This window comes from Nicotiana tabacum, chromosome 8, assembly GCF_000715075.1.
Source record: "Nicotiana tabacum cultivar K326 chromosome 8, ASM71507v2, whole genome shotgun sequence".
Lineage (NCBI taxonomy): Eukaryota > Viridiplantae > Streptophyta > Magnoliopsida > Solanales > Solanaceae > Nicotiana > Nicotiana tabacum.
The window spans coordinates 134,396,493-134,468,581 of NC_134087.1; the positions used below are offsets into that span (position 1 = coordinate 134,396,493).

General features: G+C 40.3%; 1 protein-coding gene across 1 annotated transcript; it reads right to left on the minus strand.

The window, feature by feature from the left end:
* Nucleotides 1-41,206: 41,206 nt before the first annotated feature.
* On the minus strand, nt 41,207-41,995 carry LOC142163327 (uncharacterized). The gene has a single exon (XM_075220599.1). The coding sequence runs from the start codon at nt 41,993-41,995 to the stop codon at nt 41,207-41,209; it is 789 nt and encodes a 262-aa protein (XP_075076700.1).
* Nucleotides 41,996-72,089: the final 30,094 nt, after the last annotated feature.

A 72,089-nucleotide genomic window follows, 5' to 3' on the forward strand; every position in this document is an offset into this window, starting at 1 on the left:
AATTACCGTGGACTTGGTTATGAAATGACTAATGTAATTCAGTCTGCCCAGAAAACTCATCACATCTTTCTTACTCTTGGGTGGTGGCAATTCTTGAATGGCCTTGATTTTTGATGGGCCCAGTTCAATCCCTTTCTTGCTTACAATGAAGTTCAATAATTTCCAAGCAGGGACTCCGAATGCGCACTTTGCCGGATTCAATTTCAAATTGTACCTCCGTAGGTGCTCAAAATAATTTCTCAAATTGTCCAAGTGCTTTGAACTTTTTCGATACTTGATTATGATGTCATCCATATATACTTCAATATCCTTATGAATCATGTTGTGAAAGAGGGTTGTCATGGTCCTCATGTAGGTGGCACCGACGTTCTTATAACCGAATAACATGACCCTATAACAGTAAATTCCTCAAGGCGTGGTGAATGTTATCTTTTTTGCATCTTCTTCATGCATCAAGATCTGGTGGTATTCGTCAAAACAATCCACGAACAACTGTAGTTCATGCTTCGTGCAGTTGTCGCTGAGGATGTGGATATTTGGTAGAGGAAGTTACCTTTTGGACTAGCTTTTTTTAGATCTTTGTAATCCACACATATACTGATCTTCCCATCTTTCTTGGGTACTGGGACGATATTTTCCAACCAGCTCAGATAATTAGCGAACCTTACCACATTCGCATATATCTGCTTGGTCAATTCCTCCTTTATCCTCAAACTCAAATTAGGCTTGAATATTTTGGGTTTCTGTTTGACCGGCGGTCTGGTAGGATCGGTGGTTAGTCAATGCAAGACAATGTCGGTACTTAATCCTGACATGTCATCATATGACCATGCAAATACATCAATGTATTGTCGGAGGAGCTAAAGCAATTTTTCCTTCTGCTCGGCTTCTAGATGAATGCTAATTGTAGTTTCTTTCATGTATTCTTCACTTCTGAGGTTGACCACTTCCATTCTTTAAGGTTAGGATTTTTCTCATTCTCCAAATGTCTGCTCTCTTGTGGGAGATTGTCTGGCATCATACTCTCGTCATACTCCTCGTAATCTGGATCATTACGCTCGGCGGTTTTGTTATATGTCACAATCTTGGAATGCGGGTTTTTATCATTTTGATTACTGAAAAGAAAAGCAAAGTGTAAATGAAGCGGTAAATAAAGTTGCAATATTTAAGAAAATAATTCTTTTTATTTCAACGAAAGAGGAATGTCTAAGCGTTCAAAAGATGCAAATGACAAAAGGTACAGACACGTTGCAAGCCTCAATTGACCATGCACTTTTCAAAAAGAAAACTTTTACAGTTCCACACTACCAAGACTCCCGGCGAACTAAAGTTGGACTGGGGGTCCAGTTCCGCAGCTCTTCCCCTGGTTCGGCATCCCTGATGGTCGGTGTCTTGATGTTAGTACCTTCACAAAATTCTTCAATTATAATCATGAAAAACCTTCCCATTCTTTCGATGATATTATATTCGGGTACTGAACTCTGACCCGTACTCAAAATATGCTCTGGCACAAAAATATTTTTCCTGGAGCTACCGGTATGAGCTTCCCCAGTGGAGGCTTATATCCTATGCCAACCTTTTCTTTCTGCCCATTAGGTTCATTTGGCTCTGTGATCCCGTCCAACCTGGCTCCCAACTTTGTTCCCGGTCTGTATCCATATTTTATCATCTACCTCATATCCATCTTGGATCTCTACGGTGACTACATTCCCAAGTTTTGTTCAGTCTCCTCTATTTTGGTGGTCTGCATGACTTCCACTATATGGAAAGAAACTCCATCTAGCCATTCAATAAACATGACATCATGCTCTAAATAAGCTACTTGGTCCCATTCACCATGGACCACGATCTCCTGACATCCTCACTCAAATTTCTTGCATTGGTGTATAGTGGATGGGACGACCCCTGCCATGTGTATCAAAGACTTTCCTAGCAGTAAGTTGTATGAAGAAGAAATATCCATTACTTGAAACCATATGGGAAATTCGACCGGCCTGATCTATAAAGCCAAATAAATTTCTCCAATAACATCCTTCTTCGAACCATCAAAAGCCCTTACCTTCACATGGTTTTCCATAAATTCCCACAAATGGATTCCTAACTCTTGCAAAGTAGAGAGCAGACAAATGTTGACTCCTGACCCCCCATCAACCAACACTCGGGACACCACTTTATCCCCATATTTGACAGTGATGTGAAGATCTTTGTTGTGACTTACGCCTTCGACAAGAAGTTCGTCTCTCTTGAAAGTGATCATATTTGCTAGCGTCTCATTGGTAGTAATGCTTGACATACTTACCCTACTTAGTACTTTTATCAGGGCATCCTTATGACTGTTGGAACTCATTAACAAGTCCATGATTGATATTTGCGTTGGAGTTTTCTTCAGTTGGTCCTCCACGGAGTACTCCTTGGTCGACATTCTCTTCCAGAACTCTGCGACTTTTGGTTCTATTACATTCCTTCTTTGAATCTGCTCTCTTCTTGAATTACCTCGATTTGAATCATCAGGAGCGTAGCATCTCCCTGACCTAGTCATGCCGTGGGTTGTTGCGGAGTCTGTCATCTTGGCCTTCCACTTTTGTTGTTATGTCCATGGGATACCTGACTCTCTTTATCCCCTGTAGCAAAGGCAAGTTGTCGGTGATAAGTCTTAACCGTCATCGTAGGTATCACTTGCACTATAATCATTGGAGTGTTTTGAGGTGGGATCCTTGCGGCCTATTCATTTCCTATTGTGACAATCGTTCCTTTCAGACCATAATCTCCATCCAATGTGATCATGTTAACCCCTTGTTTTGGTGATTTGGTAGTGGATTGCAATTCACATTGGGTGGATCCATGGTGTACTAAATGGCATCAATGTTTCAATCTCATTTTTCATCTTAAAACAATCTTCAGTATCATTCATGGGCACGTTTGAATGGTACACACACATTTTAGTTGCATCAAAATACTTAGAGGGATACTCAGGAACCCTTCCTTCCACTGGATGTATCAATCCTGCTCTTCTCAATCATTCCAAAAATTGGGCCATAGGATCAACAATCGGGGTATAATTTCTGGGACCCCTCTCTTCAAAATTTGGACGAGGGCGTGGTGCATAAGTGGGTCAGTTTTGATGGGTAGCGGTTTGGACATGAGCATATGGTCATTGTGGGTTTGGGTTGTTGTGGGCTCGAGGAGGGTTGTATTGAGGTTCGGGGTGGTAATATGGATGGGTGTTATAGACTAGAGCATAAGCGGGTAGTGGTGAATGGCTGTTTGGGGAATAGGAAGTTTCCGTGATGTAGGTTAGGTTGATAGTAAGGGACGACTGCTAAGACCTCTTGTTTCTTCTTCTTTCTGCTACTGATCGACCTTGATTGGATTGCCTTGATGGCCACTTACAATGCAGCCATGGGTTGTGCTTTACCAGAGTGTATACCTTCTTCTAAGAAATCTCCCATCTTGACTAGCTCGGAGAATTTCTGCCCCATCATTCCCATTATTTTTTCAAAGTATATCCTTTGCTGGGCCCTAATGAAATACTTGGTTAATTCAATGTCGTCCAGCAGAGGTTGTGCCCTAGCGACTTTTGACCTCCACAGACGTGCATATTCTTGAAATGACTTGGATGGATTTTTCTATAAGTTTACCAGAGCGAACCTGTTAGGAGTGATCTCTCTGTTGAATCGAAAGAGATTTATGAAGTCATCAGCCATATCCTGCTGGGTTCTCCAATTTTGCATATCTTGTCGAGTATACCAGGTAAGTTCTTCTCCCGTCAAGCTCCTTATGAACAACTTTATTCTTAGCTTCTCGTTCCTTCCTACTCCAACTAACTTGTCACAATATGCCCTTAAATGTGCGTGGGGATCACCTGTCCCATTAAAGATGTCAAACTTTGGAGGCTTATACCCTATTGGCATATCTATATCCTGGTGGATACACAGGTCTTCATAGTCCAAACTTTCAATTCCCCTGGAGACTTGGAGGTTCTTCATTTGTTTTCTCAAGATTTGCAGCTGCTCAGATACTGACTTCTCTTCTTTACGCCTAGCTTACTTCTCCGTCTTGGCGTATTGGTCAATCTCATAAGGCACCTTGGCTGTGATATGAGCTATAAAGGTAGGTTAAGAAATAGTATATACAGGAGGAACATATAGCTCATAGGCGGTGGTATGTGCCACAAGTATGTGCTAATTTGGGTGAGTTATAAAAATGACTCTATTACGAGGAGGGGTGTGAGTTGCGTTGGTGGTAATAGGCGGGTTTTTTTGTATTTGAATGAACTGTGGTATGTAGGGACTGTGTATAGGGGGATTAGGTGGGTTTTCGGGGGTTACTAGAGGTATGACTTGAGTGGTGGGGACTGAAGTTGTTGTGTTGTTGTTTTGGCGTGATGTCAAAGAAAAGTGGTCAGGAATTGAATCCAAAGAAGAAAAGTAAGGTGGTTGAGGGAGCGTACTTGCCACAGCAAGATATGCTAGTTCCTTGATATGTTGTACTTCCTCCCTTAAATACTCCATCTCCTAGGCCATCCCGACCACAAGTTCATCATTTCGGGTATCATCCTTCTCTCCCGATCGTCCCGAGCTTTATGCTATGGCTAGAGCATGTTCAGTCGGGTTTTCTGTAGCAGACATCTTTCCCTTTGATCTTAGATTGTACGGTGGTTCTTCCACTTTTGGGTTGACACAAACCATCTTTTTATTTTTTTTGTGGGGGGGGGGGGAGGGGGAGGGTAATAATAAAGTAAAAAACAAGAAAAAAGAAAAAGAAAAAGAAACAGAAGTCAGTTTCTTCATTTATACAAGGAGGAAATCACATAGAGCAATTAATTCACGTATTCAGGCTATCACATTTTCCTAGAATTCGTGGGACCTCTCATTGCCAGAGGTAGTCCTACATCGCAAATGTTTGACAAATAATTAGACTTAACACATTTGGATTCGAAGAAAGTTTGTTTTCATTGATAATGTTTGGACTATGATAAGAGGGAACACAGGTTACATCATTGTTTCTAATATTCATAGAACTGCATGGGCTTAAACAACTTTTCCTTTAGGAAAGTAAGAAAACTAGGGATAAGGGTACAAAGTGGAAAAGAAGCGGAATCAACCAACTTCTAGTAACAATCCCCGGATCATTCCCCATCTCCTGTTCTTCTTCTTCTTCTTCTTCTTCTTCTTCTTCTTCTTCTTCTTCTTCTTCTTCTGGTTCTTCCTTCGGATCTTTTTCAAACTCCTCCTCCTCGTCGTTGAACTCAGACTCCTCTCTTAGATCTCCTTTCGACTCTATCTTAGATTCTATCAGGGTGCATTCCACTAACCGGTCATCGTCTTTGGTAGATGGCAACATATTATCGATGGATCCTGGGAGCACTTAACTGTACATTAAGGTAGTCACCAGGTAATGTGGCAATATCTCATGGCAAATTTGCAAAGAAACTAGTGCGTCCTCCTGCCAGGCTATACTTTCTCTACTTGGTCGGGCTAGCTCATCTTCCTCATTGATCCAGACATAATACTCCGAAGTGCACCACGAGTTTTGACCTATTGACATTATGACCATATCGTTCCACTCTTCTTGGATCCTTCTTATCATAGGGATTGGAATATGTCTGTTGTACTCATGCTCATATAGCGTTGTCCTCATCCATAAAGTCACATCCCGGATCATCTCGAACTGTCTGATAACCCATATGGGTGAGTATGGTTGGATGCCTTCAAGTCCGATCAGCTCAGTGAAGTATTTTTGAGGAGTCATTAAGATTGCCCTCCTTCCTAACCATGACAGCTTCTAATTGACCCATTCTCCACTTAGATTAGTTAGCGTTTCCCTCCACTCTTCTTGCCCATGTGGGGAGACCCAATGTCTCATCCTCTCGTTGTGGCTGCGGATCATGTTGCTGACGCTCACAAAGTAGTCGATGGTGGCCTCTCGCTAGAGAATGTTCTGTGGCCTAGATCTGAAGTAGTAAGTTATAACCCTTAAATAAATCATACCCCCATGCACATGCAGACAAATCCCTTAGAATCTCGGCTAGTACCATTGGCACCAGAGTAGCTTGAAGGTTACCGTGGAAAGTTGCCAGAACTACGGGTAATAAATTGATGTTGATCCGACCCCTTTTTTGCGAGAATACCAATAATCCCAATAGTGATAATGAGAAAGTGATATGCATGAGACTCTCTCACATTGCTTGATCACACTGAAACTCTCCCGAATACCACTCGTAGCTTTCGCGATGTCCAAATCTACCCAACAGCTAGTCTGGGCTCACCCATCTTCCCTCTATATTTCTCAAACCTCAACTGCTAGCCAGACCCAAAGCATCCAAGAACCTGTAACCGCGCATAGTGACTGGAAGTATTGGTTTACTTCCTATGAATGGCAGCTCCGTGAAACTGGTAACTTCTTCCAATGTCGGTACTAACTTACAGTCAGCAAACTTAGACACCACCTTGGCCGGATCCCAAAACTCAATCAGCAGGCAAGTAAGCACCATGTCTACTCGGATGTTTAACAAAGCGGTCAGTGCCCCCAGGTGTGTCCGAATCTCGTCTCTGTGTTCCCGACAGATGTTTTTCCCCCACTGCTTCAATTTGTGTGGCTCTCATCACCATGTTAATATCGGGGATGTTTTGGTTGATTTCTATTTGCTAAAGTGGGTACATAAAGGCTTTGATAAGTGTTTGCTTCAGATCATTATATGTCTTGTCAGGTTTGTTCATCTTTCCACAGAAGTCATATCGTTGGGTGCATGACCTGTTGAGATCAACATGGTTTTCCTAATTGTGTGTCGATTCCAAGGACCGACTCACCTAAGGTTTATGCAGCATGACCTATTTTTGCTAGAGTGGAGTGTTTCCTAATTTTGAGTTAGACTGAAGACTGCGAGAAGTTATGTCAGTTGACCTGACAAAACCATTCTCTGAAACTAGAGAGTTTTGAAAAGAAGGTTTGAAGGGGTGTAAAAGACAACCCTCGCATGCCATTGTGTGTGATAGTGTATGGCCAAAACTTGATAGGAAGGAACATGATGAAAATATGTGTAAAGCAATAACAGATAAGGGTGTAGCAATAATAAGCATGATAATAGGCATAAAGAGCAAATAAAACAAGTAAGTATGTAATTGCGAATTTAACCACAATTAAAGCAATGTACAAACAAATTTAAATGTCGAATTCAATTTAAGTATGCTAAGGTCAGAACCTAATTGTGATTCCCCAGCAGAGTCATCATGTTATTGCACCCTATTTTGCACTAGTCAAAACAAGATTCAACTTATGGTTTCTCTGTTGTTGATGAAAGAGAGTCGCTACCTAATATTTAAAGGTATACTACGGTACCTGTTGAATTACTAAAGGTTGTGTTCTTTACAAGTCTGCTAACCGGTGAGATTATGGGTAAGGGTTCTTGTTCTTCTAAGGGGAAGATGTTAGGCACCCCTTAAAATCTACCTGAGATAGCTCCATGGGACTTAGACTAGATTTGGGACTAATTGTTTGTACTATACCTTAACTAGTGTTCAAAGAGTGTAGCTTACCATATACTAGGGGATAATATCTATATAGGAAGAGCATGGTTTAAAGAGGATGAATTTTAAAGAAGAGTTTTGAGGAAAATAACGTTAGTGTATTTAAGCTTGAAAAGAACTTTGAAAGATGAAACGTTTGTTATGAAAGTTTTTTAAAAGAAGCTAAGTTAATGCACTTTGTTTCCCAAAGAATAGAGGTTCATATTATTCTAATGAGGTGAAAGTGTTAAGAAAAATGATCTGAAGATATACCTTGGTTTTAAATAGAAAACCGTTTGAAATCCTTTATTTTTGGGGTGACATCAGTTAATCTTTTTGAAATAGTTGATTCCCTTTTAGAAAGATTAAACTCGCAACTCGGTTCTGATTTTTCCTTTTGAAAGAAGGCCAGTTCTGAACTGACTCAATCTTCTTAGAATCCACTTTATTGCCCTAGGAAGATACAAAATGGCCTAAAAGGCAACCTAAGCCCAACCAGAACTCACATTTCGAAAGCTTGGCATAAAAACTAACGATCCTCCAGAAACTGAAGTACAATCCGGAGATGCTTCTCATGCTCCTCTCGATTGTGGGAGTAAACCGAAATACTTCAATGAAGATGATCTTGATGGAATCTAGATAAGGCTTGAACACCGGGTTCATCAAATCCATAAAGGTTGCTGACGCATTAGTCAAGCCAAATAACATCACCAAAAAGTTGTAGTGACCATACCGAGTCCGAAAAGTTGTCTTAGGGACATCCGATGCCCTAATCTTCACTTGATGGTAGCCAGAGCTCACATAATTCTTGGAAAACACCTTGGCACCCTTGAAGCTAGTAAAATAAGTCAGCAATCCTCGACAACAGATACTTGTTCTTGACAGTGATCTTGTCCAACTGCCGATAGTCTATGCACGTCGTCATCGACTCTTCCTTCTTATTCATAAACAACACTGGCATACCCCAAGGTGAGACAATAGGTCTAATGAATCCCTTGTCAAGAATATCGTGCAACTACTCCTTTAATTCTTTCAACTCAACTGGGGCCATATGGTATGGTGGAACACAAATAGGATGAGTGCCCGAAACAAATTCAATGCAAAAGTCGATATCATTGTCGGGTGGCATGCCCGACAAGGTTGTAGGAAACACCATTGGAACTCACACACAACCGAGACCGAATTCATGGAAGGAATCTCCGTACTAAAATCATGGATTTACACCAAATACACCAAAACACCCCTTCTCAACCATATGCTGAGCACATATGAAATAACCCTACCAGTGGAATGTCCAAGAGTCCTTAACTACTCCAATCGAGGAAACCCCGACATGGCTAACGCCACCATCTTAACATGACAATCTAGGATAGTGTGATATGGAGATAACCAATCTATGCCCAAAATCACATCAAAATCTACCATACGAAGTAATAGAAGGTCAAAGGTTTGCATGATTTATCTCTTAAAAATGCGGCTATTCATGTAGCTTTATAAGATAAAATATCACTAGAAAACATGTCATGGGTATAACTTTTGGAAAAAAAATTAGTCTTAATTGGAGTTATGTTTTTAAAATTCATTGGAGTATGATTGTTCGCAATTACCAACCATGTTGGTTTTGTTTCGTGAAAATCAACCTTGTAAACATCCTTTCAATTCTAACTTTTCAAAGAGGGGTCGTTTCGCTTTTTAGTCTGTCAAACTTAAGAGCTTTAAAAGAAAAACTGGTTAGCAATAATAAAATGAAGTCTTGTATTTGTTAAGAAAAATAAGTGATCAAAGCATCAAAGTATTAAGGCGGACATGATTTTAAATTTAAATTCTATTTTGTTTACTTATGGATCATGGTTTGCCTATGTTCCTAAAACAATCAGAATATACCAAAGGTTTCCAATAATGATGTTAGTATCAAATATATACATAGAATAAACGACTAGCTATATTGTGTTAAAGTGAGAAGTGGAAAGGAACTGGACTTTCGAAATTGGGCCAGGGGACCAGGCCCAGCAGATCTACAAGCAGCGACAAACTTCATTCAAATAAAGGTGTCCCATACTGCATTTGGGCCTGAGCTCCAAAGAACTCGTGGTTGGATAAGGTTAAGATCCATTATGAGTGGAATCGTTGATGGACTTGAAATAATGCAAAATTGTCCTGTCTCTCAAAGTGATGAAATTTGTGTAAGGATTTGGGAAAAGTTAATTACAGTCACATTGAAGAGAAAGGCTGGTTCTCTCCATCTTCCAGTCCCCACTTAAATTTGTTAATTAGGATAACAATGTTTGTGTTCTCTAGATCTTATCTGCTCTCTTTCTTCTTTGTCTTCGTTTTTCTTCCATCAAATTGCAGCTTGCATAAGCTATTAGGTTCCTTTTTCTTTTGGCTAATTAGTTGAGAGTTCTATAAAATCATCTAATTAGGTACAGAGAAAAAATAAAAATAAAAATTAAAAAAAATATATAGTGTATTTAATATATATGGATGTATACTTTGAAACAAATTCGTTCAATTCGGTCATAGGCAGCGACAAATCGAGCTACAAAGCAGTAGGTGTGCTAGAGAAAAATTCTTGGAATAAGTTTATAAATATATATCACAATCACTTCAAGAATCAAGATACTAAACAATTTACTCCATCATTGTTACACTTATGGTTATAGCAGATTTTGATCATTTATTTTTCAAAGTGTCCAACTAAGTAAAACTTTGTGAACATATGTAATCCCTTGTTTGCTGCTTTTATGAGAGTTCTATATACTGTTGTTTAATTAAGAAGGGCAGTCTGAGAGAAAATTCATTTACCTGTCAATATCTTTACAAAAAGTATCTTCCAAATAATACCGCACTATCGGATTTAAACACGAAGTGATTTTAGTAGGCAATTGGACATAAGAATTGAAAAATTCCCCAAAAAAGAAAAAATTTCAAGTAAAAATGATATTTCAAAAGTAGAGTCGTGTTTGGACATGAAGAAAATTTTGGGTTATTTTTGAAGTTTTGTGAGTGATCTGAGTGAAAATTTTGAAAAACAGTTTTTTGGAGTTTTTCAAATTTTCAAAAAATTCCTAAATTCATTTCCAAATAAAAATTAAAAATTTTTTGGTCAAAAATTGATTTCGAAAAAAAGTGAATTTTTTGAAAAAAGCGATTTTTTTTATGTCCAAACGGGCTTAATGAGGGTCAATTTCCGCCTTTAGCGTAGTAGTCTTTCCTTTCACAATTATAGATGTACTAATCATGCATAACTATGTCCCATAAAAAGCACTAAGCAATCGCTACAAATATAATCCAGTCTAATAGCCTGTCTGGCCAAGCTGCAAAAATTAGCTTATTTTGAGAAGTGCTTTTTTTCAAAAATGCTTTTCTCAAAAGTACTTTTGGTGAGAAACAGTTTGTGTTTGGCTAATTAGTTTGAAAAACACTTCTGAGCAGCAATTAGTGTTTGGCCAAGCTTGAAAACACTGCTTTTAAGTGTATTTTTATCAAAAGTGCTTCTCAAAAAAGTGTTTTTGGAGAGAAGCTACTTTTTTCTGCTTCTCCTCAAAAACACTTTTTTCCTTCCAAAAGCTTGGCCAAACACCTCAATTTTTGGCCAAAAGCACTTTTGGCCAAAAAAAAAAGAACACTTTTGGCCAAAAAGAAGTTTGGCCAAACAGGCTATAAGAGTTTGGAGTCGAATCCCACTGAAAAATAAGATTTAGCTACAACTATTCACTATCATTAAATAGACGAGTTCGAATAATATTCTGAGTAATAATGATTACAGTTTTTATTTCTAACTAAATAACTAATAAATATTACAGCAGTAAAATTACCAACTAAAGGTACTAAAGTTTGGGGCCAAGATTAAAAAAGCATAGCGTTATGATTTCCCCAATTGTTGGAATTCTTCACACCACGTATTCTATAATTGCGCCTAATTATTCTCTACTGATCACGAGCACTCGAGTTATCGTAATTCTCTCTCGAGCAACTACAATAATGTACAAGTCGTATTCTCTCGAATTACGCTGGCTTGCACTTTCTCACCGCTCAGTATGATCACTTCAAAGCTTCATTATCTCTATTTCGCTTTTATACCTGCCGTATTGATCTCTTATATACCTTGAAAGTGACGATATTCAACAACAACCTAAATATGTACTCTTTCTCAAGCAATACATGATAAATAGGCACAATTAATTGAGAACTCTTTAATTAACTAAAATAAGCACATACTTGAGCAAGTAGGAAAATTCAAAGGCAAAATTATATTAGAATGTAGCGAGAATTCATTCTCCAGAAGATTCAATCAAAATCTAAATAATAATTTAGCTATTCAAAGCATGCTAACAATTACGTTAATAATTGAAAGCATTAATGTACAAACTATGAAGAATTGGAAGACGAATGCATGTGATCTGGTGCGTACAATTGTTCTAGTCGTCTTGTGCCTCCAAAATAATGTCCAACCCTCTAAAAACAACTTTAAGGAGTATTTATACGTTAGGGTCGAATTGTTCAAGTCCAAAACCAACAAGGAGATCAACTTTTCTTGGATAGAGGGTATTGGCGCGAGGCATTGTAGGAGGCGCTGAACTCGGCGCCCTAAGCCTCCCCTAGTGCCGTCTAAGGCACGATGGTTTCCTCGCCCTATAGATTGCCTAGCACGGTTTAGAGAGCAGTACTTTCGTGGCCTTGTGTCCTGGTTCCTCCCGTACTCTATTTTAATGTCTTTGATGCCTTTTTATCCAATTTTCTTTCCACTTTATTCGCAAGTGAGCCTACATACAAAAATACCTTAATTAAGCACAAACATAATACAAATTGTTAATATAACAAACAAAACATAAGGTAAATGACGATATAAAGAACAACATTTTAGCCTCACATCATGTACTAAACAACAAGTTTTTGAAGAATTTCTTTTTTTTCTCGTGAAAATTTATTTGAAGTATTCATAAAGAGTACATAGCCAAATAAATTTTAAACATGAAGTGCTTTGAGATGAGAGTTGCTGGAAAGGTTAAGAACGTGTAATCAGAGCTGTTTGCTAGGCTGGTTTCTTGTTAATCTAGGTACGATTAACATTGTGAACTGTGAGTTACAATTTGACCGAAGTATTCGTAATCTCGATGCCTCGACTTTCCATGGCCTTTTGAGTCTGATTGGCATCCGATGTTCCATGATTGAACTACTCCAAAGGGTTGTTTGATTTCTAGTATAACAAAACAATAATTCTTGTATAATATATTCTACATAACTACGATATATTAAGTTGCACCATAAAATTATGCATCACTAATGTAATTTCTGCATAAGTGCAATATTTGGTTTTCATGATAAAATTCCGTACAATTATTGCGTTATTTTTTCTATTAAATTATAAATATGTGTACGGTTAAAATCGGGGCAGAGTTTTCCCCGATTCCCCGATATAAAAACACGAGGAAAGCATGGCCCGACGTGATTATAATCTAGGCCCAAGAACCCTCATATTGAAACCCAAATGAACGAACGATGTATCTGAGATCGGGCACGGTGAAATAACGGACCCAAATCAAGTATAGCTTCTAGACTTCGGTAAACGCGAAGAATGGTTATACATGACGAGTAAGGGCCCGTAATATTTGCCCTCAATCAGATATTACAGCACAAATCCCGTTTAGTATCAACTGTAGATCGACATTTACCGGAAAAGGAAGATTTTTACCTTATTTATACTTGTACTAGGACTGAAATTTTCATATTATATAAAGGGGAAGGTTTTCTTTATTTTAACACATTGTGACATGCTAATCAAAGTTTACTTTTGTCTTCTAGCTATTGTTTAAAGCATTATTCATTTGTTCTTTTCTTTACTCGCGACCGAGCTTGTACCAAAGGTCCAATCGAGGACAAATTCTATTGTCCAATCTAAGATCAGGCTTGATCATCATATTGCAATTGGTTTGATCATTTATTTTGTCTTTAACTTATTTACTTGTTGTTCTCAATCATTCGTATTGAATTAAATCACATATAATTTAAATCGCGTACAAATTTAATTGCTACTCATTTTTAGGGTAAACAGTTTGGCGTCCACCGTGGGGCTAAGGATAATAGTAGTAATTTGATACGAATCTCCATAACACACCCTATTTTACGCTTGTTCTTTGAAATTTTGATTCAGGGTTAGCCCAAGGATGTCAAACTCTCAGTTTTCTCACTTGAACGTTGACGCTGAATGAGGCCATCACGGCGAGAACAATAACGTGATGCCGAGTAATGATGTGCCTCTTCTTGATCCCAATGGTGTCCCAGCCGCCAACCCGGTCGATGCTAACTCGTAGGTGGCCATCAACATAAGTTTACCAAGTGATCCCGAAAATAATGTTCGTGGGGAACCTCGACTAGTAGCTCGAGAAGCGCCCGAGGGTGAAGGTGATGTGGTAAGTCTACGGTTGATCTTTAAAATATTGCTGGCTCAACAAGGAGCGATAGCATAGTTGCAGAACCAAATCCATGTCCTTAACAGGGTCGAACTCGAACAGTACCGGGAAATACTCAAAGGGACGAACAAGTTGCCATAGAATCGGGTGAGCTCAGACCCGGGGAAACTCCTGAGGTGATGAAGATGCTCGAAGCATTGACAAACCGGGTGGAGTCAGGCGAGAAAAAGATTAAGGCCAATGACAACAATGTGGAAATGTAAAACTCCAGGGTTGATCAGATCCCAGGAGCGCCTACAATATTGAAGGGACCAGACTCCAAAGAGTTTATTCAGTAGCCTTTTCCCCCGAGCACAGCATTGAAGCCAATTCTGAAGAGGTTTTGAATGCCCGACATTCCCAAGTATATTGGGACCACATATCCAAATGTGCATGTAACCTCCTATACATGTGCGATCAAAAGGAACGACTTAGAAGATGACAAAATCGAGTCGGTGTTGCTAAAAAACTTTGGGGAAACTTTGTTCAAGGGAGCAATGATATAGTATCACAACTTGCCTCAAAATTCTATCGACTCGTTGTTATGCTTGCAGATGCTTTCCTGAAGGCCCATGTCAGGGACATCAAGGTAGAGACCAGGACGTCAGAACTTTTCAAGGTCAAACAGAAGGATAACGAGATGCTCGGGGAGTTTGTATCGAGATTCTAGATGGAACGGATAGATCTGCCACTAGTTACAGATAATTGGGTCGTTGAGGCATTCACTTAGGGGCTTAACCCTCGAAGTTTCATGGCCTCTCAAATGCTAAAGCAAAATATGGTTGAGTACCTAGCTGTCACCGGGCCGATGTCCATAACAGATATCAATCAAAGATCAAGGTCGAAGGCGACCAACTCGGGGCCCCTTCAGGATCTGTTTACCCATTAGAACTGATGAAAGATCTAAGAGAACCATTGATCAGGAGTTGAGGATGGTCGAGATAGATATCAGTCATATACCGCAGATCGGAGGGGAAGCAGATCCGGGCACCACCTGACAGGGAATGACAAGAGGAATGATCGAGGACTGAGCAGCCGGGGACTGATGAGCAAGAACGGGTTTGACAGGTTGCTCGGGAGTAGGGAAGCGCCAAGGTTATCAGAGTATAATTTCAACGTGGATGGTGCAAGCATATTGTTAGCCAAAGGGCACATCAAAGAAACCAAATGGCCCCGACCGTTGCAGTCTGACCCTGCCAAAGAGATCCTAATTTGATGTGTAAGTACCATGGCACTCACGGTCATAGGACCAAAGATTGCTGGCAGTTAAGAGAAGAAGTTGCACGATTGTTCAACAATGGGGACCTCCGAGAGTTCCTAGGTGAGCGATCCAAAAACCACTTCAGAAACAGGGATGCCAACAAACAAGCCGAATAAGAGGAGCCTTAGCACGTAATCAAGATGATTATTGGGGGAGCCGATGTTCCCCAAGGGACGATGATAAAACGGACTAACGTTTCTATCACGAGGTAAAAATGCACCCGGGATTACGTCCCGAAAGGTTCTATCTCGTTCAGTGACGAATATGCTGAGGGACTCGTACAACCTCACAACAATACACTGGTAATATCTGTACTTATCAATAAATCTTAGGTTAAGCATGTGTTGATTGATCTAGGTAGCTCGACCAACATCATTGATCGAGGGTCGTAGAACAACTAGGTTACATGATCAAATCGTACCAATGGTCTGGGTATTGAATGGATTCAACATGGCGTGCGAAACCGCGAAAGGTGAGATAAATTTACTGGTAAACACATCTGGGACCACCCAAGAAACAAAGTTCTACGTGATTGAAGGGGATATGAGGTAAAACGCTTTATTCAAAAAGCCGTGGATCCATAACATGAGGGTGGTGCCTTCGACCTTACACCAGGCGCTGAAATTTCCCACACCGGGAGGAGTCAAAATGATCTATGGAGAATAGTCGGTCGTAAGGGAAATATTCATTGTCGATAAAGTGATCCTGGTTCTTGCAGCTTCAACATCAAAAAGCGTGGAGCTGACCAAAAAAGAAGAAACTAAATAGCAGTCAATGATGCCGGCCTCAGTCGAGCTGGAGAAACAAAAAGAGTATGGAGCGGACGATGAAGATGATTACAGAGTCCCGAGGTCATTTATAGCACCCGATGACACCGACGCCACCAAATAGACAATGGAGGAGTTGGAGCAAGTTATATTGATCAATCACCTACCGGATCTAAAGGTATACCTGGGCACGGGGTTAACTCTCAAGCTCAGAAAAAACTTATTAATTTTCTTAGAGCTAACACCAATTGTTTTTCCTTGTCCTATCTAGCCATGACAAGGATCCCACTAGAGGTAACCACTCACAAGTTAAGCTTTGATATGAAGTTCCATCCGATTAAGCAGAAGAGAAAACCACAGTCCGAGATAAGCGAGGTATCCAAACTTTTGAAATATATTCCATCCGGGAAGTTAAATACCCGAATTGACGTAATGGTAGTACCTAAAAAGGAAATAAACCGATGATGTGTGTAGATTATAAGGATGTAAACAAGGCATGTCTAAAGGATCCTTTTCCTTTACCTAATATCGATCTAATTATCGACACGACAGCTGGACATGAGATACTCAATTTTCTCAACACTTACTTTGGGTACAACCAAATTCGGATGGACCGGACGATCAAGAAAAGACTTCTTTCATAACCAAGTTTAGCACCTACTGCTATAACTTAATGTCGTTTGGATTAAAGAATGCTGGTGCCACATACTAATGCCTAGTCAATCGGATGTTCGAAGAACAAATAGGAAAATCAATCGAAGTTTATATTGATGATATGTTGGTTAAGTCCCTACGAGCAGAGGACCACTTGAAACATTTTTAGGAAACCTTTGAGATATTGAGAAAATACAACATGAAGCTAAACCCAAAAAAGTGCGTATTTGGGGTCAGCTGGGGCAAGTTTCTCATATTCATGGTATCTAATCGGGGAATAGAGATCAAACCTGACAAAATAAAAGCCATAGAAGACATCAACATAGTCGACAATGTATAGGCAGTACAAAGACTGACCGAGTGGATAGCCGCAATGAGCTGATTCATCTCGAGATCATTGGATAAGAGTCATCGATTCTTCTCACTATTGAAAAAGAAGAACAATTTCACTTGGACTCTAGAATGCCAGCAAGCTCTGGAAGAACTCATGCGATACCTATTAGGCCCCCCTTTAATGCACACTCCGAAGGTAGACGAACAATTGTACCTCTACTTGGCGATTTTCGAGGTGGTGATAAGTGGTGTCCTAGTTTGGGAGGAATAAGTTACACAACTTCCTATTTATTATGTTAGTAGAACCCTAGGCGATGCCGAAACAAGGTATCCTCACCTAGAGAAATTAGCGCTCGCCTTACTTAGTGCTTCTAGGAAATTAAAATCGTACTTTCAGTGCCACCCAATATGTGTCTTGACCTCTTACCCGCTGAGAAATGTCATGCATAAGCCCGAGCTTTCAGTCCAACTGGAAAAATGGGCCGTAGAGATTAGCGGGTACAATATCAAGTACAACCCCCGGACTGCCATAAAATCTCAAATTTTGGCGGACTTTGTAGCCGACTTTATACCGGCCTTGAAACCCGAGGTTGAAAGGAATTTGATGCTTACTTCGGGGACTAGCTCAGGGATCTGGACCCTATTCATGGACGATGCCTCCAACACGAAAGGGTCCGCGCTTGGTATCATATTAAAACCACTTGCAGGTAACATAATTATACAGTCCATTAGAACTGTAAAAATGACTAACAATGAAGCTAAGTATGAAGCTATGATTGTAGGTCTATAATTGGCTTAGAGCCTTGGGGCCAAAGTGATCGAAGCCATATGTGACTCCCTCCTTGTCATAAATCAAGTCAACGGAACATTCGAAGTAAAAGAGGACCGGATGTGGAGGTACTTGGACAAATTGCAGGTGACCCTACACCAATTCAAGGAATGGACTCTGCAACACGTGCCTTGGGATCAAAATAGTGAAGCTGATGCACTAGCCAATTTGGGGTCATCTGTCGACTCTGATGAATTCGACTTGGGGCAGTGGTACAACTGATGAACTCGGTAATAGAGAAAGGTCACGCTAAGTGAAACTCGACAAGTTTCACTTGGAATTGGAGAAACAAATACATAGACTACCTGAATACAAGAAAACTTTCATCGGATCCCAAATAATCAAAAGCCCTATGCATCAAAGCCGTCAGGTTCATTTTGGTCAGGGGGAAATTGTTCAGAAGATCCTTCTTCAACCCACTAGATAGGTGCTTGGGTCCGGGAGAGACCTAATACGCCATGAGAAAGGTCCACAAGGGCACTTGCGGGAACTACTCGGGGGTAGAATCCCTAGTTTGGAAGTTGATCAGAGCCGGTTACTACTGGAATGAAATGGAGAAATATGCGAAAGACTTCGTACAGAAATGCAAAGAATGTCAAAGACATGCACCAATGATTCATCAACCGGGAGAGATGCTTCACCCGGTCCTATCTCCATGGCCGTTCATGAATTGGGAGATGGACATTGTCGGTCCCTTTCCATGGGCGGCCGGTAAAGCCCAATACATACTAGTCATGACTTATTATGTTTCCAAGTGGGTCGAGGCTCAGGAATTCGAGAAGGTCTTGGATAAAGAGGTCATAGGCTTCATCTGGGATCACATAATATGTCAATTTGGGATACCGATTGAGATCGTTTGCGACAACGAAAAATAATTCATCGGCAGCAAGGTAAGTAAGTTTTTCGTAGACCAGAAAATAAAGAAGATATTATCAATGCCTTACCACCATAATGGTAACGAGCAAGATAAGTCGACAAACAAAACTATACTCCAAAACTTGAAAAAGAGATTGACCGATTCAAAAGGAAAGTGGAAGGAAATCTTGCCCAAAATCTTGTAGCATACCGAATAATTTCGAAGTCGAGTACCATAGTGACCCTATTCTCTCTTGTTTATGGAGTGAAATCCTTAATCCTGGTCAAGGTAGGGAAACCGAGCCTTAGGTTCTAGTATGCTACCGAAATGTCAAATGGCAAGGCCATGACCACGAGCCTAGAATGATTGGATGAAAGGCGGGAAACCGCCCTAGTCTGGTTGGCCGCTCAAAAGCAGTAAGTAGGGAGGTACTACAACTGAAGAGCTAACCTTCGACATTTTCAAGTCGGAGACTTGGTGTCATGAAAAGTAACGCTACACACTATGAACTCAATTGATGAGAAACTAGGGCCGAATTGGAAGGGACGTATGGAGTTATCGAAATAATCGAGAAAGGCTCATATAAACTCGAGTCAGGAAACGGTGTACAACTACCGAACAACTGGAACATGGCACACTTAAAGGGGTACTTCTTCTAAGGTACGATCTCAATTCTCTTTTCAATTCTTTATATTATGGACTAACTTATGCAGGTACTCGGGTGAGGGAAAATGTGACTATTAGGTCTGAAAGCACGTGTTGTCCTCTTTTTCCCTTGAACGATTTTTCCCTGAAGTGGAATTTTCAGCAAGTTTTCAACAAGGAAACAGTAAAATGTTCTACCTTAGTTTCGAAGACTGTCCTAAAATCGGAATTGTTGATTACTTGCACTGAACCAACAGTATTCGAGCCCTCACAAGTTTGGCCTCAAATATTGGGGGACATTGCCCTAGGCCAGGCTCTTGGATCTTCAGAAGGTACAATCACTTAATATTCATAGCCAAGGCTTGGTAGTTCGGATTCGTTGTAAGGGTCAAACAGTTAAACGAGTCCTACCCATGTAGCCCACTTTAGCCATGGCACAAGGCTTATGAGCCTCCGATTACGTACTCTATATACAAAACAATGAAAGAAATCTTCAATTTCTTTATACTTTATCACTATGCATTTCGCTCCATCTATGATTCACAACAAATCCCAAATCCTAAAGCCCATGGGCTACCCCGGCTCGGGAACTGTTGTTCGATAAAAAATTGGATGGCCCGGCCTATCAAATCTTGGAGGCACCAAGCCTATTAGGCAGGGCCCGAATAAAAAGGCTATGGCCAACCTAAAATGGCTCGGAGATGTCCAAAGCCTATACTTAGAAAGCAAGGCCCTTACGTATAATTAAAACCTATTAAAGGGTTACCCTGGCAAAACAGCATCGTATATTACTGAAACACTTAAGTGTCTTAAAGGCCTTTGACTTTTATCAAAAATTTAGAAGCCACAAACAATCCAAAGTTACAATCGAACTGGGCCTCATTCGGGCTTTCAAAGAATGGATGCTCTAAATTACGTGTTACTCTATGCTATGGCATTAAGGTCAATCCACAAATAAAAAATTGAAAATAGATGCTGAAAAGTAAAAAACATGGTGTTGCCAAAGGAAATTTTTATATATATATTTCAAAAAATATTTATAAAGGAACGATAAAACGGCCTCAAAATAAACAAAAAAGAAAATGTACAAAAAGGAAACAAAAAATAGGTAAGGCATCTCCGCCTGATCTTCACCCGAGCTCGACTAGGCATCGGAACCTTCGGAACTTTTAGGACCTTTGGGCTCATAAAGTTCTTTTACCTCGACCTCTAGCCTCTTCAATCTTGGCAGAAAGATCAAATAATAGCCTCTCTTTTATGGTTGGGGTCTACACTCAGAGCAGGGAACTACCTCACCAGCTTCGAATTTGAGCTCGACTCGCCTGCTCTCGACAACACATCCTTTTTTTGTACCTCTAGGTGACCAAGCCCGGAATAATCCTCCAATGCGCCCATGTCCATGCCATCAAAAACATGCTGAGGGCCTCGTATGCGCCTCGACCCGTCTCGTTTGATTTCTCCTTGTCAGCTTGAGCCTCGTCGAACATAGATTTTATGTGAGACGGCGATTCCGTGATGTCGATGACACCGACTATTTCCTTCGGGGCGGGGATAGTTTCTCAGGAGGCCATAGCCTCTAATTTTCCTTCTGGTTCCCGAACTAAAGAAGGATCGATTACTCGACCACCTTCCCTGGTAGCCGCCTTATCTCCTTCGTAAATGGTCGACCCATGAGTGATGGACTCTAGATCATCATCTTCAGGGTAATCCCTAAGCCAGAAGAGGGAATCGGGGTCTGGTACCCTGGCTTGGGTAATCTTCTTGTTTCTTTTTCGGACCTAGATAATTACCCTCTTCTTCTTGACCTCGGTGTCCAGGGAGCCAAAGGATTTCCTCTTTCTTCTTCTTCTCCTCCTGTGCAGCAACTATCGGCTGTCCCGAAGCGGAGGGTTTAGTAATTGAGGACGGAGCCTCATCATCATCCAATAGCCGAAGCTTAGTGGTCTTGAGCAAACCTATAAAAGATAAAAATACTTTATTTGAGTAGAAATAAAGGTTAAGTATGACAGTAGAATTGTTTGGGAGGAGGACTCACCATGGGAATGAGCCTCCCACTTGCCCTTTGAAAGCTTGCGCCATTCGCACTCAAAATATGAAATTTGTTTGCAGATCCCCTCGATCCACTCCTTGAAGCGGGGGACTGTATTGGGAACTTGGGAGACTGTTGCACAACGATAGGCACATGCAATTAGAGAAAGAACAAAGGAAGTACTCGCGAAGGAATGAATACTTATGGGCTGAGTTCCACTTTTTTGGGAACGGTAGAAATTTGGGAGGAATGAGGTTTTTGATTTTTACCCGGACAAACCTCCCCTGCCAACCTCGATCTCAATCTTTATCGATGCTCGAGAATGGAGCTTTGCTTGCTCGATGGACGAGCTTGATCAAACCCCCTCGGAAAACTCGGTAACTTTAGAGATGAAGCAAGTGGTCAAGGGTAAACCGATGTGCTTCACTGTTGTTGACAAAGTGGCAGAGGAGGATTAGGATCCTTCAAAAGGACGGATGAATCTTCCCAAGTCAGACCTCATAGCTTTTGTAGAAGTTGAGGATTATAGGGTCCACCGGGGCAAGCGTGAAAGGGTCAGTGGAAACACTTAGATACCCCTCCACTTGAGTGGTAATATTTTTATTTGGCCCGGGGACGACCACCTCCTTTCCCTTCCAGTGTCAATCCTTCTGAACTGTAGGGAGTGTATCCTCGGTAACAGAGTATATGTACCTCCATGCCCCTTTGCCTCAATCCTGTTGGCTGAAGGCTTTCTTCACTTTAAAGTTGTTCTCAGTGGAGAAGCCCTTGGGGACGAAACTCTTCAAAAGAGGTTCCAGGGCCACCTCGGGAACGACCATCTCAACATCGTGGCTGGGTTAGAAGTTGAAGGAATGACCTGTGGAGGCACATATTTAGATGTTTTTGCCATCAGATTCTGTAAAATATGAAGATTTAAAGGTGAGGATGAAGATTTGAAGATAAGGATTAAGGTATGAAGATCAGATTTGAAGATTTGAGGAAGGAGTATGAGGGTTTAAAGATGAAAATATGAAGATATGGAAAACAAAATATGAAGGTTGGAGGGAGTTAGGAATAAATAAAGAATTCGAGGGCATGTCAAGGAGCTCTAGAATCGGAAAGTAAGGAAGTGAAAAAGAGATAGAAGCTTTTATAGAGAAAGGGTAATCAATGCATGACGTTTCGCATTCGAGGACGATCAACCAATGGATGACACATGTTCGAAGTCAGAACGATGTGACTGATGAGACATTTCATTAACCCGTCAAATTTGTTCTAGTGTTCGAAAGAAGGAACCAGTGTTAATTTATTGCTTCTCATCGCTTCGATAAATCTACTCTCTAGAAAACAAGGGGACTATTCAGGTATATATAAAATCGGGGGCAGAATTTTCCCTGATTTCTCGATGTTGAAATAGGGTGGTGTAGGGGTAAGCATAGTTTGATGTGATTATAATCGAGGACCAAGAACCCCTCGTATCGAAATCCATAGGAACGAATGATGTATCTGAGATCAGGCATGTTAAAATAATGGACCCAGACCAAGTATAGCTTGTGGACTTTACGAAACGCAGAGAACGGTTACACATGACGAGTATGAGGCCATAATATTCGCCCTCAATCAGATATTACGATGCAAATCCCATTCAGTATCAACTGTAGATCGGTATTTACCGAAAAAAGAGGATTTTTATCTTATTTAGACTTGCACTATGACTAAAATTTCCCTACTATGTAAAGTGGAAGGTTTTCTTTATTCTGGCACATTGTGCCACGCAAATGTAAGGCCTAGTAAAATTTTACCTGAAAACCCCTGGATTTTGTGGTACTGAGTTAGGCTTATGTGTTAAAGATTGTAGAAATTCTTTGCGGTGAGCACTTTTTGGATTGAAAAGTGCGCTTGGGAGTTAAAGGAATATATTTGCAGAGTTGGACATTTTTACGGCTCATTACGCGGCCGCATAATCACTTTGCGGGCTGCAGAATGGCCGTAGAGTGAGGCAGACTTTTGGGAAAATTTTGATGTCATTTTCACGACCATTGTGTGACCACAGAACAACTTCGCGATCTGCACACCTATCGCAAATCCAGCATGGAAGAATTGTCAAAGGGAGGTTCTGCGGTGCATTATGTGACTGCAAAATAGGTATGCGGACCGTAGGCTAGTCGTAGACTAAAGCAGAAAATACAGGTTCCGGGCCAATTATGCGGACCACAGAAGCATTATGGGGTCGCATATGCGACTGGAGATTTGTGTCGGGGCCCTATTTTGCTAATTTTTAAACCCGACCCTATTTCGTTAAAACATATGCCATAGTCCATTTTGAGCATTTTTCCGATACTTTTAGAGTGAGTGAGAGAGTTCTTAGAGTGGGGAAGTAACCTTAAAACTTTTATCCAACAATTCTTTCTTAGTCCTTGAAGATTAACAAGAAAAGTCCTCATCTTAAAGGTAAGAATCTATGCGCTAGCTCTTAATTTCAAACTTCTTCTAAAAAGAGAATAGTTAGAAAGACAATTCTTGGGTGTGGGGGTTGTTATCTTGCATGCATGTATTATCAAAACATATGGGAAGATTGTGAGCTAAAGATGGTAGATAATGGGTTAAGGGATGATGTAATCTTTCACAAAAGGGCCTTAAAACCTTAATGCACACCTAGTGTTTGATAATGTGCTCAAAAGAGCTGGAATCATGATGATCTTCCTAATTTCGATCCAGCTTGTTATATTTCTAAAATAGATTGAAGTTGCTAAGAATTCTGGAATATTTTAGAGTTTAAGGAAGCTCAATTGAGGTATGTTGGCTAAACCCCCTCTTCTTAGAATTGAATCCCATGGTATTCATGCAATCAGGGTAAGTCCCAAATTGATCGATATAGAAATTGCTATTCCAAATGTGATTGTGTTGAAAAACATATGTGCAATATGTATTCCAATGCTTTCATCATGTTATGTTATCACTTGAGAATATGTTCAAAGTTGTGTGTCACAAAATGTTAAGACTCCAAGTCAAGTTTGAATGAAGATTGTTATGCCCAATTGTGTGAGAAGTCTCTATGTGCCTTAGAGTCTAAATTGCTCACATGTGAAAACAAAGTTTTAAATGAACAACCTTGTTGTTGTTTATGATAATAATGTTGGGATTTGGAAAAGAACTTGAATTAGGAAATGCGGCCAAGAGCCAAGTATGAAATGAGATGATTGATAGAAAATGGTAATGTCTTGGGCAAGACGGCCTAATCGATCTGGCCGTGATCGGACGCCATGCCTCATACATGGTGGTGACTGTGCTGGAAATTAAAACTGGAAATTTAAATTGGAACTGTGATTGTGGTGGATATCTTAAATAAAACGACATAGCCGATCGGGCTGTGATCGGACTCTATATAAAGGTATGCTGGTATTGTGAGTGATGATATATGGGTGCTAAAGATCTTCCAACTAAAAACATGGAAATTTACTTGAAAGCTTATGTGATTCTTAACTTGATGTTTTGGTATTGTTTGAGGTTTCTATTGATTTCATGATTATTCCTTGTTGTATTATTGTTCGTTCTATTGAAATGGTATTTAGTTATACATACTAGTACTATTCGACGGTACTAATGTCACTTTTGTCGGGGGCGCTGCATCTTTAAATGGATGCAGGTGGTTACATAGCAGATAGTGTTGATCAGCGATAGTGGTACATCGTCTTCCCAGCAGACTTTGTGAGCTCCACTTCATCCGGGTGTCATGTATTGTATCTTTTGTTCATATTATTTTTACATTTTGAGGTATAGTTGGAGCCTTGTTGCCGGTACTATCATAATACTCTTTTGTACCTTTTATAGGCTCCGTAGATACAATGTGGGTTGTACATGGGTGTTAGAAAAGTCAAACAAAGATATGTTATGTTTTGATCACTTGTTCCATTCAAACCATAAGAAGGTGTGTATTTTGAGATTTAAGAACAATGTATCTAATGAAATTGAATTAGTATTGTATACATGATATCCCTACTGTATAATTGATGAAAATATGTCTTCTCTTGATCGCGGGTGAGTTGGGTAGAAAGCATCTAATAGGCTTGCTCAGCCGGGTTCACTCGGTTGAGCGCCGGTTGCGCTCCCTGAGTTTGGGGCGTGACAGCAAATCAAAGCAATAAATGTTTACTTTTGTTTTCTAGCTATTGTTCAAAGCATTATACGTTTGTTTTATTCTTTACTCGCAACCGAACTTGTACTGAAGGTCCAATCGAGGACGAATTCCACTGTTCAATCTAAGATCATGCTTGATCACCATATTGCGATTGGTTTGATCATTTATTTTGTCTTTAACTCATTTACTTTTTGTTCTTAAATCATTCTTATTGAATTAAATCACATATTGTTTACCCGTAAAATGGTGCAGTTGAATTTACACGTGGTTTCTAGAGAAGTGAATTAATTCGATCCTAAAATAATAAAAGAATTGAAAAACATTGTAACACATAGCCTTGATATGAAGATGAAATAAAATAAATAGTAATTTGGGGAGTGAGGCCTCTGGGCGCATCAATAATGAAACCAAAAAGTATGAAGATAAAATTGTATAGAGATTTGAGTAGATTATAGCATAAGTTTTGCCAGAAAATTCCTCTGTTACAATGATAACAGAGTTCACCATTTATAGTTGCACCTAGCGAACAAGGTCCTAGGATTATGCTCTTATTTAATGTTAATTATGAGGGCCATTGATGAAGGTGTAACGGTGAGAATAAATGACAAGTTCTCTGTAATGGGCAGCACACTAAATGCTGTGGAATATTCTCCATTAAATGCCACCGGGCAGAGGGTATTTATTGCATCTTTACGAGTGTCATTTTTTCCGGTGACAAACGGGATAATTGATTTTGGTTCTAACTATCCCCCGCCTTAGGTTCCATGTGTCACTCTCATAAGCGGCCACTTAGAATAGCATATTTTACCCTATACAGATAGTCCCCCTGCTTTCCGGTGATATAACTTTGTATCACCGGAAAGTTGGTAGAAACACTCTTTTTGGCAGAAATTACTATGATTCCTTCTAAAAAGCTTTTGACGGTTGATTAGACATACGTCTATTTGTATTTAATGCCCCGAACACGTGTCATCCCCGCTTCAACATAACTTTTGCCGGTTATTGAGGTAATCATGGCCACGAATTTAGCCGCCTAAACCTTTACTTATACACATCAACCTTCTCCATTCATACCCCACAACTCTCCAAACTTTCTAAAACTCTCTTTATTCAACATGTATCCTATTCTTCAACAAACGTTTCCTTCATCCATAACATATAATGGCTTCTTCTTCAAAGAACAAGAATAAATTCGAGGACGTTGCTCCTCCAACAGTGGTTACCATCATCCCTAGAAGAATTATTACAACAAAAGACTTTGAAGATAAATACCATTTAGCTAACTCTAGTACATGGGCTGTTAATCGGTATCCTTTTTCCATCCGCCCTTACAGCATTCCTATTATGAAGGAAGATTACCGTTGCCAAGATTTGGACATTATTTCTCCTGATCTAACAAAGCGGGTAACCCTACCTAGAGAGGGTTTTACATACTTTTACACGTATCTATTTACTTTGGGAGCATTTTCTTTGAGCGGAGAGCTTGACTCCATTATTGCGAAGTTCTGCCTCTCCTACCAAGTGTGTTTGGCACAAGTAAGCCCTCTGTGTGGAGGAAGGTTGCTTGTCTTTGACGTTTGTGCCAAGAGATGGGAGATGATCTATCCTAAGCTCAAGTGATGAATCTCTATTCCCCCAAAATCTTTTGTGGGGGAGTGATAAACTTCGGCAAATGCGGCCACCATGCTCTATTATCTAGCATGGACGATGACAACAACTGTAGGCAGATGGAGAGGTTCGTTGTAGTTTCCACCAATGATATCATTCCAGCAACGGCTTCATACTTTTCGAAATCATAGAATCGCACTCGTAAGTTCCTTGTTTAATATTTCTTTCATTAGGAATTTTTTCATATTCGTATTTATCCTCCTTCCTTCACCTATTTCAGCAACTCGATGGGTTGCACCTGGGGTTGAAGGCTTAGACCAATGGGTCTAGAAAATCTTGGATGTCACTACGCCTAAAACCGGTACGTGGAAAGAACTGGACCTCAAATACGGGTAGAAGGCCAAAAATCATGGTAACTCAAACTCATCTCGTTGCTGCTTTTTACGTGAGGAAATTGATTGATCCTGCTCCCTTTTATCTGAATTCAGGTCTACCCTCAGGCTCGGTTTTCATCCCCGAGGAGGATATTTGGTTGATCCTATGGATGCGGTGAGGCTGCTTCAGGAGGTACTTGCTCGAACAGGTGTCTCCGGGCCTACTTTGGGTTCAAGTATTTCTTCATGGAGTCCTTGGCCGGAGAATAAGCAACCAAAAAAAAGTGTTCCTTCACAGCAGGGGAAAAAAATAAGAGGGCAAAGAATCCCCCCCCCGAGTCATCTCTAGAAGTTGTGGTGACGAGCCCTCCGCTTGGGCCTGTCATAAACACTGACGATGATGGAGAAATTAGTGATAAGGGGGCTTCTCTACATAGAAGATGATGATCCTTATCATCTCAACACAATGCTCAATATTTTGAGTTAGTTACACCAACCGAGGACGACGTCTCGGCGCTTTGGAGGGAGTTCGAAATGGTGGAAAATGCCAACTCTCATTTCCTGATCCTAGTTGTTGCATCTGGTACCATGACGCTGAGTACCGGGCCCCTTCCATCTTCGATTGATGAGCAACCAACAACCAGCACTGTGTTCACCACAGTTTCTTCTCATCCTTCAACTCCATCAGCTTCATCACCTTCTTTACAAACTCTTCCACCAGTAACTGCTACATCATCTCCACCGACCGCATCTGCTCGTGAAAAAGATGTTCCTCTTCCCCGGTCCCAAGTTCATGGGAATTTGGGGAAAAATTATGCTTCCCCCTTAGAAGATCCGCAAAGGAGGTGGAGAGGTACTCTCTCGGTCTCTACCAGATGCAATTTGCAATCCAAGCCGGTAGAACTTGCTAACTATCTGAAGCCTTTGGCTTTGGAAAAAATTGGGAGAAGATACAAGCTATCTTGGGAGAGTGCTTGTTGAATAATGCCATGCACAACGGCGTATCGATATATTCTTCATTTCCTTTTTCATTTTCTCTATCTTTGATTTAGTATTATTCTTGAATTGGTCTTTCTTGTTTGCAGGCCAATTTCCTTGCTTCTGAGGGCCTTCAGAGGTTGATTCGGGAAAATGAGGAACTTGCCTCCGAACGGGATCAACTTTTGGTTGAGTGAGACCATATTGTTGCTCACCTTTCAGAACTAGAAATCAAAGTTACTGAGGCCGTTGTGTTGGAGGCTCGTTTGCAGCAAAGTGAGCAAGAAGTGGAGACCCTTATCCAAGAGATCGCCTCGCTAAGGGTTCAATTTGAAGAGGCTAGGGCCAAATGGGATGAAGTCCATAGTGTCATTCTTGCTGCATCTGATCGCGAGGTTGCCACCGCTGAAAGATTGACCAATTTGGAGGTAGCCTTGAACTCCAAAGCTGAAGAGCTTGCTACTGCCAGGGTGAAATATGCCTAGTTAGAGGAGAAGTAAAAGAGGACCATTGAGCATAACAGACTTTAAGCTCTACTGTTCGTGATTTCAATGTTAGCCTCTGGTCCATGAGGTTCGCGCAAGAGAATCTTTCTGCCGAGGTTAACCAACTTAAAGAAGAACTTCAATGCTGAGCAAATTCCCTCATTATTGAGAAACGCACTTTATTTATAGCATGAAGAGAGAAACCTTGGAAGTGGCCAAAGCGAGTGTCATTGACTTTGATGCCGAAATCATTAAGACCCTTGAGCTGGAGTTAGCTGCAAAAAGAGGTCTTCTGGCCAGCCTTGATGCTACTGATTCTTTTGGTTTAGAAACTTTGGGAACTGAAGAGGAAACATAAGGCGAAGATGTTGAAGGCCAAACTGGCGCAGGTCAAACTGTTGAGACATCGGTGGATCTGCCCACTTCCTTTGGGGGCGTACATACTTCTCTTCCTCCGGGTTCCGGAGATCCAGTAGTTTAGCTTTTCCTTACTTTTTTCCAATTTTTGTATTTGTGTCGCTTTGGCATGTTATTGTAAATAAAGACATATTTTTTCTCAAGTATTGCTTGAGTCTTTCTTTAGTTTGAACATTTATGTAAGTTTTGCATTCTCTTTTTTTCTTTTGCTTAAATATCTTGCGCAAATTTTACTATTTTTGTCTTATTACATAAAGCCTTGGGTGTGTTTTTCCCGAAAGCATTTGGATTTTAGGCACAAATTCATTTGAAATCAACCCTTTAATGTGAGGCTTTTCATAAGTATTTGCGCAAGTATGCTTTTTGTGTCTTTTTGTGCAAGGATTTGGGTGTATTTTTCCCGAAGGCATTTTGATTCTGGGCATAAGTTCTTCCGAAATCAACCCTTTAACGTGAGGGTTTTCATAATAGATGCCCCTCTTATGTTTACGGTGCTCTTGAAGAGGACGTCTCATGTTCATTACGTCACTAGCATTTGAAGTACTTATTTAACTTTCAAATGATAAAATCAATTCATCGATCAGACAAGAAACAAGATAGAAAATAAAAGGACTTTACATTATTTCTTCTGCTTTCAAAAAGTACATAAGCATTCATTATTGTAAAAAGAAACTACCATTTCTTGTGTCTAACTTGTATAACTTGTTTCTACAGGGCTGGCCACGCAGTCCCTGATCTCGATGATACAGCTATGTTTTCAATTTTCACTTCCCGATCGACGTGGCAATCATTGTTGTCATATACTCATATCATTCCCCCCAGCGTTCAAATGCGAAGAATGCGAATTGGAACACTGGAAGTTTTGCACCTTTGAGGACCCTACTAATGAATTGCTAGACAATCTGGAACTTGGTAACAAACTTCGCTTCCCCTTAGAATTTATGCTATCGAGCAAAAGACTATCTAACAATCCTTTAGTGGTTTGCACTTGTGAATGGTTGGGTAACCTTTTGTTCGATAGCCAACTTAACTTCTCAGCGGGAATTTTGCTATCGAGCCAAAAATTATCTTACCTCTTCGAAGTGGTTTTTCGCTTATGTGCCTTGCTATTAAAGGTCTTATTACTGTTGTTGAAGCTTGTCTTATTACTATTGTTGAAGCTTTCTTTGTAGTATGTTTTCTATTGCTGCCTCGTTAAAAACCTTGCCAGAAAAAGCCAATTGGGATAGAAATTGGATGAAGGGGAAAGAGTGTGGCACATACTTTCAGTACAAGTGAATTCGATCAGCAAGAATATCTCTTGAGGTGCGTCACATTCCAGTTGCTAGGCAACTTTTTTCTATCTTGATTCTCCAACTCGTACGAACCTTTCCTAGTGACATCTGAAACTCGGTAGGGGCCTTCCCATGTTGGACCTAGCTTCCCTGCATTGAGTTTCTAAGTGTTTTGAGTTACTTTCCTTAGTACCACGTCTCCTACTTTGAAATATCATAGGTTGACCCTTCGATTATAATACCATTCCATTCTCTGCTTTCGGACTGCCATTGTTATATGCGCCAAGTCCCTATGCTCATCGAGTACCTCCAAGTTGATTAACATTACTTCGTTGTTTGACTCTTCATTTGCTCAGAAATATCTCAAAATGGGCTCCTTAACTTCCACCGGGATTAAGGCTTTTCCTCCATATACTAGGGAAACAGGAGTTTCTCTTGTACTTGATTTGGTCATTGTTTGGTACACCCATAGCACTCCAGGAAGTTCTTCAGGCCACTTGCCTTTGGCCGCATCCAACCTTTTCTTGAGATTTTGTATAATCACTTTGTTCGTTGATTCAGCTTGACCATTTGCGCTCGGGTGATAGTGTGAAAATGTGATTCTCTTTATTTTCAAATCTTCAAAGAAGTTTGTGATCTTCGCGCCAATAAATTATGGCCCATTATCGCATACTGTCTTTTTTGGTTTTCCAAACCTGTAGATTATGTTTTCCCACAAGAAATCCACTACCTCATATTCGTCGGTCTTCTGATAAGGACCTGCTTCAACCCACTTAGAAAAATAGTTAGTTAAAATCAAAAGAAAACTTACCTTACCGGGAGCCGACAACAGCGGTCCGATGATGTCCATTCCCTGCTTCATAAATTGCCTCAGAGATAGAACTGAGTGTAGTTGTTCTACTGGTTGTTGTACCAATCTTGCGTAGCAATGGCACTTATCGCATTTTTGCACGAAAGCTTTTGCGTCTTTTTCCATGCGGGGCCAATAATATCCTACCCTTACTAGTTTAGCACTAAGAATCTGCGCTCGAATGGTTTCTGCATATCCCTTCATAGATTTCTCGCATAACATAATTAGCTTCGGATGCTCCCAATCATTGGGCCAGCGGGCCTTGGAAAAAATTTATGTACAGTTGGCCTCCTTTGAAGCTATACAGTGCTGCTTTGGTTTGTATCACCCACGATGCCTTGGAATCTTCGAGCAACTTCCCATGCTCGAGATAATCAATGATCCCATTCCTCCAGACCCAGACCAAATTAATCGTGTTTATCTCGTAGTAGCTATTCGCATCCAGGACTGAGTGCATGAGTTGTACTACCATCCCCCAATCTGGTCTCTTCATTTTTGTTGATGAACCGAGGTTGGCCAGTCCGCTTCTGCATTTTCTTCCCCCGAGATATGAGTAATTGACCACTCCCGAAATTGAGCCAACAGAGCCTGGACCTTTCCTACATATTGTTGTATGCGCTCCTCTTTGGTTTCAAACATCCCGTAGACCTGATTTACCATTAACTAGGAATGATATTTGATTTTTATGACCTCGGAGTCTAGTCCCCGGGCCAGTTTGAGCCCTGCAATCAAAGCTTCATACTCTACTTCAATGTTAATTAAAGGGACCGTTCTTATAGCCTGCTTTAGGGTTTATCCCGAAGGCATGGTTAATACTATGTCGAGCCCGGACCCCTTTACGTTGGAGGCTCTGTCCATAAATAAGGTCCAAACCCCCAATCTCAATTATGAAACCATTACTCCTTCTTTGGTGTCTAGAGGCAGCAAGCGCAGATTGAAATCATCCACAAAGTCGTCCAAAACTTGCGACTTACTCGCAGTCCTAGTTTTATATTCTATGTCGAATTCACTCATTTTGACGGCCCATTTGGCCAATCTACCCAAGAGTTCGAGATTGTGAAGGATATTCCGTAAGGGAAATGTGGTCACCACAGCTATCAGGTGACATTGGAAGTAAGGCCTCAGCTTCCGAGTGGTGACTACGAAAGCTAAGGCCAGCTTCTCCAAATGTAGGTAGCGAGTTTCTGCCCCGTTTAAAATTCTACTAAAATAATAAATAGGAGATTGCGTACTTTATCCTCATGGACTAAAACTATGCTCACTGTTACCTCTGAGACTACTAGTTAAACTAATAGTGTTTCACCTGTCACACCTCCTTTTTACCACCCGAGGGCGTGTATAATGGAGTTTTTTCAATTAAAGTGACATTATTCAAAATTGGATTATTTATTTAATAGAGTCGCCACTTGGGATAGTTTATTTGGTGTCCCAAGTCACCGGTTTATTTTAATATCCCAAACCGAGGAAATTCTCATTTTTTAAAGTCCGCGAACCAGAAATTCTAGATAAGGAATTCTATTAACCCAGGAGAAAGTGTTAGGCATTCCTGGGCTCCGTGGTTCTAGCACGGTCGGTTAAACTATTGATATTGGCCTAAATATCTGATTAATTACATGTTTTAAACCTATTGTGCATTTTTAACTTAATAACTGCTTTTAATTATTTTAAACCGCTTTTTATGATTTATGGAATTATTTCTTGAACAAGTTACGATTATCGTACACTTGCCATTTTTGTACATATTGCGAATCGCGTCACATGAAATACACCCGCGACTTATAACACGTTTATTTTATTATTGTTCGAAGTTGTTATGATCGGGTCACATGAAATGCACACCCGAATTTTGAAATTAGGCATCATAGCTATGTCACGGGAACCGTACCCATAGTCACAATGGTTTATTAATCGTTCCTAAAGCAAACTACGATGTTCATGAATTATTTATTTTCCTAAATTTGATTATAAGTGATGAGAAATAGTGAGTTACCGAAAGGAGAAGAGTAAAGACTTAAGAGGGATCTTAACGCCAAAGACACAAATATGCTTAGAACATGCCAACGATGATTTGTAAAACACTTTGTATTGCAAGTCAAGTTTGATCTGTAAATGCAAAGGAAATGGCTTTTGTGTTTAAAGGTATTCCAACTATGAGTAGAAGTATATATATATATATATATATATATATATATATGTATATATATATATATGAAAATCCTTTCTTATAATTAATTCATACATCACGAACTGTAAAGGAACAAGAAGAAACGAAACTTCAAACACAACTGAGTAGTGCCTAGATTGTTAGTCAAATTCCATTATTCCAAAACAAAATTGGAATAGAGACTCCAAAGTTTTGATGAGGAAGTAACGAACCAAGTTTACGAAACTTCATAACCATGTGACCTTTTTAAACGTATATATATATAACTAAGCATGATCACGAGAGCAACAAGAATTTCATTGGAAATTCCTATCTGTTCTATTTCAACAGAACCACGTAAACATTTAATCTAAAAAACCTCTAAATTTTAGATAATCATTGAAAAGAATGGCAGAGACGTAGAATAATAGATGTACTTGAACTAGAGCTCGAGAGCTATAATTCTTCAAAAAAAAAAAATCACAGTCTAAGTTCGTGTTATATCAATATCAGTTCAGGTATTACCTGAATGATTCTTCTTCTATGTCTGAAAGAAATGAGGTACGAGGGCATTCAGAAAAATCTAGTAACTTCATCGCATTCTAAGATGATAGGCAGTCCTAAAAGCTGCATCAATATGTACTGCAAAAGCATCAACAAGGAGATATTAAATTCATGTTCACATCCATGCCAACTTTCAACATCTGGAGCGCAGGTCTACAGCTCCAAAAGCCAGACAAAAGGCAAAGAAATTAGCTATTTAGCAGGAAATAACTGAAATTGGGCCAAATAGAAACCAGAATCCAAAGAATCAAGATCATCATTTCTTTGTAACTTCAACTGCCAACTGTCCACGTTTATTGAATTCTCAAAAAATCAGATGTTGTGTTGGTTCAAATGAGCTATATCATAAGAAGCAAACTGAAGCTCCACTATTGGGCAGCAGTGAAACGAGGAAAAATAGCAACACGGAGTCAGCAAAATCAACGACCAAAAACAGCAAATCCTACCCAAGGCGAAAGGAAATCGAGCGTCGAAAATCAGTTCTCTTCAAATTTCCATTGAAAATATCAGCTTTTCTTGCGTTTTTTTTAGTTTTTGATTTTTAGATCTGGTTTTTGGCATTTTGCAGCTGCAACTGGATGGCTTAGGCGTAAAGTGAGGAAGAAGAAAGAGGGAATCGCTTGTTTTTGGGAATGGGGAGGGTCTCGTTCTTCGTTTGGTTCTGGTTTTTGAGAAATCAAGAAAAAAGAAGAAGAAGAAGAAGAAGAAGAAGAAGAAGAAGAAGAAGAAGAAGAAGAAGAAGAAGAAGGGAGATGGAGGGTGCGCCGTTTTCCAAGGGTAAGGGATCTTATCATTTTAGGTCTAGGATTTTCTTTTATCTGATAAGGGTAAAGGGGAATGGGCTTGGGTTGTGTGAGAATTGGGTAAAAGAATCACATTTGGATCATTGCACTTGCTCTTTGGGGTGGCCCAATATCAAAAACTAGTCTTTTCTTTTATTTTCTTCCTTTTTCTTTCTTTTCTTTAATTAATTAAAATCCTAAATCAATCTATTTTTGTAGAAATTAAAATTCTTTATCTATATTTAACATTAAAATAACTAATTAACTTAAAACTATAGAAAAATGCTAATTTTAAAGGCTAAAATCTAAATATGTAAAAATGACCATTTTTGTGGTTATTTTTTTCTTAATAAAATTAATTCTTACATGCGAATTGAACTTAAGATGGCATAAAATTAAAACGTGACAATTTTTATGTATTTTCTCATGATTTTAAAATATCAAAAATGCATGAAATGCAACTAAATAAAGAAAAACTCCTAAAAATCAATAAAAATATTTTTGGTCTATTTTTAGGAGTTATTTTCATGTAGGGCAAAAATTGTGGGCTCACAGTTGCCCCTCTTTGCTCGAATGAGCAACTACGAGCAATTTTTGTCCATTTGAAACTCCATTTGGAAGCATTTTGAAAAGGTTTGACCGAACCTTGCTTCAGAGGTTGCCTACATATCCTTGGCTATAAAGGAATCAGGTCGATGTAGTACTGGATGTTTTGGTAGCTGGGACTACCAAAAAGCTGTGATTTCACTGTTATTGCTACTGTTTCTGCTTGTTGAGCTCCTTATTACACCAAAATGAAAAACAAAAGCTAAACTAGCTAAGCCTATCAACTACGAGTTACAAGATTCCTATCTATGAGTCTTCTGAAGCTTGATCTTGAGTTTTAGTTGGTTCTTCATGTGGACTCTGATCTGAATCTTGATGCTTGTTAGCTGCAGGTGCTGGTTCTTTCCTCTTCAGCTTTTCGGATTAAGGCGGGACTTGGAAAGCTTCTGACTTCAATCACGCCTTGAGCAGTCCACAACTTTTCTCCGCTTTCGCACTTTGAGTTCAACTTCTTTTCTTGTTTATCTTTTCTTTTATTTGGATTGATACTTCTTCTGTTGGTCATCTCAAACTTGTGTCTTATGGTAAAAACCTGTTCAGACACCAAAACAAACAAACAAACGGTATTTTTCTGCCCCGGTTTTCACTGGAAAAATTTTGTAAGTTATTGCAACAAAATCTAAACTATTTCTTTATTGAATGCAAATAAAATAGGGATTGTGTATCCCTGAGAAAAAGAGATTAGGGAGTGGAGACCATATATCTAAAACGAAATCAAATAGGGATCAGAGGCCCTAAGTTGGAAAGATTACCAGGTTATGCTGGAAAAATGACCGGGTTATGCTAGAAAGGTCCTCGGGTTATGTCGGGGAAGTCCACGGGTTATGCTAGGGAAGGTCATCGGGTTTGTCGAAAAGGAGAAAAGGTCCTCGGGTTATGACAGAGAGGTCCACGGGTTATGCCGGGAAAGGTCATCGGGTCATGCCGAAAAAGAGAAAAGGTCCTTGGGTTATGCCGGGGAGGTCCACGGGTTATGCCGGGAAAGGTCATCGGGTTATGCCGGAAAATAGAAAAGGTCCTCAGGTTATGCCAGGGAGGTCCACGGGTTATGCCGGAAAAGTTATCGGGTTATGCCGGAAAATAAAAAAGATCCTCGGGTTATGACGGGGGAGTCTATGGGTTATGCCAAAAAAGAAAAAGGTCATCGGGTTATGTCGGGGAGGTTCACGGGTTATTCCAGGAAAATCATCAGGTTATGCCGAAAAAGAAAAAGGTCCTCGGGTTTTGCTTGGGAGGTCAATGGGTTATGCCGGAAAAGGTCATCAGGTTATGCCAAAAAAAGAGAAAGGGTCCTTGGGTTATGCCGGGGAGGTCCACGGGTTATGCCGGGAAAGGTCATCGGGTTATGCCGAAAAAGAGAAAAGGTCCTCGGGTTATGCCGGGGAGAACCACGGGTTATGACGGGAAAGGTCATCGGGTCATGCCGGAAAAGAGAAAAGGTCCTCGGGTTATGTTGGGGAGGTCCACGAGTTATGCCGGGAAAGGTCACCGAGTTATGCCGAAAAAGAGAAAAGGTCCTCGAGTTATGCCGGGGAGGTCCATGAGTTATGCCGGGAAAGTCATCGGGTTATGCCAGAAAAGAAAAAAGATCCTCGGGTTATGCCAGGGAGGTCCACGGGTTATGCCGGGAAAGTCATCGAGTTATGCCGGAAAAGAAAAAGGTCCTCGCGTTATGCTAGAAAAGAAAAAGGTCCTCGGGTTGTGCCGGAAAAAAAGGTCCTCTGGTTATGCCGGGGATCAACTAGGGAGTGGGACCCTATAATAGAAAAGACTACCAGGCAACTAGGGAATGAGACCCTATGTTGGAAAAACGTAGATAGAGATTGGAGACCCTAGGCTACCATGATTTTGGAATTTTCTTCTTCTTCCTTTCATTTAATTTTTTTTGTTTTATTTAAGAAAATGAGTAAAAATGCGGGAAAGAATTTAGAGGAGACTTCACTTTTGGATTGATTTTTGCCGCAAAGTTGTTTCTAGCCCTTGCGCAGTTTATGTTTGGTTGCACCTGCTTCTTGCAAGGTTGCTTTGGATTTCACTTGTTTCATGTTTTCAAACAAAGAACAATTGTTAGTTTGAAACGGTGGTTGGTTTTGTGGCCTTGATTGTTTCAATCACTCGATCTCGATCCGGCTTCTTGGATGAAGATCTCAACTGCAACTGCTTGTTCCCTGAGGACCGATTTTATTTCAGGCCCTGGAGAACCTTCGATTTTTTCTAGACTTTGCCATGACGGTTGGTTGGTGGAACTCAACTTTTTCGACTTTATTTGGCCTTCGTAGGCCTTTCATTTCTGACTTCCTTTTCTTTTATTTTTTCTTTCTCTCTTTTTTTTCTCTTTTTTTTTTCTTTTTAACTTCGGAGCATTGGGAACTTTTGCTCCTCAAACTTTGGCGCAACGGCTAGTCGCGTGGGACTTAACCTTTTTCAACTTTGTTTCGCCTTTATAGGCCTCTCATTTCTGGCTTCTTTCTTCCAACTTTAATTTCGGATCATTTGGGTACCTTGGCTTTTCAATCCTTTGCCAAGACGGTTAGCCACATGGGACTTAACCTTTTCAACTTCATTTTGCCTTTGTAGGCACTTCAATTTGATTTTCTCCTTCCGAGAGTTTTGATTTCAAAGCATCGGCCGCCATGTCCAGTCAAGGTCAACTTGACGCCCTTGCCGAGGCTGGGTGCCTTATTGCACATTAGCTCGTGTCAAATGAGAACCCTGTAAATCAGTCTTGCTATCTCTTCTTTGTCTCAGTTTCGGAACAGAGTTAGACCGAAAGTGATTCAAAGGAAAAACAAACAGTGGAATGGATAAATGAATTTAAACAAGAGGTATCCCTTTCGGGGAAAGTAAAGAAGGACTTATCTAGAGTACATGTGGACTTCAATAAACATGACATGCCCTTTGGACTGGATGCCTGATCCGTGCAAACCGTCCAACTCTCAGAAATTCATCATAGCTTTTGCCTCAAAATCGAGAAACCTTTCCAGGACTCTGTCGATGCCGATGGCTATGAGGATCCACTTTTCAATCAGGGGCGCCCTTTGCGGGTTTTCACGAGCTGACCTCTCTCATTTCTCTTCTCACCATCACCTTATAGTGCTCTTTGCGAGTTTTCACTAACAAAACTCTCTCATTTTATTTCTCTGCTTACTGTCGCCTCACAGTGCCCATGTGGGTTTTCACCAACTCTTATTTTAATTCTCTCATTTTTATTGCATCGGATTCAAGTGGTTGTATTCCCTAATCCTTGAACATTCTCATCGATTGATCAGAAGGACTTGAAAGGATTTGGGTAAAAATGATTTGGACTGAATTACAACTTTGGAACCATTTAGGCGGGATCATCGCCGAACCATTATAACATCCGCCCCAGTTTCACTTTCGGGGAAAATTGGATTTTTATTTTGGTGTGACTGAACCCCAGTGACAGGCTGCCTATTTATTCTTTTGGAATCAGGTCGAACGTAGTTTAGGGAACTTTGTTTTTGATTTTCTTTTATTTTTCTATTTTATTTTGTTTTCCCTTTTTTTCTTTTTTTTTGGCAATCCACTAGGCAAGCGCCTAGGGCTAGTTTTTATATATAGATAAATTAAAATCAAAAAATACATTGTCAGGTGGTCTAACATAATGAAAGTGATAAAATTTGACTTTTACATGACACCTAGTATCAATGTTGAGCATTAAACTCAACCTTGATATCACATTTGATCTAAAATGAACAATTCGTTTAAAAACTAGCCGATCATAATGGGTGACAATTGCAGCCTTGTTCGACTTTGTAAACCCTATGGAACATATACCAAATGTACACTCATTGATTATTATGAATTCAATCGAAATTGTATTTCCGAGCTGCCTGCATATGTCGCTGCAGTTGCAATGAGTCTTGATCCAACTCATATCCACTCCAGTGCAATGCCATTCCTTCCATGTACTTGCTGCTATGATTTATTGATTGCATACAGCTCCATCTTGTGTCAAAATCATGCTCTACGTACAGTGTCCTCTTCCGTAGCTGTTGAAATGGTCGATTCTGGGCATGCGTTTTGCCCCATTCCAGCCTTGTTGTTGTGCTTGTGGTATGCACCATTGCGGCGATAATGATTCCCCCTATTTTTTTGAGTGCTCTTGTAATCTGAAGCCATTTGCTGCATCTTGAGCATGTGCTGGGGCGTTAATCCAAAATCACCATTGCCTAGGTTCATAGTTGTCCTCTTGGACGGTAAAACAGAAGCAACTGTTAGCGAACCAACAGCTCTCACATGCTGCAACATGTTGTGCCTGCGTTTATGCATTCCAATGTCACCATAAGCCCAACCATATGATGGTCACACTTTTGAATCTCAATTGTGCAGGACTGCTCGAAGCATCTGCAACGTAGCTTAAAATCACAGGCCTCAAAGTGTAAAACTTCAAGGACAATAGCCATGACAAAGGTTGTTGAGTTGATGGAATTAAGAGAGCAATTCCCAAAGATTATGTCCCCCATGAGTGTATGCATTTTGCCCAGCAAGCTCAACCATTTGCACCCACGCCTACCTTGGCATTTCCAATATTGTCCATTTCGTCTCTGCTTGCGTGACTTAGTCCCTTGATTCAAAGTCCCAAGATAAAGTGGTGTTGCATATTGTTTTGCTCCAGATCTCTCGTTAATTTGAGGATGTCTATAGTACTATGCATCATGTGTGCATATGGTTCCAAATGACACGCTTGGAATAAAGAAAGATAAAGTTGTGAAGCCCACGATGCTGCGTGTAATGTATTAAAAATACACACGAAGCACAGTACTGAATTTGCCCATAATGCATCGTGCATTGTAATAAACTACAGGCGTGCGTTGTAATCCCCATGCTCATGCCTTCTTGCTTCCTTCAAAAGTCACGCTCACCCCATGCGAATGCCATGCGTGCCCCTCCAAACATGTGAGTAGTCTTGCTTGACCAAAATAGTATATTCCAATTCATTGTCCAGCATGCGTTACATTGCTAGCGTGCAATTCCATGCAAAAACATGCATGAATCCCAGTTGGAATTTAAAATGTGCTCCCAACTCTTGAAGCTCCTCGGCCCAGTACGATCCAGCACCCAAACAATTTGAAGCTTGCTTTCATTAAAAAAAAGGCTACAAGCATGCGTGCATTCCATGACTTTGATGAAGCATGCGTGCATTTAAAAATCAAAAGAACGGCACTGACTTTCGTGTATAACACCATAACCATTCCCTGCACAGAAACACCAAATGTTAGTATAACAGAAGACCATCAAGATCTCTTCCTATAGGATTCGACCCTGCTGATCAGTTATGTCCATTCCGTTTCTCCTCCTCATTTTGCCTTTGTTCCACTCCATATTTATCTTCTTTTTGGCTTTGTTCCTTCCCCTTGTCCTCCTAATTCCTTGCAACCTTTACTCCTATGTAAGGACATTGCATCTTATCTTCGTTAATGATCCTCCTTCCTTTTGAGTCCAGATCCCAGAAACCATGGCACTCAGTATTTCCTTCATCTAGAGCATAATTGGCAAGGTGGTCTGCTAATGTATTCCCTTCTCTGAATATGTGAGTGACCTTGATGATACTTTGTTCCTTCAGTCTTAAAATCTCCTCTACATGTTCAGTAATATACCAAGGAGGCTTCCATGATTCCTCTATAATGTTCTTTAAAAGCATAGAATCTGTCTACAGCCATATCTGGAAATAATTAAGACTTTTGCACATCTTCAATGCCTCCGCAATAGCTAATGCTTCTGAAACATTGTTGGTTCCTTTAGAAATCTCCCTTCCTTCTGCATATATCAAATCACCTACCTCATCCCTTATGCAGAAACTAATCGAACTCCTCCCTGGGTTCCCTATACATGCTCCATCCGTATTCACTTTGATCCATCCTCTTGAAGGAAATTCCCATAACACTTTATCATATTTCAGTCGAGGTGTGTACTGCTCCATCATTGTCAGTAAGTCCAGCCACTTATGAGGCATGTGTAGTCCTGGCTTTTTCAGTTGGACCATAGCTTGCAAAGTAGATGACACCTGGTAAATAACTCTGCTCACTGACACTACTTCTCCATATTTCAAACTGTTTCTTCTCTTCCATAGTTCCCATACAATGCATGCAGGTAAAGCTTGTAATACTGGTATTAATCTAGGTACAACTAGTGTTGTCCAACACTTTGTAATTGCTTGATGTAATGACAACCCATCTAATGAAATTCCTGCTCTCCTCAGAAAGTAACTCCAAACACTTCTGGCTGCATTGGATGTGAAGAACAGATGTAGTAATGACTCCTCCTTAGGATCAGCAGAGCACCAATATTTAGATGGCATGGAGTATCCTAGTTTACGCAAGAAATCATCAAATGGCAGTTTGGCTTTCCACACCTTCCACAGGAAGAAGGATATCTTGAAAGGTAAACCTTTTACCCATATTATCTTGTAAGCTAATCTTGGGTTGGCTCTTCTTCGCATGTAATCCCATGCAGATTTTACTGTAAAAAATGTCCCCTTGTTTCAAGCATCCAGAAGGAAGTACCTAACTATGAACTTTCAGTTGGTGGTCTAATATTCTGCATAATGTGGTGTGCCAAATCTTCAGGTAGGCTCTCAAACATTTTATCCACATTCCACATACCATTTTCAACCAGATCATTTACATTATGAATATCGTCATCGATACCAAACTCTGCAGGCACTTGAAAATATAAGGCTCCCAACTCAGTCCAATTGTCGAACCAGAATTGAGCCGATCCCATTCTCAGTTTCCAGTAGATTTGATTCTCAATCAAGTCCCTACATTCTAGCATTTTTCTCCACACGTGGGATCCATGCTTCCAAGGTACAATTACTGCATTTAGTTTTTTGTAGTACTTTTGACTAATAAATGCACTCCATAAAGTGGGCTTAGTCCTGAAATTTCACCACAATTTGCAGAACAGTGCCTTGGATACGTCATGTAGGGACCTGAACCCTATGCCTCCCTCCTCAAAAGGCATACAAAGGTTAGTCCAAGATGACCAATGTCTAGTGCTCCCTCCTACATTGCTGCTCCAGAAAAACTTAGCAAAAATGTTATGTAATTGTTGATCACATAAATTGGAGGATTAACTGCTGACAACATATGAATTGGGATACTCTGCAGGATATTTGCAATTAAAACAGCTCTGCCTCCTATAGATAGGAGTTTGCCTTTCCATGACTGAAGTTTGTCCATAACCTTGGCGATTAATCCCTGGTAATAGTCTCCCCTTCTTTTTGCATAAAAAATAGGACAGCCAAGATAGGTCATAGGGAAACATTGTCTTCGTATACCTGTAATACTTTCCACCTTGTTAATCACCTCATTATCCATTAAATGATGCAGGTATATGGCTGATTTGGCTTTGTTCACTAGTTTACCAGATGATGATTCATAAGCTTGCAAAACCTCCATGACAAGTCTCAACGAAGTTTCATCAGATGAGCAGAAAATGATTGTATCATCAACGTATGATAGATGATTTATTTTTGGGCTCCATTTTGGCATTCCAAAACCATAGAAATACAGGTTAGTGTGTCGTGAATTCAATCCCCGAAAAAGTGCTTCTGCTGCCAGAATGAATAGAGTTGGTGACAAAGGGTCACCCTGTTTAACTCCCCTCGATGATTTGAAGAAACCATTAGGCTGACCATTTATAAGAACAGAGTACCAATTGTTCCCAATCATCAAAGATCAAGCCAATAAAAGCTTTAGGAAATCCCATTTTCCTTAGTATTTTGGTCAGGAATAGCCATCATAGCCTATCGTAAGCTTTTGTCATATCAAGCTTAATCATAACGTTTGGACCTGCTTTTGTTCTCAACCTGATATCCGTAATGATTTCTTGAGTTAACAGCATGTTCTCAACTATGCTTCTGCCCTTCACAAAACCTGCCTGTTCCTCCGAGATTATGTTTGGTAATAATTCAACCAACCTCTCATGAATAACCCTAGAGAAAATCTTGTTAACAAAGTTGCTAAGACTGATTGGTCGCATGTCCGCAAAGGTCGTAACTTCTTTTTTCTTTGGTAATAAAACCAGGTTTGTGTGTGTCACACTCTTTGGCAACTGCTGACCGCAAAAGAAAGCCTTGACTATGCGGACTACATCTTCTTCAATAATTTCCCAGCATGTTTGGTAAAAGGCTCCAGTGAATCCATCCGTTCCACCAGCTGAGTCTCCATTCAACCCCATAACTGCTCTTTTCACTTCTTCATTGGAAGGCAAGGCCATCAATCTTTCATGTTGATCACTATCTACCATTGAAGGTACATGATTTAGAATGTCAAAATCATTTGGAACTGCAGTCTCAGTAAATTGATCCTTGTAGAACTTTATTGCTTCTTCTGCTATTAAGTGATCTTCTTCGATCCAGTTACCAAGGCTATTCTGGATCCTTGATAATTTCAGTCTCTTCCTTCTCCCATTAACTTGAGCGTGGAAGAATTTAGTGTTTCTATCGCCATCTTTGAACCATGACATGCCAGCTTTTTGTCTCCAAAATTCTTCTTCTAATGCAAGATATTTAATCATTTCAGCTTGGACCTATTTTAATCTTTGTCTATTCATCTGTGTAGGATTGACTTCAAATTGTCTTTCATGAACCAAGACCACCTCCTCAAGGCTTGCAATCTTCTAGAATATATCTCTATATGTAGCTCTGCTCCAAGTAGATAGTGCTTGTTTAAGCTTCTTTAACTTGTAGTTAAAAATGCAGAAAGGGTTAACACTAAAATCAGCATTCCAATTCTCCTTTACTACATCTTTGAAGGTTTCATGCTTTGTCCAGAAGTTAAGAAATCTGAATGACTTCTTAATTGGAAGAGTTTCTATATCACATTTCAGCAGCATTGGGCAATGATCAGACCCAATTTTGGATAGGTGAGTTATCTCCAATCCAGGAAATGTCTGTTGCAATTCATTATTGCCAAAACATCTGTCCAATATTTTAAATATGCAGTCCTCCTCTGATCTTCCATTCCACCATGTAAATATGCTTCCTTTAAAACCCAAGTCTATCAAATTGTAGGTATTGATGCAGTGTCTGAAGTCATCTACTTAAATGAGAGAAACTGGCAAGCCCCCATATTTCTCTTCCTTATCCCATATCACATTAAAGTCGCCTCCAACTAGCCAAGGTACTGTCATATCTGATGCCATTGCATACAACGTATCCCATAGTTCTATTCTTTCAGTGCGATCACATTTGGCATAGACTAGTGTAAGGATGAGCTCAACATGTGTTTAAGAGTGCATTAATCTCAAAGTCAGCTGTTGAGTCATGTTATATAAAATAGTAACCTCAAAAATTTCATCAATAAAAGCCCAAATCTTGTTTGACACATTCACCACAGCCTGTGCCAAACCAATTCTTGCTCTATACCTCTCCATTTTGTGAGACTGTTGTATAGGCTCAAGGATGCCTATGAACTCAAAATGATGTTTTCTGTGCATTGTAATCAGCCTTTCAAATGTTTGCATTGTGTTTACTGACCTGACATTCCATATAATGGCATCCATTAAATGTTTTGGGATTTGGACAGTGTTCTCCTTGTTTGTACTCCACTAACTGGGACAGTAGAAGTCTCTTTTGACTGTTTCTTTTTTCCCTTTGATGCAGATTTTACTAGTTCAATAAGCCTTGGAGACAGATCTCCCTGCTTGGCAACATTAAGGAAATTTTGTGTAGTGGATTCCTCATCCATGTCTCTACCTTTAAGTTCTGCATGGTGAACTTGATCATGTGCTTCTACTGCTTCTTTTGATGAAACAATATCCTCTGCCTGGTTGATAAGTTCGGCATCTTTTTCAGCATGTTCATTGGTCAACAACATTGTATTGTTCAATGGAACGTTACTTCCTGCTACATCCTGCATGGTGCTCAATGGAACAATACTTCATGCATAAACCTGCACTGTCATAGCTTGGTTCTTGTCTGCATTCTTGTCTTGGATTGTCTGCATTTTCAGCTTCTTTCAGGACATCACTATCAGCCTTATGTGAAGTCCCTCCTGGATCTATAATATTAATGTTCCCCTCTTTTGTCTTTTCTGTTGCTGCATTTGTGCATTCACTGATGCTTTGAATATTGATTGCATTGGCATTACCATTAACACTTTGATCCTCATCTTCCACTTCATTTCCTCCAAATTCTTCATCACTATTCATTGTATCTGGAATCTGACCATCTGCTAAGTCTTCCTCTGTTTGGTTGAGCCATAATCTCCCTCTTTCCCCTTTTTCTTTTTCATTGGTCCTGAATTTCTCAAAATCTGTATCTTCAACAAATTCATTTTCTTTGTTGTTTGCTAATTGTTGTTCAACTTTGGTGTCCTGTGAAGGAATATCTTGACATGAAGTATTGACTTGAACCACATTATTTTTGAATGCCATTTGGACCCAGTGGGCAGTTGACTCATTGTGAAAATGTTGTTCATTCCCCAAATCTTTTTGTACACAATCAGCTGTTGATTCCCTATTTGCTGCATGATTTCTTATTGCTGTAGGATAGAAAGTAGGTGTTGTAGGGTTCAGTTTGTTGGGTTGTGTCTTGGATGATTGTCTCCTAGATGTTTTGCAGGTTTCTTAGTGCCTTGTTTCACATTTTCGACATTTTCCTGTTTCTTAGTGCCTTGTTTTACCTGCTCGTCTACTATTGTATTCGCCATCAATTCCGGATGAATTCTCCAACATTCCATCATGTCATGGCCTTGTAATTTACACTCCTTGCAATACTTGGGTAAATAATCATACCTGATTGATACCCATTCAGTTCTAACACCACCTGTTTCTTCATTCTCGATGTCCATACGCACTTTAGTAGGATAATCATCGAGCAGGTCAATTAAAACCTTAACGCGTGCACAGCTTGGCATTGTTTTGTTAGTAGTAGCCAAGTCCAGATGTTGTGGATTTCCCACAGCTGATGCTAATGAAAACAGACATTCTTTGACAAAATATGTGGGTAGCAGATTTGGAAACGAAATCCATGTCATTACCTTGGGTGTTTCCTCCCCGACCTTTAATTTAGCATCGTAAATCAATGTTCGCAATTGGTATTCCTGTCCAGTCTTGTCTTCCACATAATACACACTTTTCGATGAGAATTCGACAAAATCTTACCATAATGTCAATCTTATTAACACATGCCTATCACGAAGGTGACCAATAGTACACTCGTCTTTAATTCCACATTGAATCGGGACAATTCGACGCAGTTCCTTAAGCTCAGGCCATCCATATGAAAATTTGCACACAACAGCATATTGCAAATCCTCGATCTTGTTCATTCGATCTACCTCTGCTTCAGTGAACTTAACCATTGGTTGTCCTTGAAGTAAGACTTGTCAACGAAATAGAATAGGTTCAACAGTACATTGTTTTGACGTGTTTCCTTGAACTGGTGCATTGATCGTTGTTGGTTTCAGAATAGTTGAGTAATCTAAAGGTTTGTGAATTGTTGTGGGGTTGTTTGTAATGGAGGGGGATGCTTGGGAGGGCAGACCAGCCATTGTAGGTGACTGGTCGCCGGCCTTAAAGGCCATGGACGACGTCAATGCAACAACTTTTGTTTCCAGAATCTGTTACGCTAAAGTGAACATCGAGTTCTTCCACACGCCTTATTTCTTTTTTCCTTTCTTTTCCCTTTCCTTTTCCTCTTTTTTCATTTTTCATTTTTTCTTTTTTCATTTTCTTTGTCTTTTCTTCCTTTTTTTGTATCCTTCTTTTCTTCTCTTTTTTTTTTTTCATTTTTCTTCATTCATTTCATTTTTCAATAATAACTTCCAAGTTCCAAAGAGGGTAATCAAAGAATGGGAGCAGGCTCAAAGGTTTTGCAAAGGGTTGATAATACTTGGTAGCGAGAATAAAAGCCTTCTTCATCTCGACCGGAGAACATTAGTGTTATATAGAGGATCCAACATAGTACTTTTTGGCTTCATTTGCATTGACGGTTTTTTCAAGGACATTTCCTTCTATGTGTCCCAAATACAACACACTCTTTTGGCAGTACTCTTGTTGTAATGTATGGACCTTTCCAATCTAGAACCAATTTTCCTTCAGATATTCCGAGTCTTCGTTTTATTTCCTTAAACTTATCTTCATTGCATTCTGATTCTTGATTCATTATTTTGATGTCTGACGCCATTTCAGGATCTGGGCATGAAGTCCGCAAACATGTCATGTTATTGAAATCTGCATTTAACGGAACTAAAAAGAGAATACGAAAAGCGACAAGATTAAGAAAAGAGTCATTCCTCGACAACGAAAATTAATTTCATTTGATTTTTAATTTTTTGATTTTTTTTCCAGTTTTTTTTAAGATAGAAGGGTTTACATCGGAAAGTAAGACAATAAAGTAAAACATCCGGATCACACCCTGAGATAATCTGGACGCAGAAAGGATAGCAAGACTGGCTACCGAGACTCTTGTCTGATGGGGAACTTTCATGCTTGGCGACCATTTTTTTGGCTTTTCTTATGTATTGGCAATGGCTGCAATGGCCTTCAGTGCCGGATCAAATTCCTCATCTTCACAAATCAATCTGACTATTGGCCCGCTGTTGTGTGCAGGTAATAGATTGTTCATCACATCAAGAGCTTCTTCATCTTGAAAAACAATTCTTTCAGCTTCAATCAAATCTTCAACTGCCGTTTTGAGGGTCCAACAGTCCTCTGTACTGTGTCCCGCTGCTCCTGAGTGGTATTCTTATCTAGTATCAGCTTGGTGCGAGGGGACTCGGGGTTCGGCCGGTTCGGGGCCACTAGCTGCAATAGATTTAGCCTTATTAGCTTTTGGAACAAGCTTGGATACGATTCACTAATAGGGGTGAACTGATTCTTTCCGAAAGGCACTTTTGGGTGAAGATTGTATTGGGGATCATTTGGTTCGGAATTATATGGAGCTTGGTAAGGATGTGCATTTCTGGGAGGTGGAGCTCGATTTTTGTGTATAATGTTGTAGCCGCGGGTAAGGTTGCGCGTTCATCACCGCATAAGGAAGTGGTGCCACGGCATAAGCAGCATCTTGAAGGGGATAATAATGTTGAAGGACCTCAGGAAGCATATATGATTTGCTGAATGACCTGTGGGCCCCCTCGAGCTGGAAACCATCATGGCTCCTTCTTCTCTTCCGTTTCCATTTATCAAACCCTCTGAACCATTTTGAACATCTAGTGATGTGGCTTTAAAAGAAGCATGACTCAAGATTCGACCCATTTTTAGCCCACTTTCTACCATCTCCCCAATTTTGATAGCCTCAACAAATGGCTTTCCCATATAAGACATCTTGTTCTGGAAGTAGTCAGCCTCTTGAGCCTGCAGAAAAACCGTGACCATTTTAGTTTCGTCCATTGGAGGCTTTACCCTAGCAGCTTGCTCACGCCATTTGACAACATATTTGTGGAAGCTTTTCGCGGTTTTCTTTTTCAAATTCGACAAGGAGTTTCTGTCGAGAGCGATGTCCACATTATATTGAAACTGGCGGACAAAACCTTGGGCCATATCGTCCCACACGTGCCAATGGGTAGTTTCTTGATCCGTATACCACTCAGAAGCGATTCCAGTGAGGCCTTTCCCAAAATAGGCCATTAGCAGCTCCTCTTTTCCAGCAACGCCTCTCAACTGGTTACATTATCATTTCAGGTGAGCGCCGGGTCTCCATGCCCGTCGTACTTTTCAAATTTTGGCATCTTGAAGCCAGCTGGCAAGTGGACATGGGGAAACATACAGAGGTCAGAGTACGAGATACTCTTTTGGCCACTCAAACCTTGCATGTTTTTCAGGCTTTGTTCCAGGCTCTTCATCTTTTGAGCCATTTCCTCTTCCTCAGGATTTTTAATAACCTTTTCTTGCTTCCCCGAGAGATCATATTGCGGAGGTTTAATGAAAGAGTACGGGGTCACATATGTTATTTCTAATTGAAGTTGTGGATGCTGAAAGGTGAACATTGTAGGCTCAACATACGGTCGTGGTAAAGTTGGTTGTGTTCTGATGCAGACTGGTGCTGTAGAGAACAATATTGGAGGTGCCCAGGAAACTGGCGCATGGGTGCAAACCATAGAAGGCAAGCCAGGATCATTGAACGGCATTGGAGGGTGCCCGCATGGGATGAGCGGGTTGGGGACAAGGGGCTTGGTAACCTCACTTGACCTGGGGATCAACTAAGGGAACCCAGGGATTGCACTTGGTGGTTCCCTACTATTAGACCTGGCATCCCACATTTCCAATATGCGGAGGTGCAACATCTTATTCTCTTCAGCAGCTCCTGATTCTAGTTGCAGAATAGCCAATGTCGGGCTATCCTCAGGACCGATGATTGATAGATTGCTTGCGGAGGCCATATGTGCCTTTGGATCTTATGAAGGAGGGGAGGCTAGACTACCAACAAAACCAACCACCAAAACCTGGCTAGTTTGCACACCTAACAACCTTGTTAGTTTTGAGACATTTAACATATAGGAAATCACACGTTGGGATGCAATGCACCTAACAGTTAAACGCTTCTACCATGTGTTTGAATGGTTGCATGTTTCATCCCGGCCTTAAACTAATCCTTTTTTCACTCAATATCTCTTTTCTTTTATTTCTGCCTATCTTTAATCACTCTCGATTTTTATGGCTATGATCGAATCCGATGAGGATTGCCAACGTATCATGACGCTGCATGAATCAGATCTTGCATAGTTCGGGAAGATCGAGAATGGAGTAAATAAGTAAACTTTTTTTGTTTACTTTTATAAGACCACGAAAGCTTTAAGCAAAAGAAAAACATATTTGATTTTTGATTTTTTTTTCTTTTGGAATTCTCTAAAAAATGCTTTTAAAAGAAGAAAGGGAATTGTTTTTTTGAATTTTTGATTTTGATTTTAATTATTTTTGAAAGAAAGACTTCTAAAAATTCATTTTCTTTTGATTTGAACTTTGGGAATTTCAAAAGTAAAAAGAAAATATTTTTGTTTGAATTTTCATTTGTTTTCTCTTTTTCTAAAGAAGAAAGAAAATATTTTTGGATGTTGGATGTTACCTCTTAATTTTCGAAAGAGGGACTTTTAAGAAAATGTTTTGGATTTCTGAGTTTTTATTTATTTACAAAAGCACTTCTAAAGAAAAGCAAAAATATTTTTGGACTTCAATTTTTCAATTTCTTTTTGAAATAAAGATTTCAAACAAGGAAAAGATTTTTTTTTTGAATTTTTGAGAAAAATATTTCAAAATAAAGGAAACCCGTATTTTGGATTTTGATATTTGATTTCTCTTTTTATTTCTTTTCCATATGAAAGACTTCAGAAAGAAGGAAACTATTTTTGAGATTAAAAAACTTTTTCTTTTTTTTGAATTTTCTAAGGAAATGCTTCTAAAGAAGGAATTAAAGGAAAATATTTTTGGATTTTTTGAAAATTGGGGCCAGAACCGATGAGGTTTGCCTACGTATCTCACATCCGATGAGAATCAAACGCGCGTAATTCGATCAGTTTTGACGGAAAAGGGGAAACATGGCATGTGAAATTTTGGTTCATTTTGAAATGACTTTTCTTTTTTCAGAGTTACGGTAGAGTTTCAGAATTTTCTAAATACCTACCTCTCACTTTTTTTTGATTTTCTTTTTCATTTTTTATTTATTTTCTTTCCTTATTCTAGAAGTCGATCAACATGCAAGCCGAAACAAACAGATGCGCAAGTAGCATGTAAGATGCATCAGGATGGTCTTTTTAATTTGGGTACACCTGTCCTAGACGGACCCAACCCCTGTGTTGAGTCCCCAATGTCAGATGCATGTGATGCAAACAAACGTACCTACTAGGGATCCGACATGAGGCTATGTTATTCTAGGTTTAAAACCTGAGTTTATTGTTCTAGACCTGGCTTACTCGAGCGGACATCTCGAGCTAGGGGGGCAGCGTACCGAGAATACAAAAGCTTCACCGGCATTGCAACTTGTCCGAACCTCGTTTTAAAATTGGGAAATGACTGTAACAAAAAAGAAGTCACATGAAGTGCACACTTCCCAAATGATTTAGAAGACTTAGGGAGAAGAGGATTTCGTAACAATTTATATACAGTCCAAACAATATCAAAGCGGTAAAAAGCGGTATTTAGCACATTAAGCTCAAATATGTAAAAATTAGATAATAAATAAAGCCAAGTGTAACAGTTATTCTAAGCTCGGATTCTGAACCCTGAACCAGAAGTTCTGGGTTCTTTTCCCTAGAAGAGTCGCCAGAGCTGTCACACCTCCTTTTTTACCACCCGAGGGCGGGTATAAGGGAGTTTTTCCAATTAAAGTGACATTATACTAAATGGGATTATTTATTTATCAGAATTGCCACTTGCAATAGTTTATTTGTTATCTCAAGTCACTGGTTTATTTTAAAATCCCAAATCGAGGAAATTCTTATTTTTTAAAGTCCATGAACCAGAAATTCTAGATAAGAAATTCTGTTAACCCGGGAGAAGGTGTTAGGCACTCCCGGACTCCGTGGTTCTAGCACGGTCGCTTAAACTATTGATATTGGCCTAAATATCTGATTAATTACATGTTTTAAACCTATTGTGCATTTTTAACTTTATAACCGCTTTTAATTATTTTAAACCGCCTTTTAGGATTTATGGAATTATTTCTTGAACAAGTTACGATTGTTGTACACTTGCCATTTTTGTACATATTGCGAATCGCGTCACATGAAATACACTCGCGACTTATAACATGTTTATTTTATTATTGTTCGAAGTTATTATGATCGGGTCACATGAAATGCACACCCGAATTTTGAAATTAGGTATCATAACTATATCACTGGAACCGTACCCATAGTCATAATGGTTTATTAATCGTTCCTAAAGCAAACTACGATGTTCATGAATTATTTATTTTCCTAAATTTGATTATAAGTGATGAGAAATAGTGAGTTACCGAAAGGAGAAGAGTAAAGACTTAAGAGGGATCTTAACGCCAAAGACACAAATATGCTTAGAACATGCCAACGATGATTTGTAAAACACTTTGTATTGCAAGTCAAGTTTGATCTGTAAATGCAAAGGAAATGGCTTTTGTGTTTAAAGGTATTCCAACTATGAGTATAAGTATATATATATGAAAATCCTTTCTTATAATTAATTCATACATCACGAACTGTAAAGGAACAAGAAGAAACGAAACTTCAAACACAACTGAGTAGTGCCTAGATTGTTAGTCAAATTCCATTATTCCAAAACAAAATTGGAATAGAGACTCCAAAGTTTTGATGAGGAAGTAACGAACCAAGTTTACGAAACTTCATAACCATGTGACCTTTTTAAACGTATATATATATAACTAAGCATGATCACGAGAGCAACAAGAATTTCATTGGAAATTCCTATCTGTTCTATTTCAACAGAACCACGTAAACATTTAATATAAAAAAAACCTCAAAATTTTAGATAATCATTGAAAATAATGGCTGAGACGTAGAATAATTGATGTACTTGAACTAGAGCTCGAGAGCTATAATTCTTCAAAAAAAATCACAGTCTAAGTTCATGTTATATCAATATCAGTTCAGGTATTACTTGAATGATTCTTCTTCTATGTCTGAAAGAAATGAGGTACGAGGGCATTCAGAAAAATCCAGTAACTTCATCGCATTCTAAGATGATAGGCAATCTTAAAAGCTGCATCAATATGTATTGCAAAAGCATCAACAAGGAGATATTAAATTCATGTTCACATCCATGCCGACTTTCAACATCTGGAGCGCAGGTCTACAGCTCCAAAAGCCAGACAAAAGGCAAAGAAATTAGCTATTTAGCAGGAAACAACTGAAATTGGGCCAAATAGAAACAAGAATCCAAAGAATCAAGCTCATCATTTCTTTGTAACTTCAACTGGCAACTGTCCACGTTTATTGAATTCTCAAAAAATCAGATGTTGTGTTGGTTCAAATGAGCTATATCATAAGAAGCAAACTGAAGTTCCACTATTGGGCAGCAGTGAAATGAGCAAAAATAGCAACACGGAGTCACCAAATCAACGACCAAAAATAGCAAATCCTACCCAAGACAAAAGGAAATCAAGCGTCAAATATCAGTTCTCTTCAAATTTCCATTGAAAATATCAGCTTTCCTTGCGTTTTTTTAGCTTTTGATTTTTAGATCTGGTTTTTGGCATTTTGCAGCTGCTACTGGATGGCTTAGGCATGAAGTGAGGAAGAAGAAAGAGGGATCGCTTGTTTTTGGGAATGGGGAGGGTCTCCTTCTTCGTTTGGTTCTGGTTTTTGAGAAATCAAGAAAAAAGAAGAAGAAGAAGAAGAAGAAGAAGAAGAAGAAGAAGTAGAAGAAGAAGAAGAAGAAGAAGAAGGGAGATGGAGGGTGCGCCATTTTCCAAGGGTAAGGGATCTGATCATTTTAGGTCCAGGATTTTCTTTTATCAGATAAGGGTAAAGGGGAATGGGCTTGGGTTGTGTGGGAATTGGGTAAAAGAATCACATTTGGATCATTGCACTTGCTCTTTGGGGCGGCCCAATATCAAAAACCAGCCTTTTCTTTTGTTTTCTTTTGTTTTCTTTCTTTTCTTTAATTAATTAAAATTCTAAATCAATCTATTTTTGTAGAAATTAAAATTCTTTATCTATTTTTAACATTAAAATAATTAATTAACTTAAAACTATAGAAAATGCTAATTTTAAAGGCTAAAATTTAAATATGTAAAAATGTCCATTATTGTGGTTATTTCTTTTCTTAATAGAATTAATTACTACATGCGAATTGAACCTAAGATGGCATAAAATTAAAACGTGACAATTTTTATGCTTATTATCATGATTTTAAAATATCAAAAATGCATGAAATGCAACTAAATAAAGAAAAACTCCTAAAATCAATAAAAATTATTTTTGGTCTATTTTTAGGAGTTATTTTTATGTAGGGCAAAAATTAGGTGCTCACATCACCTTCCTCTAGTTTTGAAAGTAACGGAGGGCTTAAAAATACTTTTTCAAATCTCTCAAAGCCCGTTGGCATTCCGGTTCCATTCGAAGTTGTTTTTCTTTTTGAGCAGCATGAAGAAATGGTGGCATTTCTCTAATGACTGGGAAATGAACCTGCTCAAAGCGGTCAATCTCCCCGTGAGCCTTTGGACTTGTTTTACGCTTGACAGCTGATACGGGATGTCTTTAATGGCTTTGATCTTTTTTGGGGTTTATCTCAATCCCCGTTTGTGATACCAGAAATCCTAGGAACTTGTCGGAGCTGACCCCGAATGCGCACTTCTCGGGGTTAAGCTTCATCTTATGCTTCCTTAGGATGTCAAAAGTTTCTTGCAGATGTTTAAGGTGATCACCTGCGTTTAAAGACTTAATGCGCATATCATCTATATAAACTTCCATAGTTTTCCCTATTTGTTTTTCAAACATCTTATTTATGATCCGCTGATAGGTGGCTCCGGCATTCTTTATCCCGAAGGGCATCACATTATAGCAATATGTGCCAAAATTTGTTATGAACAAAGTCTTTTCCTAATCCTCCAGGTTCATCTTGATTTGGTTGTACCAAAAATAAGTATTGAGGAAACTCATTAACCTATGTCTGACCGTTGCATCAATCATTTGATCGATGTTTGGTAGTAGGAACGAGTCTTTTGGGAATGTTTTATTCAAGTCTTTATAATCTACACACATGCGAAACTTGTTACTTTTCTTAGGAACTACTACTACATTAGGCAAATTACTTAGGAAAATTCTAGATACCTTACCTCTCGGATCTAACCGGTTTCAAGTAGGCAAATTACTTATTCTTTGACAAATTTATTCTTTTATCTTACCGGAGGGATGTTGGGATCCAAGCTTAGCTTGTGTATGGCCAATTCCGTTGGGATACCTTTCATATCTACATGCTATCACGCAAAAAAATCGGCATTATATTTAAGAAATTCAATAAAGCCAGACTTGAGCTCGGGGTGTAGCCTTGTCCCCAAGTGGAATTTCCTCTCCAAGAATTTTTCAAACAATAAAACTTTCCCGGGTTCTTCCGCTGTGGATTTTGTTGCATCCGTCTCTTCCGGTACCTGGAAGTATTTTGGCACCTGATAAGATTCCGATGCTTCTCCCTCCTGATTAACTTCACTTGATTCGGGAGCAAGCGCTGGTTCCCGTAATTGCTATGTCGCATGTTATTTCTCTTTACTACTGGAAACCGAAATTGAATTTATCTCCCTTGCTGCCGGTTGATCTCCCCTTATTTATTTGATTCCTTCGGGCATTGGGAACTTCAGCAACTCATGATACGTCAATGGTACAACTCTCACCTCATGCAACCACGGTCTTCACAGAATAATATCAAATCCCATATCACCGTGCACCACTTCAAAAGAGTCGTGTTCATCACTTATTCGGCATTAATAGGCAGCAAGATCTCTCCTCAGGTTGTCACGCTTGTGCGGTTGAATCCGGCGAGGAGTTTTGTGGCCGGAATGATGCTTTCGGTGAGTTTGGCTTGCTCCAATACCCTCCATTGTATGATATTGGTCAAACTCCCTCAATCCGCTAAAACACGTTTGATTTTAAAGTCTAATACATTTAAAGAAAGTACCAAGGCATTGTTGTGCGGTAGCAACAATCCGTTTGCATCCTCCTCTGTGAAAGTGATGTCGTTTTTGGCAACTTCCTGGAGCCTCTTGCTATGGGTTATTGATACCTTTGTCTTTTTTGCCGCAGAGAAGGTGACCCTGTTGATCTCGTCGTTCCCCCCCTAAAATCATGTTAATCATCTGGTGCGGGGGATCTTCTCCTGCTTTCAAGGGGCCCGTGTTGTCACGGTTGTGGCCATAGTTATTCTTGGCCCAGTCACTTAAGAATTCTCTGAGATGCCCATTCTTCAATAGTATCTCCACCTTTTTCCGCAGATGTCAGCGGCCCCCAGTCCTTCGTCCCATTGTATTCACACCATAAATTGGGATCTCTATGGTTGGGATCAGATCTCATCGGCTTCGGGAATCATGTTTCTTTGATATTTCTCATAGTTGATATCAACTCTACTAAACTGGCATTGAAATTATATTCTGATAGCCTGGGGTAGGAAAGATCCCGCTTACCTGATGTTCCTTTGTCCTACAATGATTTGTTCTTCCAATTGTGATTAGTCCTTTTGTCGATAGTAAACCTATCTTCCGATTGAAAGCCTCTGCCGCGTACTTCGATTCGTTTGTAGGGTACAAATCGGCCCCTCGAACATTCATGTAAACTCTTATGTCTTGATCCTCATGCCATTATTTCCCAAATAGTATGGCATACTCTTGTGAACCATGTTGTGGTCATTTGGTTGGAAATGAATAAACGGCAAGCGTAACTTTATAGGCCCTATATGTTTACCTTGAAAATGGTAATTACAATTAAATTTGATTTTGTGATTCTAAAAATGAGTAATTTATTTTTATGCTAGTTGTTAAGTAGTAGATACTAAGTGTGAGACTAGAAAATGAGATAAGAACTTGAAAGCAGTATGTTTAAGTAAACCGAGTGGTTGAGAATCGGGGCCTCGAGCCAGGTTATACGGGGCCTTGAGGTCGAGCTAGGTACTAAGTTGTGGACAACCGATGAAGGACTAACAGTTTTAGGAGCTTTGATGAAGGCTCTTTATGATCAATAAAGAGTAATAAATGAAGAACAATTAATAAAATACAATAAATGTAAGCAATACATGTAAGTAATGAAATACAAAGCAACAATGCCCCCTCGCATTGCGGAATGCATTCCAGGAGCCTTTGAAACGACCTCCGATTTCAAGACCGAAAAACCTTCTTCGAAGCCAGGACGATGCAAACTTGCACCCCAATATATTAGCTCAATAACAGACGTCGAAAGGGTGAAGACTGACTACCGCTGGGGGGATGTGGTGCCTGTGGAGATTCCTTCTCAGGGGGAGGATATAACGACATACAAGGCCAACTTTCTTAGTGTGTATACTTATCCATTTACCCTTGGCCCGATGGAGCCATCCTCGCCTCCAATAGACCCCGTGATCCTCGACTTCTACAAACGATATCGAGTAACCCTCGGCCAAATTTATCCTTCGTTCTGGCGCATTGTTTACATGACCAGATATTATGTGAACATGATTAAGGGGATGCCCTTCACCCTCATTTACCTGGTCAGAATGTATAGTCCCCGACGCTTCTGTGGGGGCATGATTAAGCTCCATTATCGAGCCTCGAGAGCCCTTTTTGCTTGTACCAACGAGGTTAGGAACGGAAGGTGGATGAGCTGTTTTGTCCGAGTTAGTACTTCGGACCCGATTCTAGTGGAGAGGATGCTGTTTCCTGAAAGGTGGAACATGAAACGTAAGTAGATATATTAATTAAATGTTCCCTTGTTTCTTTTTGTATGCATCTCCCTACGAACTGACTTCCTCCACCGATGCAACCGTCTTAGTGTACCCCAATGCAGTTAAGGACCTCTCGGGCTGGGTCAACTAGTTGGATTTGATTTGCCCATACGTCGAGTGCACGTGGAGCGATCTATCCCAAGCTAGATGGGAAGACATAGACCACGGTGAGCCTCCATTTCAGCTGTAATTGCATTTCATAAAAGAAATATTACTGATAGCGTCCTCATTCCCTGCGCTTATATTTTGCATCTGTGCAAGATTGGGGGAGGACCCCTTGATAAGGGAAGCACTGCTTGGTGAAGCGGATACCCCAAAACCCAATAAAGAGAGAAAAAAGGCATAGGGGGTCGCCGACTCATTCTCCGAAACCCAAGAAAGCCAAAGTAGAGGAGCCTAAGGCTGACTCAGCAACCTTAATTCCAGAATTTCCGAGGAGTCCCTAAGCTGGAGGTGAGAAGAAAGATGATTCCTCGGAAGCACCCGGGGGGAGAAAGTCTGACTGCCCCACATACTACAGAGTCGATGGATTCTAAATCGGAACTTGATTCCATTGTTGTCCTACCTTGGATTGAAGAGGCCTTCGAGGGTGCATCAGGTGATATCCCTGAGTTACTTGTTGGCAAAAACTCTCCTCGAGCTGAGGTGCATTTGTTAGGCGGTTCGGGGGAGCTTGGTTCTGAAGCTCTCCTGAAACAAGAGATGGCCCCGATTGATTCAGATCATTGAAGTGAGCGAATCCCCTTCGCGATTGTCTTTTCCCCCGAGGGAGATACAGGACGCCCAAAATAAAGAGTCTTCCAGTGCAGGGCTGCCTGTCAGAGATAACAATGTGCTTGAAAGGCTTTTTGTTGCCCCCGAGGAAAATCCTGAGCTTGACGTCTTGCTTATTTTCAATAAGATCGATAGGCTCTGTGAGCAGGTAATCTTTTTGTAAATTCTTCTTGGTGTCCTAATTTTTGTCTTACTAACGTCGTTTCGTTCATGGTTTCAGGCCAAGGTGCTTTACAACCAGACCTTCGCAAGGTTTCAAACTGAGCTGACTCGTTACGAAGGTGAGTACAAGAAGCTCACTTTGGAAGCTGATGAGCTTAGAGCTATTTCTACTAAGAGGGAGGAGGAACTCCATGGGCTTCAGGATTGTTTGGAGGTAGCGTCCTGAGACAGGACTCATCTCACTGAGCAGGTTATATAGTTATTACTTTTTGTTTGTCTACATGTTTACCCGACTTTAGTGCTTTAACACCTTCGGGTCGATCTTTGCAGCTTGAGAAGAAAGATGTCCTAATGAAGGAGGAACTCCGAGCCAGGGACTCTGAAATTCTCGAACTTAAACGGCACGTGAGTGAGATAGTCTTTGAGAGAGATACCATCCAGGGGGAGGTGGCCTCAGTCGGGCATCAACTTGATGATGCAAGGGCGGAGAGTAACAAGTACAGGGATCTTCATACTGAGTTAGTTGCTGTATTATCCAAGGTTAGGGCTGAAGCCGAGGAGTTCGTCTCCTCGTACAAAGATGATGTTGCTACTGCAAATGCTCAGGATAAGAAAGTGTCCGAGGAGGCTGAGCTGTGATTGACCCAAGCTATGGAGAATGCCTGTTTAGAATCTCAGAGACTGGATCTCGAGGATATATATGTGGGGGGGCATCGATTTGTCCGTCGAGATCAAGAGGGTAAAGATCCTAGAAGAGGAGGCCACGACCCTGCTTTCCTCTGAAGATGAGTCGAGCAGTGACTCGGGAGATAATGAAGATGTAGGAGAGATCCCTGAAGGGGAAAAGGTCATTAAAAACCCCGGTGTTATGGCCGATACTATTGAAAGCACAATTTTCGAGGGAGACGTCAAAGGCATAGCCTTGGTGGTAGATTAGGGTTTCATTTGCCTTTTTTTCCCTTGCAAGGGATTCAGACATAGGCCTTGTAGATGCACCTTTGTGAACCTTCCAACATATATGTAAAGGCTTTTTCATCCTTTTTCGCTTTTCCTTTGATTTAAACTTTGACGTTCGTCAATAATTAGCCAGATGAATTGGGCTTCGAGGTAAAAACCCTTAGGTTTACAAATCAGCCCTGAGGCTTGTTGGTTAGTTGTTTCGGGATCAGTCTTCGAGTCGAATTTCGACTAGAGCTCATTGACCCTTAAGTTTTCAAAATTTAAGATGGATCTTAGGCTCTTATGCGCTGGGTTGGTACGACCTTTAATTTTAAGCTAGCGACAGTGGCTCTTATGAATTGGGTCGGTATGACCTTTAATTTTAAGTTGGCGACAGTGTCTCTTACGCATTGGGTTAGTACGACCTTTAATTTTAAGCCGGCGACAGTGGCTTTTACGCATTGGGTCAGTACGACCTTTAATTTTAAGCTGACGATAGTGGCTCTTACACATAGGGTTGGTACGACCTTTAATTTTAAGTTGGCGACAGTGGCTCTTACGCATTAGGTCTATACGACCTTTAATGTAGGCTTTATTTTCCCTCGTTAAAGACTTTTTGAAGTTTTTGTGTTCGCCCAACTCTTCGACGGCTTGACAAGAGCCTCGATTGTGAGCCGTTATGTAGCGATAAATGAGCACCTCGGGAGGTTTCGCTCGTTGGCTAAATTGTTTCGTAGCCTATTATTTGGAGCTGATATGATCGAGGCTCTTTTGCTTATGCCGAGGGTAGCCTGATTAACCGGTTCTTTTCGAAGTTTTTTCAAAGTATTTGAAGGCCTGTGATTTTATAGCAACGGTCACTAGTCCCCGAGCTGCGTGAGTTTGGCCGGAGCCTTGTGACCATAGTCATTGTGTTTGGCCATAGCCTTTTTGTCCCCGAGTGAAGTAGTTTCAGAGTTTACATCGAGGTATGCCTTTTTAGGGGTCTTTATAAGTTCGGATGTATAGCCTTAACTTTAAGATCGGGATTTATGTCTTTTGTAAGGTCTTATAATTTTTAACATGCCTTACTTGAGGTCTTACAGTTTTGGTTACTTGGTACAAGAGTAACTCTTGAGGTATTACAGCTTTTGGTGTTGCCTTATAGAGGTCTTATACCGTTGATAATGCCCCGTGGAGTTCTAACATTATCTTGTATTGCCACATGGAGGGCTTTCGGGCTTAGGGTTGCCCGCTTGGGGTCTTACGGCCTTGAGTTTCTGATTTCTCAATGGGATGACAGTCTACGATGGTCCCCGAGATGTTGAAAGTGTTTTGGCTCTGGAGTCATCCTTTGTAAACTTGGTGTTGCCTCATTGAGGGCTTAAAGTTTGAAGTTTCCGACCCAGAGGTCATTTGGCTTCGAGTTCTTGATGTCAGTCCCCGAGTATTCGGGAGGTTTTTTGGATCTGGAGCCATTTCTCATAAAAGTAGCATACTTCTTTGAAGCGCAAAGCGTTTTTGGTTGTAAAAGATACTCCTTTGATTACTTGGTACAAGTATACATGTTTTCACCGTCAAGGGCTCAATTATTCTATGCGAACACAGTTCATTCGACCGTCTGGCCCGATACATCATTTTCCTATCGAGACCCTTTTTGGATCATCTTCACTTCTTCTATAAGGTGATCTTCTAGGGGGATGCCCCCCAGTGTTCGAGGTTGACTGAATAGAAGCCCTGAATACATGTTAAGTTCTCCTCAGGCAGCATATAGATGTTGCCTCGTTAAAAACCTTGCTGGTAAAACCCCTATTGGGATAAAATCCGATCGAAGGAAAAGAGTGCAACGTTTTTTTTAAAACCCAAGGTCTTCGAGCCGGGGGATGTTTCAGTGTCTTCCATCAGATACCTTAGCAGTAGTAACGTTTAAGCATTGATATGTTCCAATTGCTTGGAAGTTGTTCTCCTTTAATGTTACCGAGCTTGTAGGATCCTTTGCCAATTACTCCGAGGACGCGGTACGATCCTTCCCAATTTTTGCCTAGCTTTCCTTCATTAGGGTTTCGAGTGTTTAGGGTAACTTTCCTCATGAGTAAGTCCATGACTCCGAAATGTCGGAGATTTGTTATCCTGTTATAGTACCTTTGGATCCTTTGTTTTTGGGTGACCATTTGGACCAGCAAAGCTTCTCGCTTTTAGTCATAGCCTCATTTTTTGAGCTCTTGGTGGTGTGTCGGAATCTAGCGCTTGGCTCTCTGACCTCTACCGGTATCAAAGCCTCGGCACCATATACTAGAGAGAAAGGTGTTTCTCCTGTGCTTGATTTTGGAGTTGTTCGATATGCCCATAGAACTTCGGGTAATATTTCTCTCCATTTCCCCTTAGCGCTTTCCAACTTCTTCTTTAAGTTTTGAATTATGGTTTTATGTGTAGATTCGGCCTGACCATTTGCACACGGGTGGTAGGGTGTCGACATGATTCTCTTGATATTGTAATCCTCGAGGAACTGTGTTACTTTGCTACCGATGAACTGCTTCCCATTATCATATGTTATCTTGGAAGGAATCCCGAACCGGCACATGATGTGGTTCCAGATAAAGTTAATGACTTCTTTTTCTCTTATTTTTTTGGAGGCCTGCGCATCCACCCATTTTGAGAAGTAGTCAATCATAAATAAAATAAATCTAGCTTTACATGGTGTCGTTGGTAGAGATCTGACGATGTCCATCCCCCACTTCATGAATGGCCACGGCGATAAGACCGAATGCAATTGTTCACCGGGTTGGTGAATCATCGGAGCAAATCTCTGGCATTTGTCGTACTTACGGATGAAATCTTTGGTGTCCTTTTCCATGTTGTCCCAATAGTAGCCTGCTCTGATTACCTTTCAGACTAAGGCATCGGTACCAGAATGACTTCCGCAGGTGCCTCATGGATTTTGCAGAGCACATAATCTGCGTCCCCCAAACCCAGACATACTGCTAGGGGCCCATCAAAGGTTCTTCTATATAGAGTTCTATTTTCGTCGAGCGAGGATCGGGCTGCTTTGGTTCGTAGGGCCCTTGATTATTTTGGATCCACGGGTAGTTTCCCACTTTCCAAATAATCGATATATTTATTTCTCCAATCTCATGTTAAGCTAGTGGAGTTGATCTCGGCATGACCTTCCTCGATCACTAATTTGGATAGCTGAACAACAGCCCCGGGGAGTAGGTCATCTTCTTCGACGGATGATCCCAGGTTTGCGAGGGCATCGGCCTCGCTATTCTGCTCTCGAGGTATGTGGACCAAAGTCCATTCTTTGAAGTGGTGCAATGTGACTTGAATTTTGTCTAAGTATCTTTGCATCCTCTCTTCTCGAACCTCGTAGCTCCCATTTACCTGATTTATTACCAGGATGGAATCACATCTTGCTTCTATGGCTTCAGCTCCTAGGCCTTTGGCCAATTCCAAACTTGAAATTATAGCCTCATATTCGGCTTCATTGTTAGTCAACCTTGCAGTTTTTATAGATTGCCTGATTATGTCGCCCGTAGGCGGCTTCAGAACAATGTTGAGCCTGGATCCTCTTACATTCGAGGCACCATTAGTGAACAGGGTCCATACCTTGGAAGATGTGCCTGTTTTTAATAAAAGTTCTTTCTCTACCTCAGGTATGAGGGAGGTCGAAAAGTCAGCCATAAAATCTGCCAGAATTTGGGACTTGATAGCCTTTTGGGGTTGATACTTGATATCATATCTCCCAAGTTTGATGGCCCATTTCGCCAGTCGGCCCGATAATTCGGGCTTATGCAATATGCTTCGAAGAGGATATGTTGTTAAAACACAAATATAATGGCATTGAAAGTAAGGTTTCAATTTTCGAGATGTGCTTATTAATGCAAGAGCTAGTTTTTCTAGGTGCAGATACCTGGTTTCGGCATCTCCCAGGGTCCGACTTACATAATAAACAGGGAATTGCGTACCTTGTTCTTCTCGAACTAGAATACCACTTACTTCTATCTTGGATACAGCCAGGTATAAATACAGCATCTCATCCTCCTTTGATGGCCTTGATTTTGTCGGGGTTGATAGCGATTCCTCTGTTTGACACCATGAAGCCTAAGAATTTACCCGAACCCACTCCGAAGGCACATTTATCGAGATTGACTTTCATGTTGTAGCTTCTGAGGATGTTGAATGTCTCCTACAAATGAGTCAAATGGTCCTCTGCGAGCAGGGAATTAACTAGCATATCATCAATAAAAACTTCCATGGATTTTCCTATTTGATGTTCAAACATTTTATTAACTAGGCGCTGGTATGTGGCTCCCATATTTTTCATCCCGAAGGGCATTACATTGTAACAGTATGTATCGTACTTTGCGATGAACGAAGTCTTTTCCCTATCCCCGGGGTTCATCTGAATTTAATTATACCCCGAGTAGGCGTCGAGAAAGGTGAGTGTCTCATGATCGGCCGTGGCATTGATCAAGCGGTCGATGTTAGGTAATGGGAATGAATCCTTGGGGCACGCTTTATTTAAGTTTTTGTAATCTACTCACATTCTTAACTTATTTCCTTTTTTGGGAACTACCACCACATTGGCCAGCCATTCGGGATATTTTACCACCCTAATAGACCCTATTTTGAGGAGTTTTTTTACCTTGTCCTTGATGAATGCGTGTTTTATTTTGGACTGGGGTCTCCTTTTTTGTTTCACCGGTTTAAATCTAGGGTCGACACTTAGTCGATGGTGGTTATTTTCGATGGGATTCATGTCATATCTAAATAGGACCAAGCAAAGCAATCAATATTATTAATGAGAAATTGAAAGAGTTTTTTCTTGAGTTCAGGGGTTAGTCCCGTTCCCATATATACCTTCCAATTTGGGAGATGTTCGATTAAAATAGCTTGCTCTAGTTCTTCAATAGTCGACTTCGTTGCATCCGACTCTTCCGGGGCAACGAATGTTCGGGGAGCGAGGAAATCTTCATCCTCATCCTCGGGGGTCTGTTTGCCTCCGGCTCTTCCGAGGTAGAGTGTATAGAATTTGATGCCTCCCAGCGGACCGCGAATATTTCCTTTGCTGCGTGCTATTCTCCATATACAGTCTTTATGTCATCCTTTGTCGAAAACTTCATCATCTGATGCAGAGTGGATGGTACTGCCCTCATGTTGTGTATCCATGACCTACCAAGCAATGTGTTGTATCTCATGTCACCTCTGATGACATGAAATTTGGCATCCTGAATAGTACCGGACATGTTGACCGGGAGGGTGATCTCTCCCTTCGTTGCTTCCCCGACCATGTTGAAACCGTTAATGACTCGGGAGGTAGGTACGATCTGATCGAGCAGTCCGAGTTGTTTTACCACATTTGACCTGATTACGTTGGCCGAGCTACCTGGATTCACGAGTACACATTTAATTTGAATGGTATTCAAGAGAAATAAAATTATCAGTGCATCATTGTGTGGTCGAGTCAAGGTCTCAAAATCTTCCTCGCTGAATGCAGGGATGTCTTCGGACATGCGGTCCTGAATTAATCCTTCCGTTGCAGCAGACACTTTTACCCATTTGATCACGGGTCCTTGGGGATGCTTGTCCCCCCGATGATCATATGAACGACGTGCTAAGGTTTTCCCGTTCCGTTTCTCCTATCTGCCTCTCTTTCTTCCCGGGTGGGATTTTTCCAAGGTTTTTGTTGATTTCCTTGGCATGTACGCCCGCTAATGTGGGAACTGACATTAACGTGTTAGGCATTGCGTGAGGTCGTACCCATGAGGATCGGTTCTGGTGCACTCTCAAGTTTTGTGGTGGTACACCAATACCTAGAACAGCTATACCATTCTCTCCATGGTCCTCAGGACCGTTGTTTTTGTGTGCGTTTACTGAGTAGACATTTTGACCTGAAATCAAAGATTCTTGGACAAGAAAAAGTGTGAAAGATAACTTGCGTTATGTAGTAAACCAGCAAGAGAACAACCACTATTATTTTTAGCCCCACGGTGGGCGCCAAACTGCTTACCTTGAAAATGGTAATTACAATTAAATTTGATTTTGTGGTTCTAAAAATACGTGATTTATTTTTATGCTAGTTGTTAAGCAGTAGATGCTAAGTGTGAGACTAGAAAATGAGATAAGAACTTGAAAGCAATATGTTTAAGTAAACCGAATGGTTGAGAATCGGGACCTCAAGCCAGGTTATACGGGGCCTCAAGGTCGAGCTAGGTACTAAGTTGTGGACAGCCGATGAAGGACTAACAATTTTGGAAGTTTTGATGAAGGCTCTTTATGATCAATAAAGAGTAATAAGTGAAGAACAATTAATGAAATACAATAAATGTAAGCAATACATATAAGTAATAGAATCAAGGGAGAATGTATTTTAGTTGGAGAGCAGAGAATGTTCTTGTTCTTGTATTGAATGTTGTGTGTAATATCATGTGTGCAAAAAATAACAAGAGTCCCCTTTATATAGGAGGGGGAGTCCCAACATAGTACATATGTATTTATTACAAAGAAATGTATCTGGTACAACTACTTAGTAGTCTGGTACAGATTGGTACTATTCTTGCAAGTGTTGTTAGCCTTGACCATGTGCCTAGGGAAACTTCCCATTTAAAACTCGAACTGTGCCCCCGGGCCTTCGAGGTAAAGCTACGGAAAGACATAACGATCGTAAGATCGGGCTCTCCGATTTTACCCCTATATACTATACTATAAAACTTTGAATGGGCTTTACCTCCAAAATCCAGGTGTTGTATTTGACATTGTTTACGGAAGATGTTGATTGGCATCTTGTTGCTGAATCGTGGCTAAATCATAACATGTCGTGATAAACTATTTCACTCAACAATACAATACGTTAAGAATGCAATTTTTTTGTTGCTTTTCTTACTGCTAACTTGCTAAGCTAGTCTATTTTTGACGAAAGTTGCAAGGCTGAACTGTCTAGAGAACTCAATTTTGTACTAAATAAAATGGGAAAAGAAAGATATGTTTTATACTAAAATGATCAAGACACTAATAGTGAAGTCGTTGTAGTATAGTGGTAAGTATTCCCGCCTATCACCTGGGTGACCCGGGTTCAATTCCGGGAACGGTGCACAGCAATGTATTTTCTTTAGCGGGAAAAATAATTTTCCTTTGGCGGGAACCATTAAACAGCATTTTGGGCTCGGTATGGAATGATTCTGAAAGAGGCTTTTTCGTATATATACCATATATGAAAATATATTACCAAATATGTTTATAGTTTGCTTATTACCCTTCATGCTAATAGTATTTCTACCTAATATATACAATGCATTAAATAAGGAATCATTGTAGCTTTATGATTTCTTATTTTGCGCGCTAAAAAAAGAATTAAATATTTTCCAGATCTTCCCCAACGCAAATCACGCACATTCCATAATTATCATCGGTTTCATTCTGATCTTCCACAACGCAGGACAAGATTTTCCATACTCTGCTTTTATGATACACTCTTGTCACGCCCCAAAAACTGAGAGGCGCGACCGGCGCTCGACCGGGTAGCCCCCAGCCAAGCGGACCTGGGTGCCTTTCCTATTCCACGCGATACTCTGCGTTTTCATTACTCATTAACCAAGTGAAATAGCCATTTATAAATTTAAACACATTCTTACGAGATTTACATAACATACATAGTTACTTAGCGTGGTTTACAAGTTATACTGCCCAAAATACATAAGTACATAACTCACATTTCCTGTCTACGGAGCCTCTAGAGATACAAAAGAGTGTTACAATACTTGCCGATAATAAGGCTCCGGCTATACCTTACGCAAATACCAAAATAAAATTTTCGGGAGGATAAGCGGCATGAGACACGCAGGGCCCCGAGAGGAAAGGGGCTCACCAATTCAGCTAACGGGAGGTGAAGGAGTGCTACTGTCGGTGGGCTGGAATACCTATTATGGGACCACCTACAATCATAACACGAATGTAGCGCCCCCGACAAAAGGGACGTCAGTACATTTAAATTGTACTGGTATGTATGAACAAACTTTACCCCAAGTAAAATCAAGAAATACACAGATAACAAACAGTAATAGAATCAACAATCAAATGCACATGAAAGGAACAACCAAAGCCAAACAAACTCCACAATCTCTCCTTTTCCCCTTTCAACATTATTTCATCACATCAATGATTTCACAACTTTCACATATTTTTGTTTCAATAGTGATTTCGATCACTTTTCCACCCTTATTACCTCGGCCACCCTTATCACCACAACCCACACTTATAACTTCGTATTGCAGCGTGCAACCTGATCCCACCGGACAATTACATTTCACACAACAACAATAGTTCACAGTTCAATCACATGGCTTCAGGCCATCCAGAATATCATTTCACAACAACAACAATTCACAAGAATTTTCATAAATATCAATACCAATTCCATCATATACGATAACCCGTATACAATTCAAGTCATAACGATAATTGCCCACAACAAGTCACCGATGATATTACCACCGTAGTTTCAATTGCATTAATTACGATTTCTTTTCTATCATTTGTTACACAGCTCTTTCCACATAACCATATTCACACACACACACTTGGTTTGTTTCCATTTATTTACGCCACTATACACATTCCCATGTTTGGACACATTAAGATTCTTTCATCCGTTAACACATACTTTCATGTCGACATCCTCAAGCATTTACAAATTTTGCACATAATAAGATAGGCACATCAAATCACTTCTCACAATCACATATAACTTGGTGGTATGGAAATCAACTAAGTCAATCAATTCACATATTTTCATAAAAGGTACACATACCGTATGCTCGTCATAACAAGGGGATTCTACAAGATTTAAAGTTAGCCATACATACCTCAAAGAGCTTTTCCTTAACTTACTACAATGTTTCGGAAATTCTAGCGATGCCCATCTACTTCGGGATATAACAAAATTGAACACAAATTAGGAATATATTCATAATTCTAGCTCATTTGAGCGTTTTATCAAATACTAGTTGAGCATCTTGATTTCTAATCTCTTTTACAAGATTTCCTTCATTCCCTAACCCAATCTTTACCTATTTATGTTCAATAATCTTCCCATAAACCTAAGTTGTACATGCATGTATACATAATACTAATACACCCAAGAATAATAACTCAATAACCCATCTTATACTCCAAACTCGAAATTAAAGTCTAGGGTATAGAACCTTACCTCTTAGATGAAAAACTTATGATTGGGTTCTTTGATTATTGTGGATTGATGCAAGATTTGGATGATTTAAATGTTGGGTTCCTTCTTCTCTCTCTAAAATGCTCTCACCTCTCTCTAGTTTTGTTCAGAAAATATGTTAAAATAAGGGGTTGGGGTGTTTTATTGAAGAAGGGGTCGGATTTAAAATTTAGAAAAATAGGAGCCCGAGTTAGGTATGCGATTGCACTTTGCAATCGCAGAGAGGAAATGAGGTCCGCAGAATGGACCGCAAAAGTGCTCCCAAAATCTGGACACACTGCCCGGGTATGTGGCAAAAATGCAGTCCGCATACCCGTTCTGCGGTCGCATAATGCACCGCACAACTGCCCCTCTCCAAAATTCCAAGGGAAATATACGACAACTATGCGGTCCGCATATCGTTTATGCGATTGCATATCGGACCGCCTATTTAACCTCAAATTCGACCAACACACTGACTCACTTTGCGGTGATTATGCGGTCCGCATACCTGATATGCGACCACATTCTCGACCGCAGAATTACATGTTTTGGAAAACAGTATTTCTTGACTTTTTATAACATAGATCAGTACCAAAAGGGTTTGAACCGCGGCTCGCTTAATTTTACACATTCCTAACATATATTCGAGACTTGGCACCACGACTACCCGGTTTTGAGTACACGTTTTCACGGGGCCTTACATCCTCCCCCACTTAAAATCATTCGTCCTCGAATGAGGATTTTGGAAATCGGTTGGTTTTGAAAACATGATATGCAAATGACAGAGTTCCCTTTGTAATTAGACTTATCTACCTGTCAGAGAGCCCCCAAAACATTATTTCTAAGCACCATTATGTTATCCCTATTATCCCTACAACTGGTATACAATTCATTACCTCAACACCTGTACATAATTTGGCCACTTCAATGAGTTCCATACAGTTCAACCACTCCAATACACTATACGTATTCCAATTAAGCATTACCAATCTACACTGTCTTTAATCATTCACTTATCACATGAGTTCTTACAAAACTTTCATTTACCAAAAAGGGGCTTGCGCATGACTCAATTAATCACAACACAAACAATTCTTGCACAACTTGAGTAATTACAATAGTAAAGCATTTAGGGAAAAATATGGGTGTCTTTGCACCAGATTGAACACAACATCAGTTTACTTCGAGACAAGAGTTCGCACGATCACTACTAGACTTGTTCAACCAGATGGGGATATTTTTCTTTCATTTCACTTTCCGCTTCCTACGTGGCTTGCTCGACTTGTTGACTTTGCCATAGCACTTTAACTGAAGCAACTTTCTTGTTTCTCAATTTTCGAACTTGCCTATCAAGAATAACGACCGGAATTTCTTCATATGATTACTCTTCATTGCCCTCGATAGGCACGATGGTGGATGGGTCTCTAACCACTTTCTTTAACATAGACACATGGAACACCGGGTGCACTAATGACATTTCAGGGGGCAATTCCAGTCTATAGGCCACTTGTCCTATCCTTTGAGTGACCCGATACGGCCCGACATATCTAGGACTCAACTCCCCTTTCTTCCCAAATCGCATGACTCCCTTCATAAGAGATACCCTCAAGAACACCCAATCATCTACTTGGAATTCCAATTTTCTTCGACGATTGTCCGTATAAGATTTCTGGCGACTCTGAGCAGCTTTCAGCCTTTCCTGAATGATTTTAACTTTTTCCATAGCCTGGTGCACGAGATCTGGCCCCAACAATTCTGCTTCACCCACTTCAAACCATCCAATCGGAGACCTACATCTCCTCTCGTACAATGCCTCAAATGGGGCCATCTGAATGCTAACATAAAAGCTGTTATTGTAAGCAAATTCTATAAGTGGCAAGTGATCATCCCAATACCTTTGAAATCCAAGACACAAGCCCGTAACATATCTTCAAGTGTCTGAATAGCCCACTCCGCTTGACCATCAGGCTGCGGATGGAAAATCGTGCTGAGATTCACATGAGTACCCAAACCTTGCTGAAATTTCTTCCAAAAATTAGCTGTGAATTGGGCCCCTCGATATGAGATAATAGAAAGTGGAGTGCCATGAAGCCTTACTATTTCCTTGATATACAATTGAGCATATTGTTCCGCAGTATCCGTGGACTTGACTGGCAAGAAGTGAGCTGATTTGGTGAGTCGATCCACTATTACCCAAATTGAGTCGAACTTGCACTGAGTGCGAGGTAACCCTACCACGAAATCCATGTTGATCATCTCCTATTTCCACATTGGTATTTTCATAAGCTGAGTTAACCCACCGGGCCGCTGGTGCTCAGCTTTTACTTGCTAACAATTCGGACATTTAGATACAAAGCCCGCCACACCCCTCTTCATACCGTTCCACCAATAAATTTCCTTGAGATCACGGTACATTTTCGTATAACCTGGGTGCACAGAATACCTGGAATTATGAGCCTCCGCCATTAACCTCCCCCGAAGATTATCCACATCTGGAACACATAGCCTACCTTGATATCGTAATACACCATCCTCACTACCGAGTGAAAATGTCGAAGTCTTGTTATTCAAAACTGCCTCCTTCATCTGTGCTAATGCTGGATCAATGAGATGCTTTTCCTTGACTTCCTCTACCAGTGACGATTCTGCTCCATTACGCACCATAACCTTCCCCTCGTCTGAGGTCGAAATACGAACCCCCAGACTGGCGAATTGATAAACCTCTCGAGCCAAAGGCCTCTGATCCACTCCCAAATGAGCCAAACTACCCATGGACTTCCGACTGAGAGCGTAGGCCACCACATTCGCCTTCCCTGGATGGTATAAAATATCCATATCATAATCCTTGATCAATTCTAACCACCGCCGCTGCCTTAAATTCAACTCCTTCTGCTTGAACAAATATTGGAGACTCTTGTGGTCCGAGAACACATCCACATGGACCCCATAAAGATAATGCCGCCATATTTTCAAGGCAAATACAACTGCCACAAGCTCCAAATCATGCGTCGGATAATTCTTCCCGTTATTCTTGAGTTGCCTTGAAGCATACACTATAACCTTCCTATGTTGCATCGACACGCACCCCAAGCCGACCCTGGAGGCATCGCAATAAACCAAAAATCCTTCTGTG

Excerpts from the sequence above, each read along its gene's own strand:
- LOC142163327 (XM_075220599.1), bottom strand. The coding sequence starts at position 41,995 with ATGCGAAGAAGAGCCAACCCAAGATTAGCTTACAAGATAATATGGGTA.